The following is a 72,089-nucleotide window of genomic DNA, read 5'->3' as shown; positions in this document are numbered from 1 at the left end:
TGAGTTTGACAGCCATACCAGCTCAATGTCGTCAAAATAAGCCTGAAGGTCTGGAGGGGTTTCCCCTGTGCTGTAGAATAGAGTTGAGTGTAAAGGTCGACCATGATCTGCATCAGTTCTGATGTGGAGGAAGGTCTTTGGCATTCTGGATCCAGCAGATCCGTGATGTACGACATGGCGTGCGGTTTTTGAAGTAATAGGGCTAGGTTTTGCCAAGGTGATCAACTTCCCCGTACCTATGTGCCTGGGTCTCTTTGCCCAGGAACAGGGTCTCTCGCATTGCCTCATGTTGGTACTCAGACATCTTCACGGATATGCAAGCTACAGAATCAGTTTTGAAAGAGCTGTGAAACCGGGCTTCTAATGTGTAAATGTCTTTTTCAAGCGCTAAGCATTTGCCTTGAATCACCTTGAAGGCATCCCATATTGTGGCGGGGGAGCAATCGGACCCAGTGTTGTGTTCAAAGTAGGCTTGGATTGCGATGCCTATTTCTTCCCTGAAGATGGAGTCTCTTAGCGCTCTAGGTGGTAGTCGCCATGTGAATGCATTCAGGAGTGCATGGAGGTGTGAATTGTCAGTTGCACAGAGGTGTGGTCTGAGAGATATGAGGTAGGTGAGTGACTATAGGACGCCAAGGGAGCAGGTCCCTTGCTGCTAACCAGTAGTCTATCCTGGACCATGCTCCATGTTGCACGGAGCAACATGTGCCTGCACCGGTGTCAGGGTGTGTCTCTCACAAAATGTCCATGAGATGATCGTCCTCAAAGTCCAGGTGGCCTGTGAGTGTGGTTGCCTGGAACTCCCCACCCTGTCCAAGGTATCTATTAATGGTACATTGAAGTCCCCACACCATATCGTTGTCTGAGAATTAGAACCTTAGAGCAGATGCCAGACCTTGGTAAAGAATTCCGGGTCGTCTCCGTTGGGGCCGTAGACTGTAGTAAGGGTGATTATGTGATTGAAGAGTGTGCCTGTCAAGATGAGGTATCACCCATTGCTATCACAAATGCACTGTTTTGTAGTCCAGGCCAGTCCCTTTTGGATAAGAATGCATACGCCTCTTGCATAATTAGAATATGTGGTTGAGTAGGTGATACCCCAACCCCTCGTGAGTAGGGGAGTGAGAGTCCGGCTAACAATGTGGGTGTCCTGTAGTACAGACTTTTCAATCGAGGTATCCAGTTTTCCAATAACAGGGACTTTGAATAGATGTGATGTGGTCACACCAGTCGGCACAATATTTCTATATATGTTCGTGGTCTTTCCAGTATCGACGTTCCACTGGAGGTACAAGTGTACACTGTGATATGCAACACTCCAATATGAGCCTGTATTTCTCAAACGGTCCCCGTAGGACGCCGAGTCTCTCGACTCACCGATGTTCCAAATTAGATCCCAGGGGCCCACTTGGTCTCGGCGCTCGCCCTCCCTTTGCAAGTGCTAGTACCTTTTGTGTGTCTGGTTGCCATGGATTAGGCAGCACGTCCCACTGGATTCATTCATTTCAAAATTGCCATGGGGCCCCCCAGGGCATCAGGCCTTTCAGGCCAAGCGGACATGCTGTCTCCCAGTCTGGCCCTGGCTGCGTCATGGCACTGAACCTCCTTCTGGTCCTCTGTGCATCGGGCAACTCCAGGCCGTGTCGCGGTCTCACCCTGCTCCCGCAGGGCCTTTCACAGGCCCTCACCTGTCGCTGTTGGATTCTTCTGGTGGGCCTTAGCCCTGTTCGGTCGCGCTTACGTCCCTGATCCCACCCGCTTTGCTCTGAGCACTGTTGTGAAAGCTCAGCAGACTGCCCAGCCCTCAATGCTTGTGCTGGCCTCCCTACCTTGAGCACCGGGGTCAGGCAGTCTGCGCCCAGGGCTGCCCGTTGCTCCCCAAGATGGGAAGGGAAGTCCACCGCACCAGCGGTGAGTGTGTATAAGACTTCTTTGTTGGTTGTGTGGCCTCCGGGCGCATCACGCGGGCCCTGCAGGAGTAGAATGCCTCTGGGCTGGTAGGCCACAGCAGCCGCCTGCGTCCTCAGCTCGACGCTCGCATGTACGGCGATCCCACCCACATTTTAGCTCTGCTGGTGTGGACCCCGCATTACCTCACTCACTTTCATGGCTGGATGGGCTCCTGAAACGTTTGTTTTCTCGATGATTGTGTGCTCGGACGGCAGAGCTCGCACTCTATGTGGCCATTTTGCAACATGGCGAAGCCACTCCCCCATAACAAGCTTAATGCATAAGCAATACTCAAGCAACCTCTAAATGAAAGGATGAAGAAACCTAGGTGGGACTGACATGGAATGGGCCACAATAGTAAGGCAGGGGATAGGTTAGGTGACAGGGGAGCAGCGCAAGGTAAGGGACGAGGGGCAGATTTACAAGAAATTGACGCATCTGTAGAGATGCGTCACTTTTCCTGCACCACTCCGAAAAACCCTTGCGCCACCATGGATGTGCTATATTTACAATATGACACATCTGTTGCAGAAAAAGTCACGCATTGCTGGACTTGTGTCGCAAGCACAGCGCAACTCCAACAATGCATTTTAAGGCCTATTCCCACTACACTGCATCACTCCTTATGCCTGATTCAAGCAGGCATAAGGTTTTGACACAGTGGTGTCCTAGAAGTAACGCAGTGAAATCTTTAAATTTTACTGCGTCACTTTTACAAGTCTTTCCTGCGTTGGAACGCCCACCCTGCTTACATTATACCTGACGCGTGTATAATGTGACACAGGGCTTTACAATGTGACGCAGGGCTTAACAATGTGACGCTTCTCCCTAGAGGCGTCACGTTGTAAATTGGCCACATTTCTTACGCCGCTGCTGCGTCAAAAAAGTGATGCAATGGCAGTGCAAAAGTGTCACAAGGGGCTTGTAAATCTGTCCAAGGTATTTAGGGTGAAAAAGCAAAAGACACACAATTGATGAACGGAATGAAGAACAAATCAAAACATTCACCCCCAGTCAAGGGATCCGGGTAAAATCCATCATTCATTTGCTCACCATGCCCCCCCCAGTTTAGACCTGGCCATATGCAAATCAGTCTTGACTTGTGCCTCATGGGAACAGTCCAGCCCGAACTGCCAAGATAGGTCCGCCCTGGACCGGAAACAAGCATCCTAGAACCAGTTTTGGGGTCTTACCCCTCATCAGCTAAGATAGCCTGATTCCAGTGGCAAAGTGTGCCCAGGACCCACATCTGGGCATACCTGGCGCCCTTGACATACAATTGATGGAAGGAATGCAGAAAAAATCAAAATATTCACCCCCAGTAAAGAGATCTGGGTTAAATCCATCATTCTTTGCTCACCATGCCACCCCAGTTTAGGGTATTTAGGGACAGTGAGGTCAAGAATTCAGCCTCTTGCTGACTCCATCACCACATACAAGGCGAGGATCGTATATTAAGTGTTGGTACAAAATAAAGAATTCACCCAAGAACACACTGTACCACCAGCTTTGGCAAGATTTGCGTAGTAGTTCCATCGTACCGGCAAAAAAATACTTAGATGAGTCATTGGCTATTACAGGATTAAAAAAACTATGGCAAATCTCACTACCATACGTACAATTTAAGCATGCAGTAAACAAGTGCATAAAGAGACTTTTTTTTATAGAGGACAAAGCCTAATTTGCCCATAGGTGCCACGCCTGGATGATTCTGATCACCCGGGTTACAGGCTTACTTTGGACTGGAGTATTGCAGAAAATCAAAAGTAGCCTTCCTAAAATATAGGCTAGGAATCCTACCAGCCATACCCCACCTACAACCATGGCTGAGAAGGAACTGTGGGACAACATGTAGGTTATGTGGTGTTATGTGGTGTAGGGAAAGAAGATATTGAACATTTGCTATGCTCCTGCACGAAGCTAAAAGAGGAAAGAGTAGCCCTCTTAAAAACCCCTTTTAACGAATACAGTATACGCACATGGAGACAGGCAGTACTTGCATGCTTTGACCCAAGACTTCCGCTATTAAATGGGAAGTTTGTAAAAAATGTTAAATCAGTGGTGCTCAACAAGCCAACAGAGACATGGACATTTCTCAAATCCTTATTTTACAATGACTGCATTTTTAACAAATTAAGATTTTATCATTTTTTCTCTTAAATTTTTTTTATTGATGAGATGTGCTTCCAAATGTACTATGTAATGATTTTAATTAACCAGAAACAATAAACTTACTTACTTACTTACATGGCTGCCAGGGAAAGGTTTTTTTCAGCTACGCACCCATCCTGTATTGTAAGGAGGGAAGAGTGATGGTCACAAGTTATGTCACAAAAGGACATGTGTTTGTAGTCTAATTTATAGGCTGTAGACTGGGTGGATGGGGAGTCAGTTGCGTATATATCTACCCTCGGGGGAGGGGAGAGCATAGAGAAGGGGAAGACAAAGTTGAGGCTTTGAGGCCGGACAAGGAGGCTTCACTCGGGATGCTTGGTAGGGTTAGAGAGAGAGAGAGAGAGAGAGAGAGAAAGAGAGAGACTGGGAAATGGAAGGGGGCAGTACATGAAAGAAGAAAGAAGGAAATTTTAGGGTAGGAGGACTTGGTTGGGGGGAATGATTTGTACACCTTGGGGGGATTATATTACGGGTTTGTCAGGAATTTGATGTATAAGTGAGGTTGATACTATGTAGCATTTGTATTTTAATTATTCTATTCAACTACAAACCTGTCGAAGAAAGTATCCTTTTGTGCTACATGGTGATTTGTGGTGTGCTACTATTTCATAAATACTCGGCTATAATGCATAAAAAATCCTTGAAACATGTCAGTCAAATGTTATGTTATGTTATGTTAGGGCTATTTGTATTGCGCACGGCTGCTCCAGCGAAGGAGCGTCCCGGCGCACCGACAAGGTGGCGAACAAATGTCCAGCACTGAACCAGAAAGTGAGCAGCATCTGCCACATTGCATTGTGGTGAAACTTGTAAGAGTGTGGGTACCACACCGGCAAATCTTCCAGTGAGCTTTTTCCCTAACTTACATTTTACATGTTTAAATGTGTTTGTTCCGCCCACTCAAGTTTTATTTCAAATACAGAAATGAACCCAAAAAACAGCATGAACAAAAACTTAATACAAATCATTGTACAGGTGTAAAAACTTGCGGCATCTCAAGCTTTTCCAAGGCAGTTTATGGCCCAGCGTTTAGTTACTAAAACAAAATGGCATAAAAGATAATTTACGGAGAGATACATTTCAATCTAAAATGACTATGTAACATCCCTGTATTTAACTTCACGTGCTGAAGCTCTGTTTGTGTGCTGGGGCAGGAACTCACTATCCTTTCTAGCCATATTGCCCAACTTGGACCAGGAACTTGCCATTAGGAGGAGAGAGTAGTCACAGCTTGAAACCACCTGCTGGGGACTTTTAGTCCAGTATCCCCTGCTGTTACACCCCTGTGCTGAATTGACTCTAACATAATGGACACGCTGCAGTCCCACAAAGCCAGAGCCAACAGCGGGTGCTTCCATGTCAGACCATGGAGGAGGCTGGGCTGGGCCCCTCCTCTAAGATCTTCGGGGTTTATTTACAAGCCCTTGCTCCACTTTTGCTAATTTTCAACATGGGAAAAGTGACCTACGGGTGGCGTAAGGGGCTTGTAAAAATTTCCCTTTTGCTCTGAAAGGTATTGTGAACTGGGATTGTTATGTTCTTTTCAGACCTCTATTACTTAAATTAGACTGTGCTGGCCTTAGGGGGTTTGTCAAATATGATCAGTTGTATATTTATCCTAATAGGGGTTGGGCAATATCCCTGCGGTAAAGTCTTTCTGATAAAATCCAACTGTTATTGCTGATTGAATATGTGTAAAAGAAAGACAGCGGAGGTGGCAGGGAGTCTTGCAAAAACCCACAAATCTAAAGAAGCTTTAAAATCAGCGGAAGGTGATTGCGTTGTAGATCGAATTGACTGCCTTTTTGTTGAATGTGAGAAGCTGCTAAATTCTGATCTCAGGCCCCCTCCTTACCATTTTTAGAGCCCTGATAGTACTAGCCGTTCCAGCGACCAACAAAAACGCACCGCCAGCATGTTTGTTAAGTCCTCCAACAAACTACAATCTTTATAATTTCTGCAGGGAAGACAGGCAGGGTCCCTATTACACCTGGGTTCCCCTATCCGGTTCGACGCCCCTCGAAAAAGCTCTATCATGATCTAATCAGTTTCTCCCACTACTTGGCTTGCATAATGAATCATTGTTCTCCACTTCACATAATAATCCGGCCCCTTCTGTTGTTCTGATGACTGTGCCTTGTAACATCGTGGCCAGTTCTACTACATTTATCAATGAATTAAAGACTGAGGAAGGGGAGCTTACAGCTACTATCTACCAACTGACGACTGTAGTAAAACAACTTCTAAGGGACGGGGTGCCCATTAATACTATATTCCGATGGATCTACAGCCACAAGGAAGAAACATAACTGAGCAGCAACAGAGACCTCCTACAGCCTCGCTAGCTACAGTGATGCTTCAAGTCCTCCAGAGGGAACTGGGGGGCCACCAGCAAAAGCCTACATCGACATCTGTCAATCAAATAATCAAAATACAGTGCTGTCCGATAGACAACTAGGGCATACAAGCAGAATTATTCAAGCAATAGCCTAAACAGTATACTTCCCATTACACATGGAAATTTCAAACCAGCCACAAGATCCATCCCAAATTACTAATGAAAATGGGTCCAAAATTACCTTCACATTAGGCCTGGACGATAAATTCCGTTCCGCTCAAGGAATTTGGGTAATATCGCATTCCGCGGAGAAGGCTAAATTGCTCAAAATTCTGCGTTCCGCAAGTTCGCAAAATGTTCTGCTTATTCGCGTTCTCAAAATGCGTGTTTGCGAGATATTTCCCCCAGAGCACGTAAACAGCAATTGCGAGCAGGAAAAAAGCATTGCAAACAAGCAATTCTGCGTGTTCGTGGAATATCTGCGGGTTTGCGGAGATTTGTTACTGTTTCGCAGAGATTTGAGTAACGCGATTACGCAAATCCACCCACCCCTACTTCACATGCAAAGCATGAAGCAGAAAACTCTCTCATAAACAAAGTGACACACTGGTTAAGGCATGTTAGGAGTTGCAGATCAGTTATCCCGGAGACATTTTGAGGGCTAGCAGGATACCGTCTGCCAGACATCATACGGTTCAATTATCTTTGGAAACCAGGCAAATAGGTGATGATTTGGTAGCTCTCGATAGGAGAACTAGTCCCCCAAATATTTCCAACATTCAGGTTACATTTTACAGGCCAGGTCATGATTTAAAGACTTCCATGCACATTAGGAAGAAATCATTATCACCCTTGAGTGAGGCAGATTGACGTGAGGTATCTCAGCAACTCCTAGCTTCACCATATTCTAATATTGAGGCTTTGTCTGTATGCCCTAACTCTCCTGTCCTCCAAACATATCAGAGCTACTATTAATCTCCACCTGGTACAGGGCCATCTACTGATTATCACAGAGCGGTTGACCTTAGTGCCACCTTACTAACTTTTTAAAGTTTATTAGAGGCCAATGGGAATTTTATCAAATTCAAGACACACAGCAATACATTCAAAACTGTAATTAGTAGTTATTTTATGTGAAAGAAAAATGGTGGGATTCTTATTCCTCTTTGTGTTCTTTTATTCTTATTTATCCATACGCCAACGTGTTTCGTCACAGAGGGAATTTTCCCCTTAAAAATTCCTCAAGGCTAAAACAAAATAAATAGCAGTGTTGATAATATATTCAAAGTGCATATTTGTTCATATACATTGTTTATAGCACCCTAGGCAAAGGCATTTCAGAAATAATATATCTACTTGTTTGACAGCCTAAACCATCACTGCTTAGTCTTCAAATTCTGTAGATTGACATGATGAATAATAGAAGCCAAACATTTGGAGCGGTGCACCACTCGATATTGTGACCAATGGTGGTCAATGAATCAATAATGGACTAGAATGAGAAAAGAAACCTGAAACTATGTTTGAAAAAAAGAGAAGACTGGTTTGCATTTCGTCACCCCTCTTATTTCATCAATGAATCAATAAGTCATATGGTAATAAAGTCTTGAGAAATCCTTTATTTTCACAAAATTTCCAGCCAACGCGTTTCGTTCATGAAAATGAACTTCTTCAGGGCATGAATCCACATTCCCAGGTGAGGAAATGGAGGAAGTAAGTAGTAATCCGAGCAGCACAGGCCACCTTGTTAAGGGCCGGTGTGCGCTGAATCTGGGAGTAATGCGAAGAGATGAGCCGTTTTCTTCTATGATGAATAATAGAATATCTCATTCCCGGTTACTCCAAGCTGATGATATCATAGCATTAATTTATACAACGTTCTCGTCATGTATAGAAAATAGTGATCTACTAGCAAGTCCCATTATGCCATAAAGAAGCAGCCACCTAACTCGATTACATCCCCAATTTCGTAATTTAGAGATAGTGCACCCTTTCCTTTATCTTTCTTAACCTGTGACAACTATACATGCGAATAATTATACAATACAAACGGTAATACCAATACCTGCTAAGCTTCAAATCAATTCACAATGGATCCTAGTAAACCAGAAAGAGCAGAAACATATGCATACTATCAGTATCAATCTGAATAAATCTCAAACAAGAATTTCAATAGTCAATAATATTTGGAATATAACCTGATTCACGCTTACCTCCTCACACTGAGTATGATTTTTGGAGGATAACCAACAGCTGATCCACGTGATCAAGTAATTAAAAGTATATGGTCAAGGTTTCCAATAAAGTTACCTAAGAGGAATACGATTATGGGTCAGCTATTAAAAATAAAACCTCTTAGACACCTCAAATAAGTATGAAGTTATACACTTACCCAGTGGTATGTTTATACCACCAAGGGCACTACTGTGCATTCTGCTTTCGACATGTATGCGAGAGCAAAATAGGACAATAATAATTTCCTCCGGTCCTGACCACTACCTGTAGGGATTTTAAAAGAAAAAATCCTAATAATACTAAGTTAATGCATCTATTACATCCACAACACGGACGCATGAACTTTCTACCCCTTATCTTCTGTAATACCGTCTCCTTGTGTACAAGTTGCTCCGGCCCGATTACAGGTCTGGAGTCGGGTCGCTTGTCTCCTTGAAATATATTTCTGGACTAAGCATAGAATCCGGACTACGATGTCCGGTCAGTAAAGAAAAACCAGCTCCATCTTGGAACGGCAAAATGCAAACACTCGCTTATTTTTGTTATCCAGGCAAACATCTTATCTGTTCTTGCTAGGCTGCCCACTTCTAACCCTGCCTGTGTCAGACATGGCAATAAGGGTGAGCTTACTGATCCTTTTCAGTTCGGGGCTGGTGTCCGTCAAGGTTATGTGCTGGCATTGACACTATTTACACGAGGCCACTTACCGGGGGCTGGGAGGAAGCCCTACTGCGAAGCCGCCACCGCCAGGAGTCATCAGCTGCAGGTTTCAGCGCCGCCGCCCCGGGACCACAACTCCCGGCTGCCACAGCGGCGGCGCTGCTTGAGTGACGCACTACAGCGCCAGGAGGCGCCATAAACAGCGCTCTGCCCGGCGGAGCAGGGGGGAAACGAGGCCACTTACCGGGGGCTGGGAGGAAGCCCTACTGCGAAGCCGCCACCGCCAGGAGTCATCAGCTGCAGGTTTCAGCGCCGCCGCCCCGGGACCACAACTCCCGGCTGCCACAGCGGCGGCGCTGCTTGAGTGACGCACTACAGCGCCAGGAGGCGCCATAAACAGCGCTCTGCCCGGCGGAGCAGGGGGGAAACGAGGCCACTTACCGGGGGCTGGGAGGAAGCCCTACTGCGAAGCCGCCACCGCCAGGAGTCATCAGCTGCAGGTTTCAGCGCCGCCGCCCCGGGACCACAACTCCCGGCTGCCACAGCGGCGGCGCTGCTTGAGTGACGCACTACAGCGCCAGGAGGCACCATAAACAGCGCTCTGCCCCGCTTCGCGGGACGCCCCGGGGCGAAGCCCGGGCAAAGGGCGGGCCCTCTGTGGCCCTCAGAGGCACAAAGAGGACGGGACGGGCCACCACTCTTGGTTCCATCATAGTATAAGGTACAGTCTGGTTCTATCCTTTTAACCTCTATCGCTTTGAACAAATTACTGTTGTCGTCCGGATCCAGACTACAAACTATAATGTCCATCTGGGAAGAGCTGAACGACCTCTGTGGCACAAACTATATCCCAGATCTTATAACACCCCCCATAGAGGCTAGAGACACTGATTTAGTATATTTTTCTCCCCAGGCATCTCCCGTTATAACCCTCTCTCCATCCAATAAATGCAGCTCCTCTCTACTTGTTCCCAACCCAGTCTCATTTACGCTGGATAAAGCAGAGACTCGACCAAATGATTCCGCATCCCCCCTTCAAGTGACCCTCCTGGCCCAAATAGAGCGACTGCTCATCACTGCTCTATCTCCATTGGTAGCAAAAATAAATGACTTGGGAGACAGGTTGGCCAGAATCGAAAAAACTGTAATTGGGTCATATCCATCAACTGGTAATACTGTGACCCCCTCTAATATCCACCATAACACCCGTGAAAGGTCTAACAATGCTCCCAGGATAATTGAAACTTGCATCTCCCCTTTGATACCACCCACTCATACTGGAAAAAAAGCGACTTGTCATCGTGAACATGCCCCACATAGAGCTCATATGATCCCCCCAGAGAGAAGACGTCGCATTGATTTACCCCCCGAAGCTGCCCCATACGTCACTGTTCTCTCTGGGGTCCCCCCTCTCAGTCCGGGCAAACGCGAGCTACACCAGGACCTACTCAACAAAGCCATTTTTTGGCTCAAAAACAATAGATCATTACCATCTACACTAGACGGCGGGATAATGAGCGTCAGAAGAGTGGGGTGGCTTGGTCATCTACCCAAAAATGTTTCGGGGGACCTGATCTTAATTAAATTTAAATATAGGAACATTGCCCCCTATTTGAGATCTACCAAACCCAAACTTGGAGATGGTTCCATCTGTATCTGGGACCTGCACGATTTCTATCCTGGTCCCCGAGCACCGAATCACCATAACATCGGGTGAAACAGGGGGGATTCTGTGTATCTTGAGTTTTTTCTTTGAATAGTAGTTTTTGTTAATCTATTTTAGTTGGGTTTAAATCAAATTCATATTTTAACTATGAAATGTATTGTTGAGATATTTTTGTATGAAATGCCTTTCATTCTGCTGCTTTTATGGTTTTTAAACTAAAAAGCTGAATAAAGCTTATTTTGATCCTTTGATCCACTATTTACAATTAACATCAATGATCTAGTTAAGGAGTTAAGGCACTCGATTTCCCTGTCAAAGATGCATTTAAATTTGGCCCCTCCAAAATATGCTCAATGTTACTTGCAGATGATACGCTCTTATTATCTAAAATTCTGCATGGCCTGCAGGCAGTAGTTGAGCATTTGTTAAGTTTCTGCAATGCTCGGACCTTGAGCTCAACATTAAAAAAACTAAATGTATGGCCCTAAACCGATATGGTTCACTGATAGAGGTTCTAAAATATAAAATACAAAAATATACACAAATAAGTACAACAATATTGATACAAAAATATTGATGTAAAAATATAGATGTAAAGAATATTGATTTAAATATATTTATATATATATAAGATTAAATAATATATACTAAATATATTAAATATTGGTATTAATTTCAACAAAATAAATTACATTTAATATACATTTCAACAAAATGTAACAAATAGACTTCATTAAAAAAACTAAACACACATAATAATTTATAGATAAATATATTTACTTTACAATAAATACTAAACTATTACCTTTAATTTAATTTAAAACTTTACAGTTATAAAAAAGTATATATATATATATATATATATATCTCAATAATTAAAAATATTAAAAACATTCTTTAATAACTTACAATATTAAACTATTGAAACAGATTTAAACTTAAATTTCACAATACAATCAGTGCAACAGTAGGGAAAGTGTTAGAAAAATAATTAAATTTACTATACCAAAGTGTTGGATAGCAGAGGGGTATAAATTACAATTCCCACTCCAGTGAGAGCAACAGTAGGGAAAGTGTTGGATAGCAGAGGGGAAAAAATTACTATTCCCATTCCAAAGAATGCAACAAAAGGGAAAGTGTTGGATAGCGGAGGAGTAAAAATTAATAATCGCACTCCAAAGTGTGCAACAGTTGGGAAAGAGTTGGATAGCCGAGGGGTACAAATTATTATTCCCACTCCAAAATGTGCAACAGTAGGGAACGTGTTGGATAACAGAGGGGAAATAATTACTATTCCCACTCCAAAGGATGCAACAGAAGGGAAAGTGTTGGATAGCAGAGGGGTAAACATTACTATTCCCACTCCTGTGAGAGCAACATTAGGGAAAATGTTGGATAGCAGAGAGGTAAAAATTACTATTCCCACTCCATTCAGTCAAAGTAGGGAAAGTGTTGGATAGCGGAGAGGTAAAAATAACTATTCCCACTTCAGTGAGAGCAGCAGTAGGGAAAGTGTTGGATAGCGAAGAGGTAATAATTACTATTTACACTCCAGTGATAGCAACAGTAGAATAACTGTAGGATAACAGCAGGGTAAGAAATGTTATTCCCACTTCAGTGAATGCGACTGTAGGGAATGTGTTGGATAGGGGATGGGGAAAAACTCACTCCAAACAGTGCAACAGCAGCGAAGTGTTGGATAGCGGAGGGGTAAAAATTACTATTCTCACTCCAGTGACAGCAACAGTAGGCAAAGTGTTGGATAGCGGAGGGGAATAAATTACTATTCTCACTACAAAGCATGCAACAGGAGGAAAAATGTTGGATAGCAAAGGGGTAACAATTACTATTCCCACTACACTGAATGCAACAGTAGAATAACTGTTGGATAGCAGAGGGGTAAAAATTGTATTTCCCGTCCAGTGAATGTAACGGTAGGGTAAGTATGGCATAGTGGAGAGATAAACACTACTATTTCCACCCCAGTGAGTGCAGCAATAGGGAAAGTGTTGGATAGCAGAGGGGTAAAATTACTTTTCCCACTCCAGTGAGTGCAACAGTAGAGAAAGTGATGGGTAACGGAGGAGTAAAACATGCTATTCCAACTCAAGTGAGTTCAACAGTAGGGAAAGTTTTGGAAAGCGGAGGGGTACACATTACTATTCCCACTCCAATAAGTGCAACAGTAGGGAAAGTGTTGGACAGCGGAGGGGTAAATATTACTATTCCCACTCCAAAGAGTGCAACAGTAGGGAAAGTGTTGGATAGCGGAGGGGTTAAAATGACTATTCCCACTACAGTGAGAGCAACAGTAGGGAAAGTGTTGTGTATCCCAGGGAAAACAATTACTATTCCCACTTCAAAGAGTGCAACAGGAGGGAAAGTGTTGGATAGCAGAGGGGTGAAAAATGTGTTTCCACTCCAGTGAATGTGAACAGTGAACAGTAGGGTAAGTGCTGGATAGGGGAGAGGTAATAATTACTATTTCTACTCCAGTGAGTGCAGCAGTAGAGAAAGTGTTGGATAGCAGAGGGGAAACATTACTATTCCCACTTCAGTGAATGTAACAGTAGAGAAAGTGTTGAATAACGGAGGAATAAAAATTGCTATTCCAACTCAAGTGAGTACAACAGTAGGGAAAGTGTTGGTTAGCTGAGGGGTACACATTACTTTTCTCACTTTATTAAGTGCAACAGTAGGGAGTGTATTGGATACCGGAGGGGTAAAAATTACTATTTCCACTCCAGTGAGAGCAACATTAGGGAAAATGTTGGATAGTGGAGAGGTAAAAATTACTTTTCCCACTCCAGTGAGAGCAACATTGGGGAAAGTGTTGGATAGCGGAGGGGTAAAAATTACTATTCCAACTACACTCAATGAAACAATAGAATATCTGTTTGACAGCAGAGGGATAAGAAATGTTATTCCCACTCCAATTCAACAGTAGGAAAAATGTTGGATAGCGTAGGGGTAAAACGTGCTATTCCCACTCCAGTGAGAGCAGCAGTAGGGAAAGTGTTGGATGGAGGAGGGGTGAACATTACTATTCCCACTCCACTGAATGCAATGGTAGAATAACTGTTGGATATCACAGGGGTAAGAAATGTTATTCCCACTCCAGTGAATGCAACAGTAGGGAATGTGTTGGATAGCAGATGGGAAACACTACTATTCTCACTCAAAACAGTGCAACAGTAGGGATGTGTTGGACAGCGGAGGGGTAAACATTTTTATTCCCACTCCAGTGAATGCAAAAGTAGGGAAAGGGTTGGCCAGCGGAGGAGTATAATCTACTATTACCACTCCAATCAGTGCAACAGTATGGAAAGTGCTGGATAGCGCATGGGTAAACATTACTATTCCCAGCCCAAAGAGTGCAACAGTTGGGAAAGTATTGGATAGTGGAGGGGTGAAAATTATTTTTCCTACTCCAGTGAGAACAGCAGTAGGGAAAGTGTTGGACAGCGGAGGGGGAAAGGTATTATTCCCACTCCAAAGAGTGCAACAGTAGGGAAAATGTTGGATAGTGGAGGTAAACATTACTATTCCCACTCCACCGAATGCACATATAGTAGAATAACTGTTGGATAGCAGAAGGGTAAAAAATTTTATTCCCACTCCAGTGAATGCAACAGTAGTTAAAGTGTTGGATAGCGGAGAGGTAAAAAATACTGTTGCCATTCCAGTGAGTGAAACAGTAGGGAAAGTCTTGGATGGCGGAGGGGTAAAAATTACTAATCCCATGGCAGTGAGAGCAACAGTAGAGAAAGGGTTTGATAGCGGAGGTGTAAAAATTACTTTTCCCACTCCAAAGAGAGCAACAGTAGGGAAAGTGTTGGATAGTGGAGGGGTAACATTTACTATTCCTACTCCAGTGAGAGCAACAGTAGGGAAAGTGTTGGATAGCAGAGGGGTACAAATTACTTTTCCCACTCCAGTGAATGCAACAGTAGGATAACTGTTGGATAGCAGTGGAGTGAAAAAATATATACACACTCCAGTGTATGCAACAGTAGGGAAAGTGTTGTTGGATAGCAGAGGAGTAAACATTACTATTCCCACTCCAATCAGTGCAACAGTAGGGAAAGTGCTGGACAGCGGAGGGGTACAAATTACTATTCACATTCCAAACAGTGCAACATTAGGGAAAGTGTTGGATAGCGGAGGGGTAAAAATTAATATTCCCACTGCAGTGAGAGCAGCAGTAGGGAAAGTGTTGGATAGCGGAGGGGAAAACTGTACTATTCCCACTCCAGCGAGTGCAACGGTAGGAAAAGTGTATGATAGCGGAAGGGTAGAAATTACTGTTCCCAATCCACTTAATGCAACAGTTGAATAACTGTTGGATAGCAGAGGGGTAAAAATATGTTTTCCCACTCCAGTGAATGCAACATCAGGGAAAGTGTTGGATAGCGGAGAGGTAAAAATTACTATTCCCATTCCAGTGAGTGCAAAAGTAGGGAAAGTGTTGGATAGCAGATGGGTAAAAATTACTATTCCCACTACAGTGAAAGCAACATTAGGGAAAGTGTTGGATAGCGAAGCGGAAAGAATTACTATTCCCACTGCAAAACGTGTGACAGTACGGAAGGTGTTAGATAGCAGAGGGGTAACAATTACTGTTCCCACTACAGTGAGAGCAACAGTAGGGAAAGTGTTGGATAGCGGAGGGGAAAGACCTACTATTCCCACTCCAAAGAGTGCATCATTAGAGAAAGTGTTGGATAGCGGAAGGGTAAAAATTACTATTCTAACTCCAAAACGTGCAACAATTGTGAAAGTATTGGATAGCAGAGGGGTAAAAATTACTATTGCAACTCTAGTGAGAGCAACATTAGAGAAAGTGTTGGATAGCGGAGAGGTAAAAATTACTATTCCCACTCCAGTGAGAGCAACATTAGGGAAAGAGTTGGATAGCAGAGGGGTAAAAATTATTATTCCCACTCCACTCAATGCAACAATAGGGTAAGTGTTGGTTAGCGGAGGAGGAAAAATTTGTATTCCCACTCCATTGAATGCATCAGTAGAATAACTGTTGGATAGCAGAGGGGTAAGAATTGTTATTCCCACTCCAGTGAATGCAACAGTAGGGGAACGTGTTGGATAGCAGATGGCAAAAACTGCTATTCTCACTCCAAACAGTGCAACAGTAGGGAAGTGTTGGATAGCAGAGGGGTAAAAATTACCATTACCACTCCAGTAAGAGAATCAGGTGGGAAAGTATTGGATAGCGGAGGAGAAAAACATACTATTCCCACTTCAAAGCGTGCAACAGGAGGGAAAGTGTTGGATAGCGGATGGGTAAAAACTATTATGCTCACTCCAAACAGTGCAACGTTAGGGAAGTATTAGATAGCAGAGGGGTACAAATTACTATTCCCACTACAGTGAGAGCAACAGTAGGGAAAGTGTTGGATAGCGAATGGGAGAAAATTACTATTAGCACTCCAAAACGTGCAACAGTACAGAAAGTGTTAGATAGCAGAGGGGTAAAAATTACTATTCCCACTACAGTGAGAGAAACAATAGGGAACATGTTGGATAGCAGAGGGGAAAGACCTACTATTTCCACTCCAAAGGGTGCATCAGTAGGGAAAGTGTTGGATAGCGGAGGGGTAAAAATTACTATTGCCACTCCAAAGAGTGCAACAGTAGAGAAAGTGTTGGATAGCGGAGGGGTAAAAATTACTATTCCCACTCCAAAACGTGCAACAATAGTGAAAGTGTTGCATAGCGGAGAGGTAAAAATTACTATTCCCACTCCAGTGAGAGCAACATTAGGGAAAGTGTTGGACAGCGCAGGGGTAAACAATACTAATCCCACTCCACTGAATGCAACAGTAGAATAACTGTTGGATAGCAGAGGGGTAAAACATGTATTTCCACTCCAGTGAATGTAACAGTAGGGTAAGTATGGGTAGCGGAAAGATAAACATTACTTTTTCCACTCCAGTGAGTGCAGCAGTAGGGAAAGTGTTGGATAGCAGAGGGTTACAATTACTATTCCCACTCCAGTGAGTGCAACAGTAGAGAAAGTGTTTGATATCAAAGGAGTAACAATTGCTATTCCAACTCTAGTGAGTTCAACAGTAGGGAAAGTGTTGGAAAGCGAAGGGGTACAAATTACTATTCCCATTCCAGTGAGAGCAGCAGTAGGGATAGTCTTAGATTGGGGAGGGGTATAACTTACTATTCAGTCAGTCAAACCACTTTATTCGATTAATTGAAATCATAAAAGTACAATACACAATATAATAAAATCACGTAAATAACCAAGACGTATGAGCAAGAATAAAAGAGAATTAATACAACAGGATCAATTATCTAATACATCAAATCTTAAAGCTCACTGCAGAGAAATTTCATAGAAAAATAAAACAAGAGTTTTCATACAAAATTTAGCGTTGGATACCTTCTTTTGCTGTGATGATCAGTTTCAACTAGAAAACTGGCAATATTGAAAATATCCCATGTATCAATTAGCATTTGAAAATAAAATAATGCCAGTCTAACCTGTAAAAAGCCCTTTCCCCTCAGCATAGGGACTAAAAATCTTTTACGGATTTCACTATAATAATCACAAAACATTATAAAATGCAATGTGCCCTGTGATGAAAAACTACCACAAGGGCATGGGCCTATATCCTCTGTTTATACCAATCTTGCATATTACCCAGCAAGAAGTGAATTAGGTTAAAACGAAACCTGATTAAAAGCCAGCGACGGAAAGGCTTGGTAACTATTCCCAGGTATGGCTCAATTAGTGGGGAAGTTTTTAACAAACAATTAGCCCTAACTGAGGGTTTCATTAACTCCTGCTCCTCGTATTCCCGCATTAGTAAGTCCAGAAGTTGAGTTTTAACCAATTTCACATCCTCTTTTTTAATCCCATCCGGGTTGTTAAAGAGACCTTGGCACCCCAGTTTAGAGAGCATAAGCCTAACCTAATGCAACCACAGGATACTACTGGCTTTTTCCAGGGTAACAGAATCCCGACTAATCTGGTGATTCAGGGTTAGATATGGGTTAAGCCAGGTCTTAAGCCAGCAGACCACTGGGGCCAACCTCAACAAATCAGACACGTATCAAAGCCACAGTTCTTGGTGAATAGCACAAGAGGCTTCGTAGAAATCTGTTTTCAGCTGTCTGCACCCCTCCCAAATGCTTATAGCCCCAGATAGCAAATCCATACATTGCAATAGCCAAGCATTTACATCTGTAGATGTTAAGCGTAGGTTCAAGGGGCCTAGCCCCCAGGCTCTGTGCACACCCTTGTACATCAGCTGTTGATCTAGTCATTGTACTTTTTTTTACTTTCTGTTGGGGGACTTCTATCATCAAATAAAACCCCCAGATAAATAAAAGAGGACACCCTGGACACCTCTGCTCCATTGTAGTAAAAGGAATTTACAATTCTGTTTCTTTGGCCAATTGACATAACATGAGATTTTGTTATATTCACTATTAAATCCAAGGACTTCATATAGACCCCAAAGGCATCAAGTAGCCTCTGGAGGCCTAAAGCTGTATGGGCTAATAACACAGCGTCATCCACTTAAAGGAGAACCAGAATATTCCTTTCTTCTACTCACGGACTATCCAAGCTTGCCTGATCTAGGGTCTTATCTAGATTATTATTATAAAGGGTAAAAAGTAGTGGCACCAATATACATCCCTGATGGAAGCCTCTACCCGATTTAAAATGCCTTGTGCATTTGGCTTCCTGAGTGACCCTGACTGTTGCCAATAGATTCCGGAGTAAATCTGCCAAAAAGTAGACTAGGCAAGGATCAATGCCCATGTCAAGCAGAATAGCCTACAGCTTCGATCTGTTAACCAGATTGAAAGCTGAAGAAAGGTCCATGATTGCCATCCGCAAAGTACCTTCTTTGGCTATGGTATATTTGCCTATTATTAGATGTAGGTTAAGGCACTGATCCATAATGCTCCTACCTTGTCTAAAACCGTATTGTAGGTTGGTTAGGAATTCATTATCGTTCACCCAGTCCGTGACTTTAGCTAGGATCACTTTTCCTAAGATTTTAACAGCAGAATCATTTAGAGATATCGGTCTGTAACACCGTGGATCCCCTCTCTGACCCTTTTTAAAATCTGGTATGATCGTGGACAAAGACCATGAAGCAGGAAAACTCTGTGAACTTGAAACATTAAAAACATTAGTTAATATTTTGGTCCAGAATTTTGGTTACATTTATACAGATCAGCAGGGACGGAATCAGGGCCAGACGCTTTATTACTGGATGTCTGTATTATCGCCCTTTCTACATCCTCCTTGAAGACCACGGGAGGTAAAACCCTATCAGTTTCCAGGCTAATGGAGTGAGTAGTCCAGGGCGACATTAAATCCATAGATTGCTTCAAAATAAGAGAACCAGTCGGCCTCTGTAATGTTACATTCTAAAGAGCCATTCTCCATACTGGAATAAAAGGGTTTATTAAAAATGGCCCAGAATCTAGAGCTATCGTTTCGGACTTTAACATATAAAAGTGCATTCCAGACCTCCTCTTTAATCTAATTTTCTCGCATAGAAACAGCGATGTTTCCTTAACATGGCTATCTGCACCTTATCCCAAGGTATTTTTTTCAGGGCTTGAGCCAAGTTGCGATGGGCCCGTGAACAGTTGTTATCAAATCACCTTTCACCCATAGTTAATCTGGGTTTAATTGTCATAGTCAGATCAGATACTACCTGACCACAAATGCCTTCAAAAGCTGTAAGGACCTGAACTCCTGGGGTGATATTATCAAGACATATTTCAATGTTATCTTTGGCGTTCTCACAGAGGTTAGAAAAGAAAAGGTCCGGAATTACCTTAGTCCATTTAAGCCTCCTCCACTGATCACTTGTTACCACACTACTGAGTCCCTCTTTCTTTCCCGTTTTTCCCAAAAGACCACGATCTTTATCTAGCACAAGTAGTACCAGATTGTGGTCGCTAAAAGGTGACAGCCTAGAATTGTAAAACACTACCTGAGCTAGCATGGGGGGGGAGATAAATATATCATCAATAACAGTGTCCCTCTCCCTAGCTTTAAAAGTAGTGATCCGATCTGTCGGATCAGTAAAACTAGGTTCAAAGAAATCTTCACCAGCCAAAAGCTCCTCCAGGGCTTCCCCCAGTTGTGTATGTTCAAAGTGGGGTGTCGCAGAACAAGCTGGCCCTAGGTGGCCATCAACATAACAGTTCAAGTCACATATATGTATGTTCAACCTATATTCTTCTAAAAAATGTTTCAAATAACATAAATGTTGATTAATAAAATAACTTTCCCCTGAATTTTAAAAATCTACAAATAATATTTTGGGGGAGTTAGGGGTTATCAGTTCTATTATCAAGCAATTATGAGAGCCCAACTCTACCCTCTTTTGGGTCCCTTTCAATTTTTACGAGAAAAGCATTAGGAGGCCCCCCTTAGCTCTACCTGCCGGAGCAGGGCGTGCTGGGTAACAGTATGATTTATACCTATCCAGCCATCAATTATCCGCCTTGTCCCACTTCTCCTGGAGACCGATTATGTCATAAAAAACCTACCAGCTTGGATCATCTGTTTTACTTCTAAGGCCCGCTATATTCCAGCTAATGATATTACATTTAGGGGCTATATTTATATCTTTGACTTGGCCATTTTGACTGTCTCCGTGGAAGCTCTCATGGGGCTGGGGCGCCTCCAGTCAGTCATTCGCATCTAAGTGGGACATTGGTAGAAATCTATTTTTTAAGGCTAAATCACCTCTTTCTTCATTACGCACAGTCTGCAAGGATAATGATTGTGGGGCTATTACCGATCTCCAGCTAGGCCTATCTGAGCGAGTCTCTGGTTCTTTATTTCGTAAGGGACAATCACCGCTCTGGTTATACATCATTGGGCATGCCTCACTTGGGGATCTACCTGCAGCTTTTATTCCTCTTACTGGTGGGTAAAAGTTGCCAGGGGCAAAGCCCTGATGCCCCCCTTACCCAACACAGAACTGTCCCAAAACATCCGACCTGTTATGTCCTTTTTATCGAAGTTGATAACGATACAATCACCTTTGGGCTTTTGGGGACAGTTTCCAACCCACCCCACAGGTCCAGCAGGTGAGCAGTCAAAATATCAAAAATTAAATATCGACCTACACTAATATCGAGGTGATAATATCGAAGGGACAGAATATCGATGTTAAGAATATAGATGGACAGAATATCGACCCTAAGGTAAGTAATATCATTTTTTTTAATATCGATGTAAGTAATATTGAAGTTAGTAATATCGATATCAAATATATCGATGTTACTAATATCGATGTTACCAATATTGATATGTACATTCTTGTTATGTATTTTATTATGTATTTAATATGTATGTGTTATAGGTGTTTTGTTAAGTGTTCTACTGGTTTTAAAATATACATATAGGGGTCGATTCCGATCTGGTAAAAACCGCTCTGAATAGTCATTCGGAGTGTTTTTCCCGTACGAAACCTACCCTGCAACGTCCGCCGTACGTACGACGAAGTACGATTCGTACCAGGAGCCGGACTCCGTACGAATCGTACAAAGACCGTACGACTCGAATCCCCGTACGAGTCTCCGTCAGAACCCGCTGTACGCGAGATCTGTATGGCGCGCGGATGGTTTTTACGACCCAGCAAGTACGATATGTGTCGGGTACGCATGGTACGGACCTTTTTTTACGGGAGCTGTAAACAGCCGTTAAAGCAGAGTTTGCGCCGAAACAGGTATGGAACGCCCCCCCCGGGTGGTACGCACCGTACCCCACGATCATGGGGTGTACGCACTGTACCCATTGTTCGCTGGGTGTACGGTGCGTACATCCAATGATCGCGGGGTGGTACGGTGCGTACCGCCCATGATCGCAGCATGGGGGGTACGCACCGTACGGTGTGTATGTGATTGTGCGCTTTTCCGTACGAATCGCCCTTACCTGACGTGGACCGTACGGATCGCGTCCTGGTGCCCCGGTCTGGATCGTACTTGTCGGGTCGTACGGCGTGTGTACGAGTCGTACGGAGATGGCTCTGGATACGATTCGTACGGATGCTTATTTTACCGGATCGGAATCGACGTCTATATGTTAATAATGTTTTTTAAGTTAATTTTGAATTTTAGTACCGTAGCAGGTTGTGGGTTTATAGGGGAATAGGGTGGGAAGTAATTTAATTATACTAAAATAGTTATTCATTTTTGGAAATTATAAATTAATTTTAATACATTTTTGCGTTTAAGTTCTGTAGAGTAGGGTGGGAAGAAAGTTAATTATAATAATTTTTTTTCATTAATTGGTATTGTTAATTATATTATTGTGAATTAATAATTAATTGGTAATTCATTTTTATTAATTGATAATTACATTTTATTAATTGATTAATTGATAAATATGTTAAATGTATTATTTCCTTATTGGAGTGTGCTGTGCGTTTATAGGAGAATCGTGTTGGAAGTAATTGAAATCTAATTAAGTAATTATTAAAGTTATTGTTGGGTATTGATAATTCATTTATTGGACAATAATTAGTTGGTAATTATTTTAAATTATATTGTTTTGGTTATGAAAATTAATACATCGTTGTTTTATCATGAATTGGTAATTAAATATTATTGAATAATATGTATTGATATTTTTAATTAATATATTAATGAGTAATTATTAATAGGTAATGAATGTTTAATCATTATTTTTGTTTGGGTATAAACAAATATTTAATTGTTCAATATTTGTTAATTGGTTATTACTTTGTAATAATATGTTTTTGATATTAAAATATTTTACTGTTCAATAATCATTATTTGGTAATTAATATTGATTAATTATTATTTATTGGTATTTATTATTAATTTATTGTTAATTAATTGTTCATTGGTAATTATGAATTTAATAATTATTTAATGGTATTTGTAAATAGTTTAGATGTATTTATTGATTAATTCATTAATTGTTTAAAAATTATTGTATTTATAAGAATGTCATTTTTAGTTTCTACGCTATCCAACACTTTCCCTACTGTTCCACTCTCTGGAGTTGGAATAGTAATTTTTACCCCTCTGCTATCCAACACTTTCCCTACTGTTCCACTCTCTGGAGTGTAAATAGTACTTTTTACCCCCACGCTATCCAATACTTTCTCTACTGTTGCACTCTCTGGAGTTGGAATAGTAATGTTTACCCGTACACTGTGCAACACTTTCCTACTGTTCCACTCCCTGGAGTGTGAATAGTAATTTTTACCCCTACGCTATCCAACACGTTCTCTACTGTTGCACTCCCTGCAGTTAGAATATTAGTTTTTACCCCTACGCAATCCAAAACTTTCCCTACTGTTGCACTGTCTGGAGTGGGAATAATAATTTGGACCCCTATGCTATCCAACACTTTCCATACTGCTCCACTCTCTGGAGTTGGAATAGTAATTTTTACCTCTATGCTATCCAACACTTTCTCTACTGTTGCACTGTCTGGAGTGGTAATAGTAATGTTTACCCCTGCGCTATCCAACATTTTCCTACTGTTGCACTCTCTGGAGTGGGAATAGTAATTTTTACCCCTACGCTATCCAACACTTTCTCTACTGTTGCACTCATGGAGTTGGAATAGTAATTTGTACCCCTACACTATCCAACACTTTTCCTACTGTTCCACTCTTTGGAGTGGGAATAGTAATTTTTACCCCTAGGCTATCCAACACTTTCCTTACTGTTGCACTCCCTGGAGTGGGAATAGACATTTATACCCCTACGCTGCCCAACAATTTCTCTACTGTTGCACTCTTTGGAGTTAGAATAGTAATTTTTACCCCTAGGCCATCCAAAACTTTCCCTACTGTTGCACTGTCTGGAGTGGGAATAGTAATTTTGACCCCTACGCTATCCAACCCTTTCCATACTGTTCCACTCTCTGGAGTTGGAATAGTAATTTTTACCCCTACGCTATCCAACACTTTCCATACTGTTCCACTCTCTGGAGTTGGAATAGTAATTTTTACCCCTACGCTATCCAACACTTCTCCCTACTGTTCCACTCACTGGAGTGTGAATAATAATTTTAACCCCTACGCTATCCAACACTTTCTCTACTGTTGCACTATCTGGAGCGGGAACAGTAATTTTTACCCCTAAGCTATCCAACACTTTCCCTACTGTTGCACTGTCTGGAGTGGGATTAGTAATTTTTACCCCAACGCTATCCAACATTTTCCTAACTGTTGCACTATCTGGAGTGTTAATAGTAATTTTTTGCTCCTACGCTATCCAACACTTTACCTATTGTTGCACTCTATGGAGTTGGAATAGTATTTTTTTCCCCTACGCTATCCAACTCTTTCATTACTGTTGCACTCTTTGGAGTGGGAATAGTAATTTCCACCCCTACGCTATCCAACACTTTCTCTACTGTTGCACTCTCTGGAGTGGGAATAGTAATTTTAAATCCTGCACTATCCAACATTTTCCTTACTGTTGCACTGTCTGGAGTGGGATTAGTAATTTCTGCCCCTACACTATCCAACATTTTCCTAACCGTTGCACTCTCTGGTGTGTGAATAGTAATTTTCTGCTCCTACTCTATCCAACACTTTACCTGCTGTTGCTTTCTATGGAGTTGGAATAGTAATTTGTTCCCCTTCGCTTTCCAACACTTTCCCTACTCTTGCACTCTTTGGAGTTGGAATAGTAATTTTTACCCCTGCGCTATCCAACACTTTCCCTACTGTCGCACTCTTTGGAGAGGGAATAGTAATTTTTACCCCTATGCTATCCAACACTTTCCTTACTGTTGCTCTCTTTGGAGTGAGAATAAAAATGTATACCCCTACGCTGCCCAACAATTTCTCTACTGTTGCACACTCTGGAGTTGGAATAGTAATTTTTACCCCTACGCCATCCAAAACCTTCCCTACTGTTGCACTGTCTGGAGTGGGAATAGTAATTTTGACCCCTACGCTATCCAACACTTTCTCTACTGTTGCACTGTCTGGAGTGGGAATAGTAATTTTTACCCCTACGCTATCCAACACTTTCTCTACTGTTGCACTCATGGAGTTGGAATAGTAATTTGTTACCCCTACGCCATCCAAAACTTTCCCTACTGTTGCACTGTCTGGAGGGGAATAGTAATTTTGACCCCTACATTTTCCAACACTTTTTCTACTGTTCCACTCTTTGGAGTGGGAATAGTAATGTTTACCCCTAGGCTATCCAACACTTTCCTTACTGTTGCACTCCCTGGAGTGGGAATATAAATTTATACCCCTACGCTGCCCAACAATTTCTCTACTGTTGCACTCTTTGGAGTTGGAATAGTAATTTGTTACCCCTACGCCATCCAAAACTTTCCCTACTGTTGCACTGTCTGGAGGGGAATAGTAATTTTGACCCCTACATTTTCCAACACTTTTTCTACTGTTCCACTCTTTGGAGTGGGAATAGTAATGTTTACCCCTAGGCTATCCAACACTTTCCTTACTGTTGCACTCCCTGGAGTGGGAATATAAATGTATACCCCTACGCTGCCCAACAATTTCTCTACTGTTGCACTCTTTGGAGTTGGAATAGTAATTTGTTACCCCTACGCCATCCAAAACTTTCCCTACTGTTGCACTGTCTGGAGTGGGAATAGTAATTTTGACCCCTATGCTATCCAACACTTTCCCTACTGTTGCACTGTCTGGAGTGGGAATAGTAATTTTGACCCCTACGCTATCCAACACTTCTCCCTACTGTTCCACTCTCTGGAGTGTGAATAATAATTTTAACGCCTATGCTATCCAACACTTTCTCTACTGTTGCACTGTCTGGAGTGGGATTAGTAATTTTTACCCCTACGCTATCCAACATTTTCCTAACTGTTGCACTCTCTGGAGTGTGAATAGTAATTTTTTGCTCTTACCCTATCCAACACTTTACCTACTGTTGCACTCTATGGAGTTGGAATAGTATTTTTTTCTCCTACGCTATCCAACTCTTTCATTACTGTTGCACTCTTTGGAGTGGGAATAGTCATTTATACCCCTACGCTATCCAACACTTTCTCTACTGTTGCACTCTCTGGAGTGGGAATCGTAATTTTAAATCCTGCCCTATCCAACTTTTTCCTTACTGTTGCACTGTCTGGAGTGGGATTAGTAATTTCTGCCCCTACACTATCCATCATTTTTACCTCTGCGCTATCCAACACTTTCCCTACTGTCGCACTCTTTGGAGAGGGAATAGTAATTTTTACCCCTACTCTATCCAACACTTTCCTTACTGTTTTACTCCTTGGAATGGGAATAGTCATTGATACCCCTACACTATGCAACACTTTCCTTACTGTTGCACTCCTTGGAGTGAGAATAGTCATTGATACCCCTACACTATCCAACACTTTCTCTACTGTTGCACTCTCTGGAGTGGGAATAGTAATTTTAAACCCACACTATCCAACATTTTGCTTGCTGTTGTTTTTTTTTGTAATTGGAATAGTAGTTTTATTCCATCCGCTATTATTTTTTTAAAATATTTTAACTAATGTAGTATATAATTAAAAAATATTAAAAGTAATTTTCATTTTTTTATTTGTTATACATAAATATTAATTTTTTATTTATGTTATTGTTTTATGTGTATAGATGTATTTGTAATTTATAATATTTTTTAATAATTTATAAATTGTTATGTGAGATGAAACCTTGGAGTTGCCGGTGATCAGTCAAAATATCGAAAATTAAATATGGCCCTACATTAATATCGAGGCGATAATATCGAAGGGACAGAATATCGATGGACAGAATATCGATGGACAGAATATCGACCCTAAGGTAAGTAATATTGATTTTTTTTATATCGATGTAAGTAACATCGAAGTTAATAATATCGATATCAAATATATCGATGTTACTAATATCGATATTTATATTCTTTTCATGTATTTTATTATTTATTTAATATATATGTGTTATATGTGTTTCGTTAAGTGTTCTACTGGTTTTAAAATATATGTATGAAATTCTTATATGTTAATAATGTTTTTTTAAGTTAATTTTGTATTTTAGTACCGTAGCGTGTTGTGAGTTTATAGGGGAATAGAGTGGGAATTAATTTAATTATACTAAATTAATTATTACTTATTAGGAATTATAAATTAAATTTAATTAATGTATGCGTTTAAGTTCTGTAGTATTATTCCCTCGCTATTTAATTTTTTTTGTATTATTTTAGCTAATTTAGTATATAATAATTTTAAAAATATTAAAAATAAGTTACATTTTTTTAATTTGGTTTACATAATTATTTAATTTGTATTTATGTTATTGTTTTATGTGTATAGATGTATTTGTAATTTATAATTTTTTTAATAGGTTATGTTATTAAAATAATTATTAAAACTGATTTTAAAGGGGTCAATTCCGATTCGGGAAACAAATCCGTTCGACGATTCCTATTCGCAGCCGTTTCCGTCCGAATCGTACAAATCCGTCTGAATCGCGTAGTATGATCCGTAGGAAAAGAATACGTACAAATGTGTGCGAACCGTATGAAAAGGAAGGGAAAATCCGTACGATACAGGACCCTCACGGTGAACCGTACGAATCGTAAACATGCTGTACGACCCGACAAGTACGATCTGAACCGGGGAACGAGAACGCGATTCGTAAGAAAAAAACTTCATATGAGCAATTCGTACGGAGAACCACACATTCACATATGCACCGTACCCCTGAAATCATGGGGGTACGCACCGTACCCCTATGCACCGTACACCTACGCACTGTACCCCTATGTACCGTATACCTACGCACAATACACCCATGCACCATACACCTATGCACCGTACACCCATACACCGTACCCCGATGCACCATGCCCCTTTGCACCGTATCCCCATGCACCGTACTCCTGCACTCATGGGGTGTACTCGCATACCCGGGGGGTCCGTTTCGCCGGCAGTACGAGTCGAAATATGCTTTTACGGATGTTTTAAACTCCTGTAGAAAAAGAGTCAGACGGAGTGTTGTCGTAACGAATCGTGCTCACTGGTTCATGAAAAGGTGCTTCAATCCGTACGGACGTCGCGTACTGCGTGTTGCGAATGCGATTTGTACATATTTTTAATTTGTATGGTCTTTCGTACGATTTGTACGGAGATCTGTTTTGGGTTCGGATCATACTTCATCGTACGTACAGGGACGTTGAAGGTGTACGATTAGTACTGGAAAAATGCTCCGTACGGCGATTTGTAGGGGATTTTACCGAATCGGAATCGACCCCTAAGTATGTATATAAATTATATATTATATGTATGTTTAATTAATGTTTTATTAAATTGTATATATTACTTATTAATATTAAACATTATAAAATATTTTTAACTATGTTTATTTTATTTATACGTATTATTTAGTTGATTCTACATATCTTTTTTTAACTAAAAAAACTATATTTTTAATAACGATATTTTTGACATCAATATTTTTTTCCGATATTTTTGTACTTATCATGTTGTAGATAGGATTGTCAATATTCTTGACATCAATATTCTTACTCCGATATTTTTGTAGGTCGATTGTTTGACCTTCGATATTTTGTCAGTGATCTTGAGTTGCAATTACATTGTTGATCACACCAGTATTCGGTTTTCTGCAGCAAAGCCGCAGTGAATTCATTGTCACGGTCTCCAAGTGGGGGCACCCCTTTAAGAACAGCTACCAGAGGAGTGGCTTTTGGAGGGAGGTTAAGTCTACAACTATTCAGTCTAGTGTTCCTCTCTTGTATGCCTTGGTTTCCACCATTAGCCCAAATCGTGCCATTAGATGGACAGCTTAAGGATCTCTGATCATCATGACTGGAGTCCCCCCCCCCCGCTTGACTCCCCTGGATTGCCACTGTCGAATTCAGGGGGTTTGACAGGGGCAGGTTTTATCCGATCCAAAAATTGCAATTGAGATTGACTACCGGGGCAATTCTCGCCAGTATGAAGCATAGGGTCTTTTTGGGCCTGGGGTACTGTGGTTACATTAGGGGTGTCACATGGCATTTTTGAGGCCCTTAAAAATGATTCAATATGCTCATATTTCTTCAAAATACCCTCAACGCAAGTATTCAGTGAGTCAGTTAGGTCTTTAGCAATGCTTGTGAGTCTAGAGTCCACCCGAGAGCTAAATATATCCTCCACCATATTCCACAGTGTTAGTTGAGTGCTCTTAACCACTACTTCCCCCTGGGTAAAAATACTTTCTTTAGGTCCTTTGTCACATTTATTTACTTTTTTGGTACCCTATTTTTCTCTAGAGGGCCCATAATGGCCCCTCTTGCTGCTCTATACAAGGGTGGCAAATTCTCCTTAATTTCACCATCCGCACCCCTAGTCAGAGCAATATCATGTGTGGATTCTCCTCTCCCTGCTTTCGCATTTTTTATCAGCTCAGTTGGCTCCAAGGGAACAGGAATTCTGGGGGAGTTCTTAATTACAATATCCCCCTCCCCAGAGTCTTGACTCATACCAAGTCCCAGTTCTTTTTCTGCATTAGCTATTTCCTTATTTAGAGCTCCCACCACTGAGGTTAAGTATGATATAACAGAAGCAGACTTCCTAACATTTTTTGCTTTTAGCCCCCCCTGATTCTGGCTACAGAGTTGTTTCCGCTTACCCATAGCTTTTATTGGAGATTTCGATGTTAGGGGATTGGCCCAGCCCAGCCTCTTTCTGTCTCTGATCGGCGCAGATGCACGGCCCAGGAACACCCGCTAGCGTCCCATGCTGTGTTGAGCCCTATAATGCTTTTAAAGCACCTCAGGGCACGTGGTGCGGGCATCGGTGGCTGTGACGGCTGCTAGGGAGCCTGGGACTTGTGGTCCGGTCCCGCTCCTCCTGTGGCAGCAAACGGAAAAGTTGCAGGGCATCCCGCGCTGCGGGAGCCCTGTAATACTTTTAAAGTGTCTCGGGAGCCCTGTAATACTTTTAAAGTGTCTCCGGGCGTGTGGTGAGGGCGTCGGCGGCTGTGAAGGCCGCTAGGGAGCCTGGGACCTGTGGTCCTGTCCCGCTCTACCTGTCCCCAGCAATGGCAGCAAATGGCAAAGTTGCAGTGCAACAGTAGGGAAACTGTTGGATAGCGGAGGGCTAAAAATATCTATTCCCACTCCAGTGAGAGCAACAGTAGAGAACATGTTGGATAGCAGAGGGGTAAAAATTAGTTTCCACTCCAGCGAGTGCAACAGTAGGGAAAGTGTTGGATAGCCAAGAGACAAAAATTACTATTCACTTAAAACAAAAATGAAAAACATGAAAAATGATATTCATAAAATGAATAAACAATATTTAGAAATGAAAAATCAACTATATTACAAATATAAAAATATAAAAATATAAAAATTAAAAGAATTATAATATTATTTACATAGAAAAACCTACAAATAATATATAGTATAAAATAATAATTAGATTTATAAAATGAATTTTTTTTTATACTAGAAAATATTTAAAAACAAATAAATGAATTAATACATAAATGTATTAACTGTATTTCCTACCCTATAACACCACACATTTGTAAGGAAATTTTTCCCAAAATTACCATAATTAATAATCAATTAAAAAAATATTCTTAATAAAAAATCTAATAAACATTAATTGACTACCCATACTTTAACACTATAATATCCACAACACAAACTAAAGTAAACTCTAAAATAATAAAACACAATGAAAACGTATTCATAAATCAAAAACTATTACTATTAACAAATATTAATAAAGTAATTAAAATGTACTTAATACCCACCCTTTAGCCTTTTAAAAGTAAAAACAACAGACAGAAAATTTAACAATTACCCATAATACATATCAACTATTTAACATCAATTAACAACTATATATTAAGTAATTAAATACAAATTACTTCCCACCCTTTAGTCCTATAAACACCTCAAATTAATTACATAATTATCATAATTATTTACAAATTAATTAATTTAAATGAATTAACATCCAATTACAAATTCCTTAATTAAAATATATTACTTTCCACCCTTAACACCTATAAATACCACACCACACCTAAAATGTAATGACCTAATTACCATACTTATTTACCAATTAATTAATTAAAATTAATTAACAGACAATTATTAATGCATCAATTACAAATAAATTAATTTCCACCTTTAACACCCATAAACACAACACACACGTAAAATGGATTACACTATTACCATAATTAATTGCCAATTAATTCATTTAAAGTAATTAAAAAACCCATTATTCATTAGTTAATAATAAATTACCTTGCACATTTAACATTATAACATCTCAATAGACAAATATTAATATATAAAAAATAATAAATACATTTCATATAATTAAATCGCTCCCCACCCAATTCCCCAGTAAACCAACAACCATCTACAGAACTAACTAAATCCGCAAAATTCTAATAAAAAATTAATAATAACTACTAAAAATGTAACACATATATTAAAAATACACACAATTCTTTTATAAAAAATACAACACACACATAAAAATGTATACTGAAATATATAACATTAGTAAACAAATAATATTTTTAACTATATTTTTGCAATTGATATTAAACATTGATATTTTTAACATCAATATTACTTACCTAAATTCGATATTCTTGACCACGAGAATCTGTATGTCAAAATTTCTGACTTACAATATTTGCAACTCGATATTTGTGCAACTCGATAATTTTGAATCGATATTCTGTCCCTGCACAAACCCATATAAAGTAGGGAAGGCCATTATTCTGGTGCAGGGTGAGCCCTTGGAGTGAGTCAATAAGTTTGTGTATTTGTGGGTTTGCTTCATCCATAGGATGGGTTGGTCTCTGCACATTGGAAAGAGGTAGTTGAAGCTTTTGCAAGAAACAGGTGCCATGATTAAAATGTGTTAAGAGACTGAGGCCTCTTCCCTTGTCCCAGCAGTGGAGTTTTATAAAGTTTAACACTGAAATCCTCAGTTCGTTATCGTGCTGAAATATACATGTCTCTGCTTTGGGATACCATAGAACAAACCATGTGAATTCCTTGCATCTTGGTGAAAAAGAACATTTCTGGTTGCACAAATGTATAGGTGTAAAGGCAGGGGGCCTAACTCACCTGTTTCTAGATGGCGATCACAATGCTGCACTAAGATGATCGTGACCTCAAATGCAGCAGCTCGCGCTGAGTAAGCGCGAACAACCGGGGAGGACGAGAGCAGGGATATCTAATGCATAGCATAGCACGCAATTAGTGAGGCGAGCCCACAAACTGGGCTCAATACCTGCAAGCAGTACTAGGGCGCTCTAAGATGGAGCCGTACGATAACACAACACAAAGGCGGTAGAACAGAACCACCGAGCCCCAGATTTGGGAGAAAAAAAAAGACCAACGATTGCAGTTTCTTCTGCGCTGGAACAGGAGAACGACCGCAATAATCTCACACCTAGCCTGTAGCGCGAGAAGCGTTCCGCAACAGTACAGGTCGAGTGTCACCAAGCACAAAACGTGGCGCTAATCCCGTCAGATGCCCCATACAATGCTGCAGTCTCTCAGGTGGGCTAAAAAGGAAAGCGGTCCGGTTGCTGACAGTAGCAACGATGCAGGGGGGGGAAAGGAGCGGCACCACGCCCATACACACAAGCCCTGATCAATAGCCCAGCAGAATGGAAAGATCAAGCTTGTTAACAAGAAAAACTCCATATTCCCTACAACTCTAAATTAGCACTAATTTTACTTGTCCCCGGACATTATTTGGATTTTTCTTGTCCCCGGACATCGAATGGTCGGGACCTTCTGACGCTGTAGCCGTCGTTCCTACCGGTCATAGCAACACAAGTCTTCCGGCGTAATTCTCACCCGGCGTTTTAACCTCACGATGGCACCTGTGAAAAAACAGACCTGCTTTTTGAATGCCTCGCAGCAGATCCATGGGAACTTTTACCGAACTACCTACCCCCTACCCCTCCCCGCTCTACTCCTCTCCTCTTTCCTGCTACTAACCTTTGCCCTCACCTGTCCTTGCACTCGTCCCCACCCTGTTTACCTGTGAATTTCCTGCGTCATTTGAGAGCTAGCTATTTTGTCTGATGCCCGATGGAGCTACCTGGTTTAGCTATAGGGGAGACAGGTCTGGGATTCCCTCCTTGAACGTCACCTACCCTGTCGGTCTTTAGCCAGACTTCCTTTCGTCTCTCCTGTCATCTCTTCCCGCTTCCTCCCTCTATTTATATCTCTCCATCTCTCCTCTCTCAATGTATTGAGACTGAACTATTTTATCTGATGCCTGATGGAGCTACCTGGTTTAGTTATAGGAGAGATGGGCCGTGGATTCCCTCCTTGGTCGTCACCTACCCAGTCGGACTTTAGACAGATTTCATTTCGTCTCTCCTTGTTGTCTCTTCCCCTATCCTCCCCTCTACGCTCCATTCATTTTGCCCTCCATGTTATTTAAATGTTTCCCATTGAGACCTAGCTATTTGGCCAAAGCCCGGTGGAGTTACCTGATAGCTATAGAGGAGATGGATTTTGGGACTTCCCCCTCAACCGTCACCTACCCAGCCGGTCTTTGGGCAGACTTTCCTTCGTCTTTCTGCCGTATCTCCCTCCCATCCTGTTTTTCTGAAAACCTCTTTCCTTGACACTTGAGACTGAACTACTTTGTCTGATGCCCGATGGAGCTGCCTGGTTTTGCTATAGGGGAGATGGACGGTGGATTCCTTCCTTGATCGTCACCTACCCAATTGGTCTTTAGACAGACTTCCTCTCGTCTCTACGGTTGTCTCTTCCCTTATCCTCACTTTCTCACATCCCCTAACCCCACTTCTTTTCTCTCTCCTTTCTCTCCTCTCCTAATTTATTGCTGATTGTTTGATGTAATGTGTAATTGTTTGATCTTTTTCTGTTTACTGTTAAACCACATTGTTGCGCTTCCTTTCGTCCCTCCTGTCGTCTCCTCCCGCATCCTCCCTCTATTTATGTCTCTCCTTCTCCCCTCCCTCAATACATTGAGACTGAACTTTTTTGTATGATGCCCGATAGAGCTACCTGGTTTAGCTATACGGGAGATGGGCCGTGGATTCCCTTCTTAGTCATCACCTACCCAGTCGGTCTTTAGACAGACTTCTTTTCGTCTCTCCGTATTGTCACTTCCCTTATCCTCCCTTTCTCACCTCCCCTCCACTACTTTTCTCTCTCATTTCTCTCCTCTCCTAATTGTATTGCCTATTTTTGGGGGATTTATTGTGTAATTGTGGAACTTTTTCTGTTACATTGTTGATTCTCATGTAAAGCGCTCCGATACCTCCGGGTCTAGCCAGTGCCATATAAAACTCTTTAAATAAATAAATAAATAAATAAATAAATAAGTAGACGTTACCCCTGCATAAGAATCATTGCTTGATGTTGTCCCATGATGTGTCCTTTAACCCCTTTGCTGCTGGCCCGATTCCCCTGCTGTGCTGTGGGGAGGGAGGGCGCGCACAGTGCCCCGGTGCTCATGACGAGCTCAGCTCATCATGAGCCACGGTTCTCATGTGCTCATGACAAGCTTAGCTCGTCATGAGCGTGGGAGGGGTTAATCCTATATCTGAAATGGAGGATTGTGGTTTTCCCTGCTTCTGTGCCAAATGGGGTGAAAAATACTGTAGCCCTAGTAAGTGCCCTGCCTGCCTCACAGTCGATAAAACATGACACCATTTTGCTTTTTTCTTTCCTGCCTATCTACATCCTCATAAAAAATGGCTTATACTGATTTGCAAGCTCCTTCTATTCACCCAATTCATCACTGCTTTACGTATACTATGTACAGATACAAGAGAATTGATTGTTATTGAGGTGAAGAAATGTATATGATGCTTGGTTTACTCACAACTGCACTACCCATGGCAAGTAGTGATACCTATTTTGCAGTAGTAGTTAATCAACATGATCATTGTATAGCTCTGTCTTGTCTCTTTGTACTTAATCTCACTTCTACTGGATTGTGGCACTGGTCTTAATGTATTTTATGAATTGAAGGATTTTATAGATTCTGCTTTTTAATGCATTTAATAAGCTTAAAGATGTTTTTTCTATTAATCTAGTGGCTTTAAGTTATTATATTACCTCACTTTTAATCAGTGATGGCAGTGGCATTATGCAGGCAATGGTTGATCGAAATGTGGGCCTTTCATGAGAATATTTTTAAGGAGGCTGACCGTGGAAAATTATCTAGTTGTTTCAAGCTAGTGTATCAACTGTTTTATCTACCACTTTATATGTATGTGACTGATGGCACTATATATTTTATGTAACTGTTGCAGTGTTGTTTTATCTTTGGTTACATTGTGAGATTATGGATTGACTAATCTAAAATAAACAAGTATGATGGAGAACTGGGCCTACCTCAACGGTTTTCTAGCCAGGAGCACCAAACACCTACCCACACCCAAGCCTTTTGTCTCTGCTCCAGGAGTAATTTTCACACCTCATTATGGCTAACCACTTATTGGTCTACTGCTAAAGAGCTAATGTAAATTAGCCACCAGGCTCATCAGGCAGGATAAAATTAACTATCTAAAAGTTGTTTTTTCTTTCAATCTAGTGGCTTTAAGTTATTATATTACCTCATGTTTAATCAGTAATGGCAGTGGCATTATGTTTGCAATGGTTGACTGAAAGGACACTGTGGACCTTTCACAAGAATATTTTTAGGGAGACTGAGCATGGAAAATTATCTAATTGTTTCAAGCTAGTGTATCAACTTTGTTTTATCTACCACTATGTATGTATGTGACTGATGGCACTATGAGGCCCATTAGCATGTCGGTCGGATCTCTGTTTCAGGAGCAATTTTCACACCTCATTAAGTCTAACCATTTATTGGGCTACTGCTAAAGGGCTAATGCAAATTTGCCACCAGGTTCATCAGGCAGTATGAAATTAACTTTCTAAAAGTTACTTTTCTTTAATATTTATTTAACATCCAACTTCACTATTTGAATTGAATTGAATTGAATTGAGTTCTTGTATAGCGCAAACTGCCACCCTACGGGTTTCATGGCACTCAGACTTGAATAAGACCATCATAAAGGTAGACCAGAGTAATAGCAGGGACAGGGCTAGAGATCGGTCTTAGGGAATAGCCAAGTTTTCAGGCTCTTTCTAAACTCGGCCAGGGAGTTGGCTTGTCTGATGCTCTGAGGCAGCTCGTTCCATAAATGTATGGCTGCCACACTGAAAGCCCTCCCCCCCTAAATCATCAGCAGATTTGCACTGGAGGAACGAAGCTGCCTCTTGGGATTGTACCAGGTGAACTTCTCTTGCAATGGGATTGGGCCCGAATCATGTGCTGCTCTATAAACAATGCAGAGTGATTTGAAACAACCCCTTTCCTTAATAGGCAGCCAATGAAGCTCTCTCAAAGCCGAGGTTGTAGAAGACCCGCGTTGTCTATTTAGTACCAACTTTGCTGCCATAGACTGGACTCTCTGCAACCCCTGAAAGATGTATTGTGGTGCTCCCAGGTACAGGGAGTTGCAGTAGTCCAACCTACTCAGCACTATATTCCTCACTACAAGGGAACGCGAGTCCTTTGGGAGTAGCAGGAGAATCTGTCATAGCATGCGCAACAGAGAAAAGCACACGCTAACGGTTTTGTTGGCCTGCGACTCCATTTGGAGATTACTATCTACCAGAACCCCCAGATTGCACACCGTATTAACTGGAACCAAAGGCTCCTCCTCCTCCTCAGGAGTGAATAGAATAGAAAGGGGACCCCTCTCAAATTGATTTCAGGTCAGGGAGGGAAGAGATATACCAGAACAACTGAGAGACTCCCTCTTGACCTATAAATACTTTTATCATGGGAAATACCTCTTAACCACAGGGCATACACAAAACATATCTTCACTTTTTTTTTGGAATTTACTCATTTATTTCATTTTTTTGTAAAAAACTTTTTTTGATTTCTTTATATCTTTTTTTCTAAGTACAAAAGTTATTAAATGTGCATTATTCAAAAAAATCATAGAACATATTATATCAACACATTAGAACTATCAGTATGTATCCAGAACATAAGTTACACAAATTCATATATTCTAAAAACAAAATCTATTCTACTAAACCAGGTAGAGAGCCACACCACACATACTCATACATACGTTCTAAACATACAACCCATCAAAAGCAGACACTAAACATCCTATCGCATTGTATCTGTTGTCCAATATGTGACCGTAGGAGTGAGCCTGAACTCCAGAGGTAGATGCTGGGACATTCTGGCAGTGGGGCAGTATACCACCTCTGTTTTCCCCCCATTGAATTGTAATGGATTTCTCCTGAGCCATCTAGCAGTCTGACGCATACATTCCTGGAACATATTCATGGATACCGCTTGTTTCCCTTCCAGGGAAAGCACCAGTTGAGTGTCATCAGCGTAGTTGACCAGGTCAATGCCAAAAGATTTAATAATGGGGAACAGGGGCTGTAAATAGATATTAAAAAAATAGGGCTGATCGTAGAGCCCTGCGGTACCCCATGATGTACTGGAGACTTGCTGGAGGTGAACGGTGTCATGGTCACTACCTGGTGTCTTCCTGATAGGTAAGACTGTAGCCACTGTAGGGCCCGTCCTGTCACCACTATCGTCTCCAGTCTTTCCACCAGTACTGTATGGCTCACCGTATCGAATGCGGCTGACATATTTAGTAACACTACGATGGTATCATTCCCATTGTCAGCTCACATTTGTAAATTATCCCATACAGTTGCCAGTGCAGTCACCGTGCCTTGACCTGGGTGAAACCCAAATTGGTCCCTGTCCAACAGATGGTTATCCTCCAGATAGAATGAAAGACTTTTGCTAACTGCTTTTTCGAAGATTTTAATTGGATATGGCAGAAGGGAGATGGGTCTAAAGTTTGCTGGTGTCTTAGGGTCCAATGAGTTTTTCTTTAACAGGGGTGTCAGTACTGCCTGCTTCCACACCTCCACCCCTACTCCTTCTTCCATGGATTGGCTGCAGATCTGTCGTAGCCGAGGAAAGGTTTCTTGACCAATAGTCTTCTAAATTTGGGAAGGGGTCAAGAGAGGAGCCGAGAACGCACTCTGAGCCAGGTTATTAAAAGAATCATCCGTGAAGACTTGAAAGTTATCCAAGAAGATATTCACCCGGGGTGCTTTGTCCGACCTCAGGATAACATTATCCTGGTCACTATTGTTGTTAGGTTGAAGATCTCTAACAATTTTGCCAATTTTGTCTTCAAAATGAACGACAATCTCATTGCAGAGTTTCTGCCGATGCAGCTACCTTCTTGCTCATACAAGTAGGACTGGAGAGGTCCTTAAAGATTTTTAAAAGAGCTTTGGTGCTGTTAGGAGCTTGTAGGATAGAGTTAGCATAAAAGTCTGATTTAGACTTTGCAATAGAGTCCTTGTATTTAGCCTGTAATAATTTCAGTTCTTTCTTGTCTAGATCTAAATAGTTCTTCCTCCATTTCCTCTCGGACTACTTACATTACAAATGCAGTGATTTCAGTTCCTCATTATACCAGGGGGATGAAGCTTTTTTCCTATTTTCAAGACTTTTTACTGGGATTATCGGGTCTAGAGTGCTAGCTATATGGTTATAGAATATTTGGTAATTCTCCTCTACAGAGATGGCAGAGGTAAAGAGATTTAGATTCGTAAAAATTGGCTGAGTCTTATTTTTTCCTAATTTAGCCCACTCTCTGCCCCTCCGGTAGGTCACAGGACAGTCATTATTATCCTCATATCTGAATGCCTTGATGTTAAAGTGGACTATATAGTGATCAGTCCAGCTTTGTGGCAGTATGTTTATCACTTCTGTCTCGGTCTGTGTGGCAAACAGCAGATCTAGGATATGCCCCCCTTGATGAGTAAGTTGTTGAGCCAATTGTTGTAAGTTGAGGTTCGCACATGTGTTCCTCAAGTCTCTTAAATGACGTCCCAGACTTCCGTCATCCCATAAATTAAAATTGCCCAGTATAATCATTCTAGAGTGGGTTAGGGTCAGGTTAGTAATGATGTCCAAAAGTACTGGAAATTGGGTATCTTGTCCTGGGGTCTATGACAGATCATTCCTGTAAGTAGCCTACCTTTGGCCTCCTGCAGCGAGAAACCCAGGATTTTGATCACTCTGACATCATCTATCTTTAGTGGCGCAAAATTACATTGCTCCTTAAAAATCACCCCAACCCCTCTTCCCCTCCCGGCAGACCTCGGTTTGTGAAAAACTGTATACTCTTCAGGGCAAACAAATCCCATTTCTACAGTGGAGTCCTCACTAGTCCATGTCTCAGTTAAGAAGAGGACATCCAGATCCATGTCTTCTATCATGAGGGATACCTCCAAATTATGTTTTACTATAGATCTGCTATTGAGCTTTTAATAAATCATGTCTTAATCATGTTTCTAGCTTCTCCTGAGGTAGCAGAAAGTTCCTCTATGGGCCAGCCTTTGTACAGTGAAAATATATATTGTTTGTGTTAGTCACTGTAAGGACAAGTTAACGTTATGTTTCTATATGTCCTACTATAAAATACCACAGACCATGCCTTGTAGGCAACAAGTCCTGAAGTCGTGTTTGTATAGTCACACTAGTGAAAACAACAGCAGTGCTGTAGTCCATAGGTGACATTTCATATTCCATTCAATCTGTGTATTTTGGCCACCATATACTAACACCTAATAGGAAAGTTAAACATGGCAATTAAAAGTTTGCTATTTTCTACATATATTATGGTTGGAGCACATACACTTGAGCCTGGTTAGTAATGTCCCAGTGCACAGAGATAACAAAAAAAAATTTTAGTCCACAAAAAATAAAGTACACCACTCAAAAAGAAGCCTTTCCTCACAGACATGACATAGACACAGCAACACTGCTGGTGAACTACAACTCCATGCACCCATGGTCTTGAGCTGATATCCGTTTGACTTATTCATAGCTTCTAAAGGCCTCTTAATTTGAGGCACATTCAGACAGTATGTTTTTTCTGCCAAATGGTCCATGTTTTCTGGGACTTGAAGTTTAAGTTTTCCCATCCTGAATATGTCAAGTCTAGGAATGAAAAGTGCTTTTGGTCCAATGGCATGCATTTGCATATGATATTTGTTCTGATTTTTCACAGCAGTTTCAGTTTACACTGTTGAGCGAGCCCTTGGTCACAGCCATTTTTTAGATCAATGTGATTGCTAACTTGCATCTTCCTGTTGCTAAAACCTTATAGATACCTGATGGTTACTGGCCATTTGCAATGTTTTGTAGAAAAGGGTAATAATTTAGTATAACCTCTGCCAGCCACTCTTATCCTATTAAATGGCAAGTCTCATGTTGGGGAAAACAGCTTTGGCCTCTCTCCATACTGCTGAGAAGCACAAAGAGAGCAGACTACACTGTCAGCAGGATTGTCAGGAACAGGCTCACATGAAATAAAAACAAACACAGGGTCAAGGTGCACCAGATTAGAGTTACATTGCACAGGAATAACATCTTGGTGACCAGAAACTAAATTGTCACTCTAAACATTATACTGTACTCTTGTTTCAAACCCCAAATAGATTGAATCTTCCTAGCTTGATCAACTGTGATTCTGATTACTAGTCTTTTACTTCACCAACCTTTATTTTGCTACAGAACTGAACCTTTCAATACTCTCTACATACATACTGGTGCTGAAAATTTGGATGACCCTTTCTTTACCCTTGTAGGCACTCTTACCGGCACCCAATCCCCCCTAGATAAGTCAACACTTTTGACTTTATGTTTGAAAAGGTTCCTTAGTATGAATTTGACTGATGCCACTCTGTCGTGCACAGTAGACAACTTTGCTGATTTCCCTTTTTTTAATGCTCTTATCCAATAAGGACAAATAGAACATCTGGGAAATCCTTTGCTTAACAACACAAATGGGCACACACCAGTGGTGCTATGGGATGTACCAAATAAAACCAAGCTTCATATCATAAACCATTGCCAATGCAGTTGGCACACCTTCTTTCAAAAATGTGTTCATGCGCTTCACAATGCCATTTGTGGTGGGAGAGTGAAGCACCATTTTGATGTGGGTTATTTAAAATTCAGCAAAAAATTCTTCATGTGATGGGAAGTAAAATGAATACAATTATCAGTAGCAATCTCCTTGGCAGCCCACTCAATGGAAAAAATCCTTGCACAAATTTGATGATGGAATCAGTGGTTGGAATTGCAGGGTATTCAAAATAAACCAATTTTGAAAAATAGTCTACAATACCATCATGTACTTCAGTGACATTGGTAACAACTCAAATGGCCCCACAAAGTCAAAAGGACATGCTTCTTCAGGATATGGTATGGTGTGCAGAAGAGACTCATGCAACTTTCAGTGCTTTTCCGAAACCAACCATGTGGTACAGTACCCAATGACTTTAGAAATCGGGAACTCCTTGGCTGGTCACCAATAAAATAGCTTAAGAGCTTTACTATTACTGCTAAAACCTAAATGACCTTTGTGAGGGTAAACATCACTTACAACGAAACTTTTACAACGCACTACCATTACAACACGGTCATTACAACGCAAACTATTACAACGCATTGCGCTGGGGGGCGCTCTAGGATAGGGAATAAGTTTAATTTACTATCCAACACCTTCCCTAGTGTCCACGGGGACTGGAGTTGGAATAGTAAATTAAACTATTCACTATCCAGCACCCAAAAGCGCTATGCGTTGTAATGGTATGCGATGTAAAAACCGCGTTGTAAAGGCAGGCGTTGTAATAGCCTGCGTTGTAACGTCATACATCCCTTTGTGAGCCTCTTCAATGAGAACATTCCTCAGCGACACATGTGTCACACACACACATCAGCATGCGATAGCACTCTGTCAACTAAAGAAAGATCCTCAGACACTTGCACATAAGACCTTTAAAGAGGCGTCAACATTCCGTTCCCTAGGTCAACCATTCTTTACGTAAGGACAAACAGTTTCCAATATAGGATCCTTACTTACAGCATAAATCCAATGCTTGTCCGTAATTGTGCCAGAATTCCCCAGAATGTCATCACCTGATGCAACCACACACTCATCCTCACCAGAACAGTTCAAAACTTGATCCAACACAGGTGATCTAGATGAACAGTCTGCAAGCACATTTCTCCCACTAGGAATATATTTTATAGTGAAATTAAACTCTTGCAACTTTGGCTTATGGTCCATTTACACATCAAAATGTGTGTCCCAAATGAAACATTTAAACCTCTCAACAGCCCAGGAGCAAGCCAATGCATAACACTCAATTGTACTATAATGCGATTCAGCAGAACTGAGAGAACATGAGGCAAAGGCAATAGTATGTTCCTTGTGCTTGGTAAACTGGGAAAACACAGCTCCAAGACCAATCTGAATGGCATCCATAGTAACAAGTTAGTTGAGAAGTGAGACTAGAAAAGCCCTAGAATCATCCCTTTACGGGCACACATATAGTTGTCTTCTTTTGAAAAAGACTTCCACTCCTGTTTATTTCTTAGTGTGTGTTTTTATTTCTTTAACACTTTAAGTTTAGGACTTTCAAACATCTTGTGTTGTCGTCTTAACTTTTCTCAAGCATATTTTTTCCTTCAGGCAATGTCATAATAGTGTTACCAATGCATTTCGGGCATTAAAATCATGCCCTTCATCAGGGAGTCGACACTGCAAAAACGTAATAAATTACCATTACTATCGAGTGCACAAAAATATATAACAAGGATAATATCATTTCAGCATTACCAGCTTGCACAAAAAACATAACGATAACAATAAAGATACAAATGAAGTTTTGGACGTGTTGTGTTGCAAAGTGTTCACGTGGTAAGCAAGGTAATAAAGCGGGATGTCACTTACATGCCTATCGTAATAAAGTTGTTCCAATCTATGAAAAAGAGACGAAAAGGCTCGGTTACGGTGTGACTATTGGAGGCTGAGGTGAACTCTCAAAGGGATGTGTAGACGTGTCATCAAGGGTCAACTAACCTGAAATGGAAGTGTGGACGAGCTCGGGTCCGTTACTAGTCTTCAATGGCAGCGGCACGAAGATTCTCGGCCGCGCTTTGATAATTTGAAATGGTTCCGATCATGTGATGGGTCACATGACCGTGGATAGAGAAGAAAGACTAATGCAGGTCTTTGAAGATCGGCTATGTTCTCGAAGACAACCCAGTGTATATCTCGTTAGGGGAAATGATAAATGGGGTTACACACGAACCATAAATTGCAGTGTGTAGAAATTCAAAAAAATTAGGATATGGGTGACTGTATAATGGGGATCATGGTAAAAAATGCGGAAGAGTGTGGTGAAACCGTCAAGGTTCGAACCTATGTGGTGTTGGTGTGTGAGTGGTCTGGTTCAATGGGTTGTGCCGTTGTGGGGTGTGCACGGATGGTGAAGAACTCAGGAGATATAATTTGAAAACAATTGCAAAATAAAGAGTGTCAGGTATCATATACACGAACACAATTACCACAATATGCGGTCATCAGAGCAATTAATCACAAGTAACACGAAAGTTCAATTCTTTCATTCAAACCCATCGGTTTTTGGGTAGAAAGTTTTTGAATCCAGTGATTCTCCCTTCTGAGTAGATGTTTGGAATTGTCTCTCCTTCGATTTTCTGGACAGTTTCTAAAATGATAAACTTAATTTGGGAAATGTTATGGTGTTCTTCTACGAAATGTGATGATAGGGCTGATTTGGTGTTCTTCAGTCTGATGTTAGACTTATGTTCGGTTAGTCGCACCTTGATGCGGCGTTCTGTTTTTCCCACGTACATCTTACCGCATGGGCATCTTATCCCATAGATTAGATTGCTGGATTCACAGGTGGCGTTTACCTTTAGTTTGATAGGATGCCCTTTTGAAGGGTGGCTTATGCTGTTTCCTCGAATTATACTGTTGCAGTTACCGCAATTCAGACAAGGTTTGGTTCCTGAGTAAGTTATGTTTTCTGTGGGTTTGTTCTGAAGAATTTCTCCCAAGTTCTTGGCTCTGGTAAAAGCAAATATCGGTGGTTGGCTGAATGACTGTTTGAAATCTGGTTCGATGTTGAGAATTGACCAGTGTTTCAGAATGATTTGCTTGTACTTCTTACTGGCTGTAGAGTATTTTGATACCACCACTGTACGTGTTTGGTCAGTTTTCGCTTTGGGAGTTAAGAGATTTGGTCTGTTCATTTTGTCAATTCTCTCTTTTGATTCCTCCACTACTGCTAGTGGGTATCCTCTGGCAATGAATTTGTTGGTCATCTCTTTAAGTCGTATCTCTAAAGTCGTTTCGTCAGAGATTATTCTTTTCACTCTAGCCATTTGTGAGAATGGTAAGTTCCTGATTAGGTTGGGTTCGTGAAAACTGGAATATAGTAACATGTTGTTCCTATCGGTAGGTTTGACGTATAGGTCAGTCGTGAATCCATTTGGAGTTATTGAAACTTTTACATCCAAAAAGTTAACCATGGTATCTGATATGTCCCATGTCAGTTGAATACGTTGGTCTATGTCGTTGAATTTCATCAATTCGGTTCGTAATTTCTCCTCGGTGTTGGTCCAAATGATGAAAAGATCATCAATATATCTGATTATCATTTTGAGGTTGTCTGTCCATTCTTTCTTGGAGAGAATATGTTGATTTTCATACCACTGCATGAATATGTTGGCATACACGGGTGCTGCCGAATTGCCCATGGCCATGCCAGTGAGCTGTTGGTACCAAGTTTCGTTGACTTTAAAATAACTGTGATACAGTATGAAGTACATCAGCTCCATAAGAAAAGTCTGAAATTCTGAATCAAGTTCTGTGTTGAGCAGAGCAGTTTCCATTGCTTCAATGCCCATGTCATGGGGTATGCTGGTGTGGAGGCTACGAACATCAGCTGTACATAAGATTACCTTTTCAGTTGAGTTCAGAGATATCTGTTGTAATTTCCGTAGAAATTGTGAGGTGTCCTTAACATAGGTTTGCATGGATTGCACTGTAGGCTGCATGTATTTATCAAGTAGTTGGCCAATTGGTTCATGTAGGCTCCCTCGCGTTGATACGATTGGCCGCATTGGTGGGTCATACATGTTTTTGTGGATCTTTGGAACCATTCTTAGGGTTGGACTTTTCAGATTCACTGTTGTTAGAAAATTCCTCGTTCTCTCTGTGATGATGCCTTGTTTGTGTGCTTCATCTATGATGTTTTTCAGATTTTTAGAGTATTCCAGTGTGGGATTATAGTCAAGTTTGGTGTAGGTGTTGGTATCTGTGATGTGGTCCATCACTTTGGTGTTATACATGTCAGTGTTCATAATCACGATGGCTCCACCTTTATCTGCTTTGGTGAATATGATTTTATCATTAGTGGCCAATCTTTTCAATGTATCGAGGTCCTTTTGGGTGGCATTCTTTCTTTTGGGTTTAATGTGTTTAATCCTGTGGAGGTCTTGTTTGACTAGATTTTCAAATAAGTCTAGAGTGATAAGTCACAAGACTCTAGACTTATTTGAAAATCTAGTCAAACAAGACCTCCACAGGATTAAACACATTAAACCCAAAAGAAAGAATGCCACCCAAAAGGACCTCGATACATTGAAAAGATTGGCCACTAATGATAAAATCATATTCGCCAAAGCAGATAAAGGTGGAGCCATCGTGATTATGAACACTGACATGTATAAACCCAAAGTGATGGACCACATCACAGATACCAACACCTACAGCAAACTTGACTATAATCCCACACTGGAATACTCTAAAAATCTGAAAAACATCATAGATGAAGCACACAAACAAGGCATCATCACAGAGAGAACGAGGAATTTTCTAACAACAGTGAATCCGAAAAGTCCAACCCTAAGAACGGTTCCAAAGATCCACAAAAACATGTATGACCCACCAATGCGGCCAATCGTATTAACGCGAGGGAGCCTACATGAACCAATTGGCCAACTACTTGATAAATACATGCAGCCTACAGTGCAATCCATGCAAACCTATGTTAAGGACACCTCACAATTTCTACGGAAATTACAACAGATATCTCTGAACTCAACTGAAAAGGTAATCTTATGTACAGCTGATGTTCGTAGCCTCTACACCAGCATACCCCATGACATGGGCATTGAAGCAATGGAAACTGCTCTGCTCAACACAGAACTTGATTCAGACTTTCAGACTTTTCTTATGGAGCTGATGTACTTCATACTGTATCACAGTTATTTTAAAGTCAACGAAACTTGGTACCAACAGCTCACTGGCATGGCCATGGGCAATTCGGCAGCACCCGTGTATGCCAATATATTCATGCAGTGGTATGAAAATCAACATATTCTCTCCAAGAAAGAATGGACAGACAACCTCAAAATGATAATCAGATATATTGATGAAATTTTCATCATTTGGACCAACACCGAGGAGAAATTACGAACCGAATTGATGAAATTCAACGACATAGACCAACGTATTCAACTGACATGGGACATATCAGATACCATGGTTAACTTTTTGGATGTAAAAGTTTCAATAACTCCAAATGGATTCATGACTGACCTATACGTCAAACCTACAGATAGGAACAACATGTTACTATATTCCAGTTTTCACGAACCCAACCTAATCAGGAACTTACCATTCTCACAAATGGCTAGAGTGAAAAGAATAATCTCTGACGAAACGACTTTAGAGATACGACTTAAAGAGATGACCAACAAATTCATTGCCAGAGGATACCCACTAGCAGTAGTGGAGGAATCAAAAGAGAGAATTGACAAAATGAACAGACCAAATCTCTTAACTCCCAAAGCGAAAACTGACCAAACACGTACAGTGGTGGTATCAAAATACTCTACAGCCAGTAAGAAGTACAAGCAAATCATTCTGAAACACTGGTCAATTCTCAACATCGAACCAGATTTCAAACAGTCATTCAGCCAACCACCGATATTTGCTTTTACCAGAGCCAAGAACTTGGGAGAAATTCTTCAGAACAAACCCACAGAAAACATAACTTACTCAGGAACCAAACCTTGTCTGAATTGCGGTAACTGCAACAGTATAATTCGAGGAAACAGCATAAGCCACCCTTCAAAAGGGCATCCTATCAAACTAAAGGTAAACGCCACCTGTGAATCCAGCAATCTAATCTATGGGATAAGATGCCCATGCGGTAAGATGTACGTGGGAAAAACAGAACGCCGCATCAAGGTGCGACTAACCGAACATACGTCTAACATCAGACTGAAGAACACCAAATCAGCCCTATCATCACATTTCGTAGAAGAACACCATAACATTTCCCAAATTAAGTTTATCATTTTAGAAACTGTCCAGAAAATCGAAGGGAGAGACAATTCCAAACATCTACTCAGAAGGGAGAATCACTGGATTCAAAAACTTTCTACCCAAAAACCGATGGGTTTGAATGAAAGAATTGAACTTTCGTGTTACTTGTGATTAATTGCTCTGATGACCGCATACTGTGGTAATTGTGTTCGTGTATATGATACCTGACACTCTTTATTTTGCAATTGTTTTCAAATTATATCTCCTGAGTTCTTCACCATCCGTGCACACCCCACAACGGCACAACCCATTGAACCAGACCACTCACACACCAACACCACATAGGTTCGAACCTTGACGGTTTCACCACACTCTTCCGCATTTTTTACCATGATCCCCATTATACAGTCACCCATATCCTAATTTTTTTGAATTTCTACACACTGCAATTTATGGTTCGTGTGTAACCCCATTTATCATTTCCCCTAACGAGATATACACTGGGTTGTCTTCGAGAACATAGCCGATCTTCAAAGACCTGCATTAGTCTTTCTTCTCTATCCACGGTCATGGGACCCATCACATGATCGGAACCATTTCAAATTATCAAAGCGCGGCCGAGAATCTTCGTGCCGCTGCCATTGAAGACTAGTAACGGACCCGAGCTCGTCCACACTTCGATTTCAGGTTAGTTGACCCTTGATGACACGTCTACACATCCCTTTGAGAGTTCGCCTCAGCCTCCAATAGTCACACCGTAACCGAGCCTTTTCGTCTCTTTTTCATAGATTGGAACAACTTTATTACGATAGGCATGTAAGTGACATCCCGCTTTATTACCTTGCTTACCACGTGAACACTTTGCAACACAACACGTCCAAAACTTCATTTGTATCTTTATTGTTATCGTTATGTTTTTTGTGCAAGCTGGTAATGCTGAAATGATATTATCCTTGTTATATATTTTTGTGCACTCGATAGTAATGGTAATTTATTACGTTTTTGCAGTGTCGACTCCCTGATGAAGGGCATGATTTTAATGCCCGAAATGCATTGGTAACACTATTATGACATTGCCTGAAGGAAAAAATATGCTTGAGAAAAGTTAAGACAACAACACAAGATGTTTGAAAGTCCTAAACTTAAAGTGTTAAAGAAATAAAAACACACACTAAGAAATAAACAGGAGTGGAAGTCTTTTTCAAAAGAAGACAACTATATGTGTGCCCGTAAAGGGATGATTCTAGGGCTTTTCTAGTCTCACTTCTCAACTCATATGCTAGGACGTCGTTGGACCCTCGACGCCTCCTTTCGGTGCACCATAAAATTGAATTAACGTGACTACTGAAACATAACCTACTTGCTGTGCATCTATCCAATTCTTATCATCCATAGTAACAAAACACTTTCTGCCAGCCACTTATGGAGCAGAGATCACCATTTTCTTAACTGTTTGGAAAGCCTCTTGAGCTTCATCTGAACAAATATATTTAACACCTTTTTTTAAGCAGATTTCTTAAAGGTCACACAAAACATGCAAAACCCTCAGCAAAATACAAGTAATGCTGCCTTCACGCTTGGAAAGACAGATGGGTATTCTGGTCCCAGGGTGGGTGAGCTTCATCAATAGCCTTGATGAGGGAAAACTTTGGTGATGTTCCATTGGGACTAATTGAATTCTCCAAATATTCAAACGCCTGTGCAAGTAACTCATGTTTTTCAGTGGGAAGTGTGATTCCGAACACCTCAAACGTCAAAAATGAGGATAATATCTGGGTATGCTCAGTCAGTGTCTTTGCAAAGATGAGAACATCATCTTAGAAAGCCTGCAGACCTACAACATCCACCATGATGGCGTTCATCAACCGTTGACAGATGAGGCTGCTGATCAACTACATGAACCAGAGAAATGGGTACATTTGAAACTCTCCCCGGTGGATCTGCCCCTGACACTAACATAAGACCTAACTTGGCCATGTCTTGCCATCCCACAATGTGCCTGCCTTTGATTGCCTACATAATCCTTGATGAACCCCTTTCTACCCAAACATGTGACAAACTCTTCAAAGTAACCCACCATCAATGTCTTGTTCCCCATAAGCTTTGGGTTGAATGTCAAGCTTTTTCATACACGCTTTCCAGTGTGCATTGAAAAACATGTCTGAAATAATTGTTATGGGTGACTCAGAGTCACACATTATATCAATCGTGAACACATCCCTAACATTACTCGGCAAATAGGGCTGTAACCCTGTCAGATACCAACGAGTTTACTTTAAGATTCAACATCAAATTTGAAGTATCCAATCTACTTTCACTGTCTGACATCTCAACATGTTCACTTTCATTGCATACTTACCCATCTTGCACGCACTGTGAAAAATCTCTGTTTTTTTACATTTGGAGCAATGTTTACTTACAGCAGGACAATGAATACAATTACTTAAGTGCATCCGATAACAATACCTTAAACAAAACTGGTTAGATTATAGAAAAGCAGTTTTGTCTGTAACACAAATAGCATCTACATGTTGTAGCCCCTTCCATGCAGAGAGCAGCCAGGTGCCAATGCCCCCAACCCCCACAATATTACACAGTCTTTCTTCCCCCATGGGAGGAAGAAGGGAACAATAGCCCTCAATCTGCCCCCGCAGGGGGGCAGAATGCCCACTAGATGCCAGGGATTGTTTTTATTTTGAATTTAGGGGTGGGGTCTGCCCAAGAGGGCCCCCAGCGCCGGGACACAACTTCAGAGGTAGCTGTGCGCTTTATAAATACTGGTATTCCATTTCATTTATTTCATTTCATTTCATTTCATATTACTAGACAAGGGTCCCGACAACAAAAATATATAAAAAGGCATAAACAAAGAGCCACAATCAGCGCTGTGTTGATTTATCCAAATGGAAAGGTTTGTGTTTATTAAATATACATAAGGAAAACAGTACATAAACAATCTAATAGGTTGTGTAGTAGGGTATGAAAATCAACAGATTTCCAGACCTCAGACATTAACTTATAAAAGTCACATTAGCAATACATTTACTAGGCAGTCACAATTAGAGGGGACAGCTTATGCTCCAAATCAATTGTTATACATTCGGAGTCAAGGTGTGGGTGTCGACGATCTTTTGATCCCTGCCAAGAGGTAGGGGGATCATCATCAGGACAAAAGGTATCATAGATGCCTGAGAGAGCCTAGTAGGGAAGAAGAGATGGGGGTAAAAAAAGGAAAAGGAACGGAGAAAAAGTAATTCAAGCGAGGTTAGGTGCGACACAGTTTGGAAGTAACAAGGTTCGCAGGATCATGCTTCTATGGCTAAAGAAAGCCAATAGTGCTTGTGTATTGTGGTTGGTAACTCATGCCTGGTCATTAAAAACAGTCAATACTAGACACGTGAATTGCTCACATGGAAGAGGCGCCGTGGTCCTACTGTCTGTAGAATAATCAAAATTAGGATTGGGTTGAGTTAGATCAGTCCTGATAAGGTGCTTGGTTGTGAGTGTCATGGAGTGTACTTTGGTCGGTGTAGTGGCGATACGCAGTGTCCATATGCATGCGGGAATGGATGGTGAGGAGGCTGACCTGTATGACAACAATCCAGGCTGATAACTGAATCTCCTTAGTCGGGTGAAGTATAATCTAAAAAGGTAACCCAATCAGTCAATTACTGTGTACTGTCAAAAGCGCAGTGAAAAAGGAAGTATGGAGACCGACCTATATGAAACCAACCCAGGCCGATAGTTGAATATCCTATGTCAGGCAAAAAATGATCTGAAAGTATAACCCCAGTCGTTAATTAAGTGTGGTATTGTGTACAGTGAATTGCGAGGTCGAGGGGGGCACTTACGGGCTTTAGAGATGCAGGCTAGAGCAGGAACTAATGTTTTGTTAGGGTAGCCCCGTCTTCCGGAACTGTTGTTCTGGAAGGGGGCATCTGGATGGAGAAGGGCGGTGGTGAATTCAAGATAAGGAAGCGAGCAGTAAAAATAATATCGCCTATACAGGAGCCAGGTGGCGTGTTGAAATGAAAGAGACAGAACCCACCTGCTGTTTAGTTCACCGGGATGTGTTTCTGTGGGAAGCCAGGAGTTTGAGATGGGCATGCCAGTGCCCCCAACCCTGCAATATTACAGTCTTTCAGCCCCTCTGGGAGGCAGATGGGGCATTAGCCCCCGACCTGCCCCACTGTGGGGGCAGAAACTAAAGCCCACTAGATGCCAGAGATTATTTTTTATATTGAATTTAGGGGTGGAGGCTGCCCAAGATGGGCACGCCAATGCCCCCAAACCCCTTCCCCCCAATATTACAGTCTTTCTGCTACCCCTGGGAGGCAAATTTCCACAGTCTTTGCTGCCCCGGCGGAGCAGAAAGCACACAAGGTGCCGGGGATTTTTTTTTATGTATATACGGGTGGAGGCTGCCCAAAATGGGCATGACAAGGTCCCCACTCCCACAAACTAAATTCCATAGCAGAAAGTCCATTATGCACCAGGGATTTTGCTGTTTTTTTATACGTAGGTGTGGGGGCCTCCGAGAATGGGATTGCTAATGCCCCAACCACCATAAAAGGCTTTCTGCCCCCCCCAGAATGAAGATCGGGGCAATAATCCCTCATCTGCCCATCTGCACGGGGGGGCAGAAAGCCCACTAGCTCCAGGGATATGTTTATGGGCATGTCAGTGAGAAGCCCGATAGGCAATGTTGCTCTCTTTTTTTTTAGGCACACATTTTGGCTGTTTCAGTGATATTTTTATCCTCATCTGCGCCCAAGCAGTGGCAGAAAACCACTTGAAACCAGGGAGAGTTTGTGTGAGTGTAAACTGGAGTTTGGCTAAAGGTCTGCATGTACAGACCTTTGGCTGGCATTTTGGGGGCGTTGTGTGTGGACCTGCACTTGGCTAATGGTGTGGGTGGACTCGCACTTGATGACGGTGTGTGTAGGTTGGTGCTTGCCCGGTGGTGTGTGTGATGTGGGGCTTGTCTGGTGTTGTACGTGGACTGGTGCTTTACTGGCTGTGTGTATGGATGATGCGTTGGGTGCAGGGCCGGACTGGCCGCAGCTGGCACCGGGCTTTTCCCCAGTGGGCCAGAGGGAAGGGGACTGGTTTTCTGGCCGTAGAGGGCGGCTTTGTTACTGGGGGCTGGTTTTGCAGCAGTGCTGCAATATCTGGCTCCAGTAACAAAAGCAGGAGCAGTGCCTTTTACTAGCATGCCCCCTCCTCCTAGGGCTAGTCAAGAAGCAATCTAAAAGGCTGCTTGCAGTTCCCAGTCCGGTCCTCTTTGGCTGGCAGTATGTGGGTATGGTGCTTGGCTGATGAAGTGTGTGGGTGTCACTTGGCTGGCCATGTGCAAGGATATTGCTTGGCTGACTGTCTGCTTTGATAACATTTGTCTGGCGGTGTATGTGGATGGCCATTGGCTGGCTGTGTGCATGGATGGCGCTTGGCTCGTGGTGTGTGTGGATGGTGCTTGGCTGGCTGGGTGCGTGGATGGCTCTTGGCTGGTAGTGTGCATGCATGGTGGTGTGTGTGTACTGACTCTTGGCTGGCAGTGTGGCATGTATGGATTCCCCAGCGTTTTCTTACCCAGAATTCACTGCAAACCTCAAATTTACTGACAGTCACATTTTCCTCAGATTTCTGTATGGGTAAGTTGTAGGATCACCTCACAGGCACAAATTACCTACTACCCAGCATTCCCCTTCAGCTCCCTAGAAAAATGATCCCTACCTGGTAGCGGAAAAAAACAGTTTATGAAGACAGGAGGTGCCCTAGAAAGTGAGAGCATGTCTGGAGCAGGTGGAATACCTACCGTGGGAACCTATGTGGTAACCCGGGAAGGGGATCGTACAAAGGGATGGGCTAATGGGATGACCCCCCTGAGATCAAGACTGAATGTTATAGAGACAGACAAGGAAATGGAAAAGTGGTGTTGTGTTCACAACTGTAAACCATGTATCAGATATCGAAAATAGAACTGACACAGCAAAGCAGCCCTTCCAGGTACAGCAGCAGTCTGGCAGACTGCACAGCAGGTCACAGTGGTAGGCAGTCCTCTGAGAGTCCTTCTGCACGTCCAGTAGTAAAAAGAAGAGTGGATCTGTAGGTCTTATTTTGATACCCTTGTTCCCTTTTTGTGGAAGGTGGAGAAGCTTCTGGAAAGGTTCTTTGAAGTGTATGGAACTTCCTGACTCCCCTGCCCTAGTTCCAAGTTAGCTGCTGTGACAGTACAGGGTTGTTAGGTACTTTGGGCCAGATGTAGGAAAAACTTATTTACCGATTCATAAATACTGAATTTTATCGATTCGGTATTTATGAATCGGTAAATATGAAGGAGGGAGATGTAGGAAGAATCGGTAATTGAATTACCGATTCTTTAAAATTCGGTATTTACCGATTCGGTAAATACCGAATCGGTATTTCCTATTGATTCCTATGGGCTGTGAAGCCCATAGGAATCAATGGGAAATACCGATTCGGTAATTACCGAATCGGTAAATACCGATTCCAGCAAGGGTGCAGGGGGTGTCACTTTGACACCCTCTAGCACCCCAAATAAGGCATGTGTGCCATGTGGCACACAGACATGCCCTGAGGGCATGTCTGTCTGTCACATGGCATAGGTGTGCATGCACACATGTGCATGCACACCTTGATTCGGTATTTTACCACCCAATTGAATTGGGTGGTAAAATACCGAATCTGTATTGCCTTTGGGACTCAGAGGAGTTCCACCCACATTTGGATTTACCGAATCGGTAAAATTACCGATTCGGTATTTTACAGAATCGGTAAATTTACAGATTCGGTAAATTTACCGATTCTGTAAAATAAAAGCCCCTACATGCCAATTCTTAAATACCGGTCGGTAACGGCCGAAATCGGCCGTTACCGACGGGTATTTAGGCTCCTACATCTGGCCCTTTGTGAAGGCAGAGCAAATGCTATTCTGTTGTAAGTGGTGCTGTGCTCAGCTCTGCTCCCCAATCCTGCAAGCAAAGGGTCCAATGAGGCACACCTAATCCTTTTCTTGTGTGACTGTCTGGGACGAATTCCCAAAATCTAACTGTTAGTTACACCTAGTCATGTGACCCAAGACAGATTACAAGCACAAAAGGGCTAAGGGCAGGAAAATGCTTACTTACTAAAAGTGGCATTTTAAACATTATACTTTAAAATTGGACTTAGTTATAGGTTAGGATTTTAAATTACAGATCCAGAGACACCAAACATGAACTGATCTTCTCTTCCTATTTGGGAATGTCACTTATAAAATGTAATAAGGCAACTCCAATATTATTCAATGGGAGAGATAAGTCTTGCACCAGGGACAAAGAGTTTTTCACTACCACGACACATAACACTTAATATTACATGCCCAACCTTTTACATACATTGCATCCTGGGCTGGTCAGGGTCTACCCTAGGGGTGACCTATTTACATTTAAACAGGCCCTCCAATGGCAGGCCTGAGACATGTTTAAGACATTTTTAAGGTGCTACCTAAGTGGGTGACACCCCTTGTGCTGAAGGCCCACTAGTAGCATTTAATTACCAAGGCACTAAGGACATGTAGTGCCACTTTACTAGGGACTTACAAGTACATTCAATATGCCTGTTGGGTATAAGACAACCCAACATGGATAAGGAGAGAACACAAGCACTATTGCCACTGGTTAGCAGTGGTAGAGTCCTAAGGCCGACAAAAATAAGGTCTTCAAAAATGGAGGAGGTGAGGCAAATAGTTTGGGAGAAGACCACCCTTAGACTGACAGGCCTAAAAAGCATTTTCTGGTAAATCTACTGTCATCGCCCCTACCTCCTCTGTTTCTCCAACCATTACTCAGAAAGAGTTACAAACTGTTACAAATAACATGGAATCTTTTGTATCTGTTAAGTTCTAAAAGAACTTAGTTACGTCAAAGGGGTTGCTTTTTCTGAGGAGAGTTGTAAAATGGCTCCAGATGTTCAGGTTTGTGTATGAAAGTTATTTTCATGGGCACCATGCCCTCAAAGGTCCTCAGTTGCCAGGTCCACGTGTCACATTCACATCAATGTCATTTGGGTCACAACGTGTAGAACCCCTTATCCTTGTGAGGAAATGCACCCTCTTCAGAGAAAAGAACTGACAGGTGTCTCTCACTCCTGTAGCGAGTTATATTCTTTAAAATAAGGAGCGTTTGGAGACAGAAAAAGCTGTCAGAGATTCTATTACCCAGACTTGATAATACATGCCACCCCACCTGTGTACCCACACTCAGTACACAAGCACAATGGTTGTTAGTTTACTTTCATATAATGATTGTCAGAATGGCTATAATTATTGCAAACATTTTAGCAGATAATATGCAAATCAGGATAAATGTTAAATAGACCTCAACAATGTTTCATTTCACATCCCTAACTTGTTAGTCTGGTCCCTACCTCAAGTACTCTAACGTTGTCAGTCATCCAGTCTATGTGGGTGTATTAACTTGTTAGAACTAAAATGAAATGCTATGTAAAGTTTCTCTGCATTCCTTAAGCTGTCATCGGGTCAACAAAAGTAATTTAGTTTTTCAGCATCTTCTGTCAGCAAAGAGTTCATGTGTCCAACCCCCCACCACTAACCAGTACCATATATACCTTTTTCAAAAATGATGTCTTTTTGAGCAAGGAGGGAGCCACCTGTGCTCAGCTTCTACTTTGCAGGAAACCATGCAAAAAATGCCTCTCTGCCAAACATAAAGCAGCTATGGAAACTAATGACACTGTTTCCTTCTTCTTTCCAAACAGATCTGTACAAGATCCTCTTCCCTTGCTGAGCCTCTATAAGTCCTGCACTAAAGAAGAGAGCATATTTCCTTCTGCTTAAATAGGGTCAGAAAGCATTTTATTAATAAAGTATAACATTGCGATCAAGCACACACTTACCAAACAGTGACACATTCTCTAATATTGAATGCAGTCATGTTTACATGCAAGCAGGCCTGACTTGCATATAGATTGTCTTACCCTCACATGAAAGCCCTGCCACATGCAACAGGTGCCGCGTGTGCTCAAATTCTTGCCTCTGCATCGTTGTGAGGGTGCTTCCTTCTTTCATTGTTTTGCTATTTCTCCGAATATGTAGACTAGTAGAAATGCCTGACGAGTGAATTGGTACCACGAACAGTTCTGAAAAGGAACAGATCAGCCAGGGCATTTGAAATCACAGCTTGCTAAAAGTGACGATAGCAGATAAAGGAGAGACAGCAACAGATGAGTGATCCTGGTGTTTCGAAATGCCTGTCGGAGATCTATCAAAAGGTTGCTACAATGTCCTACTTGGCCATCCCGCTTTCTAGTCTCAGAACTGCTCACTCAGTTTGTCTTTCAGCTTGAATCTTGCTGTCTCTGAACACCTCGAGAAGGATGCTCTGGCAGGACTGCATGCTGTGCATCTACGCATGGATTCTCGCTCTCTTGTTCTCTTCTCTTGTTCTGCTGCTCCCCAATGGCACTGTGTGCTTTGTATTGTTTTTTTGCTATGCCTTTACTGCCGAGATGCAAGTCCACAAACTCAGCTACCCTTATTTTGGGAACATATTATGTAATGTACTGCTGAGGATTATCCATTTCAGTCTCACACTGTTCTCTCTAAAAGTGAAATAAAACTTGAGATCAAAAGTATTACACGTGTTATATTCAGTTTGATGTTTTTTTGTAATGGTTTCTGATATGTACATGGAGTGGAAATATTTCGATACTGGATTAACATCGTACAATTCTCATAAACTTTCTGTCAATGTTTTTTCTTGACGTTTACTCAGTGAGCACTATGTCTTAACACTGGTATACAATGGGGGCGAACCCTCTCTTCACTCTCCTCTCTTTTTCGACTGGCCTCCTAATTGCAATTTATTTCTATCTAGAGGCAGGTTAATTTAGGTTACCAGAACTCATGGCTTTAACACAAAATAAACACAACACCAACTAAAGGCGTTTGACCACTGTTTTTCCAATGTGGTCCTTCAATTTTTGAATCTGGCAACATGTCAATTTTCTGAAGTTGACATTATATAGAATGCATTTCATATAGGTGATTGGCTAACAATGAGTCCCTCTCAAGCATCACGAAAACTCAGATAAGAGGTCATGGGCTTTTTCCAGTCATACTAGCTTCGGCTTGTCCGCTAAGGCGGACATCATCACCCACAGGAAAAATAAAATGATCAGCATGCTGTTAGCATTTAATTTTCAGTACTCCTCTGTAGGGGTGGGCGGCCCGAAGTGCCCACAGAGCAGGAGGAGGAGTGGTGGTCACACTCTTAAGTGTTCATGATGGTTTTGCCTGTCGTCTTGGGCCGGCCAAACCGTCATGCACATTTTGCATGTTCTCCTCCCGGCTGGGTTGCAAGCCAGGGTGGAGAACATGCCCAGGCCGAACCACGACGCTCAGACCGCCATAATGCTGCTATCAGCAGCGTCATGATTGGCTAGGGGAGTCTGGAAGCCTGGGTGCTTCCCGTTCCTGCTTCCTGTGTCCATGGAAGAACAAGAGGATGGAGGAGAAACAGCGGCCAGCAGCTAAGTTGAATTTATTTAGCCCCCCACTGCCCGCCCCCACCACTACTGCCCGGTAGCAGCCGCTACTCCCTACCATAGGACTAGGCAACATGTTTTGCTCCTACAAAATTCCAAGTTCTGTTGCATAGACAGAATACATGCACTGGAGACTGAAAATACTTATAATACAATGAAGGTGTTTTCGACTGCTTCTATATTAACATAAGAAAGGTGCACTCATAGCCGTAATAATGATTATCACCCCCACAACCTAACATTGGCATACTTAGTAAGCCTGGTAAAAGGAAGAATAGTTCATAAAACTGAATATGCAATGTATGTCCCGAGGCTCTGTTCTGTATATAACCTGTCATGGTCAAAACACACAATAACAGTTTTCCCATTTTTGCGTCTGCTTTCAATTTAAGGAAAATGTAAAGGGCGAGAGCGCTGTTTACAATTGTTGTTATTCTGAGATTGATGGCATTGTGCTGTTTGTGAAAGTCTCGACAACAACTTGCGTCTGACGCAAAAGGGACAGCTTGTGGTACTGCATTTTGTGAAAGAATCCTTAAGCAGATGTTCCTGGTGGAAGAGGGACATCTAGTAATGGCTTCTGATACTGTATCTTTGTGAAAGTGTCTTCAAGGTCTTTGGTTTGACTTAAGTGCAACATCAGGTAATTGCTTTTGGCAATCAGGTACTTGCAACTTCATTCTGAAGAATAAAGATGTGTGTGTCCTTAATCATTGGTGGGTGCTCAGGCTGGTTCAGAGGCTCCAACTGGAGACAAGTAGCGGATCAGTAACCCATAGATCGACAGTGCTCTCCCAGAGAGTTTGCTTTGGTCCAGTTAACTGCTTGTGTGTGTCAAATAAGCTGCAGTTGAAGTGCAGAATCAACGCTGGCACCGCTGGAGTCTCAGTGCAACACCAACCTGTGAAAAGCCATTGTGAACAAAGAAAGTGTCAAGGAAAATGTATGCATCGGTCGCCGAGCTTGGAATGAAAATGCCGCAATAAAAAATACAAAAACAACAGGTGATGGACAGAATGCAGAACAATGTCATACATTGTAAATGTAAATTGTAATGTAAATTGATACTTGTATAGCGCACTACTCACCCGCAAGGGTCTCAAGGCGCTTGTATGAATACCGCTGTGGAACCCATCCAGGCTTTCCCTGTGAGGTGTCCACTCCTGGGCACCCCCAAGGTGGAGGCCAGGCATCCTTAGCGTTGTGGGGGCCGTTGTGGAGATTAAGCAAGCTATTGCCCAGAGTTGCAGAGTGGGACTCCATGATTGGAATAGGCACCGAGGCGAGAATTATCAGGTCCGTGGAATTTTGAGCCCAAGACCCGCCGAGGCGGGGAATTGAACCCTGGTCCCGGGCTAGACCTCTGCCTCAGGGGCTGCCGCTCTAACCATTGAGCCACACTTCTCCACATTCACCCCAGTACAGAGATCTGGGCCTAAATCCATCGTTTTTTTGCTCACCATGCCTTTCCAGTTTGAACCCAGCCATATGCAAATCAGTCTTGACCCTGTGCCCCATGGGAACAGTCCAGCCTGAACTGCCAAGCCAGGTCCTCCGTGGACTGGAAACAAGCATCCAAGGACCGGTTTCGGGCTTTCAGCCCTCATCAGCCTGGATAGCTTGATTCCAGTGGCATGGAGAGCACGGGACTCACGTCTGAGCATACCCGTCCCACTCGGGGTGACAAAAGCAAAAACAACAGGTGATGGACAGAATGCAGAACAATGTCATACATTCACCCCAGTACAGAGATCTGGGCCTAAATCCATCGTTTTTTTGCTCACCATGCCTTTCCAGTTTGAACCCAGCCATATGCAAATCAGTCTTGACCCTGTGCCCCATGGGAACAGTCCAGCCCGAACTGCCAAGCCAGGTCCTCCCTGGACTGGAAACAAGCATCCAAGGACCGGTTTCGGGCTTTCAGCCCTCATCAGCCTGGATAGCTTGATTCCAGTGGCATGGAGAGCACGGGACCCACGTCTGAGCATACCCGTCCCACTCGGGGTGACAAAAGCAAAAACAACAAGTGATGGACAGAATGCAGAACAATGTCATACATTCACCCCAGTACAGAGATCTGGGACTAAATCCATCGTTTTTTTGCTCACCATGCCTTTCCAGTTTGAACCCAGCCATATGCAAATCAGTCTTGACCCTGTGCCCCATGGGAACAGTCCAGCCCGAACTGCCAAGCCAGGTCCTCCCCGGACTGGAAACAAGCATCCAAGGACCGGTTTCGGGCTTTCAGCCCTCATCAGCCTGGATAGCTTGATTCCAGTGGCATGGAGAGCACGGGACTCACGTCTGAGCATACCCGTCCCACTCGGGGTGACAAAAGCAAAAACAACAGGTGATGGACAGAATGCAGAACAATGTCATACATTCACCCCAGTACAGAGATCTGGGCCTAAATCCATCGTTTTTTTTGCTCACCATGCCTTTCCAGTTTGAACCCAGCCATATGCAAATCAGTCTTGACCCTGTGCCCCATGGGAACAGTCCAGCCCGAACTGCCAAGCCAGGTCCTCCCTGGACTGGAAACAAGCATCCAAGGACCGGTTTCGGGCTTTCAGCCCTCATCAGCCTGGATAGCTTGATTCCAGTGGCATGGAGAGCACGGGACCCACGTCTGAGCATACCCGTCCCACTCGGGGTGACAAAAGCAAAAACAACAAGTGATGGACAGAATGCAGAACAATGTCATACATTCACCCCAGTACAGAGATCTGGGACTAAATCCATCGTTTTTTTGCTCACCATGCCTTTCCAGTTTGAACCCAGCCATATGCAAATCAGTCTTGACCCTGTGCCCCATGGGAACAGTCCAGCCCGAACTGCCAAGCCAGGTCCTCCCCGGACTGGAAACAAGCATCCAAGGACCGGTTTCGGGCTTTCAGCCCTCATCAGCCTGGATAGCTTGATTCCAGTGGCATGGAGAGCACGGGACTCACGTCTGAGCATACCCGTCCCACTCGGGGTGACAAAAGCAAAAACAACAGGTGATGGACAGAATGCAGAACAATGTCATACATTCACCCCAGTACAGATATCTGGGCCTAAATCCATCGTTTTTTTGCTCACCAAGCCTTTCCAGTTTGAACCCAGCCATATGCAAATCAGTCTTGACCCTGTGCCCCATGGGAACAGTCCAGCCCGAACTGCCAAGCCAGGTCCTCCCTGGACTGGAAACAAGCATCCAAGGACCGGTTTCGGGCTTTCAGCCCTCATCAGCCTGGATAGCTTGATTCCAGTGGCATGGAGAGCACGGGACCCACGTCTGAGCATACCCGTCCCACTCGGGGTGACAAAAGCAAAAACAACAAGTGATGGACAGAATGCAGAACAATGTCATAAATTCACCCCAGTACAGAGATCTGGGACTAAATCCATCGTTTTTTTGCTCACCATGCCTTTCCAGTTTGAACCCAGCCATATGCAAATCAGTCTTGACCCTGTGCCCCATGGGAACAGTCCAGCCCGAACTGCCAAGCCAGGTCCTCCCCGGACTGGAAACAAGCATCCAAGGACCGGTTTCGGGCTTTCAGCCCTCATCAGCCTGGATAGCTTGATTCCAGTGGCATGGAGAGCACGGGACTCACGTCTGAGCATACCCGTCCCACTCGGGGTGACAAAAGCAAAAACAACAGGTGATGGACAGAATGCAGAACAATGTCATACATTCACCCCAGTACAGATATCTGGGCCTAAACCCATCGTTTTTTTGCTCACCAAGCCTTTCCAGTTTGAACCCAGCCATATGCAAATCAGTCTTGACCCTGTGCCCCATGGGAACAGTCCAGCCCGAACTGCCAAGCCAGGTCCTCCCTGGACTGGAAACAAGCATCCAAGGACCGGTTTCGGGCTTTCAGCCCTCATCAGCCTGGATAGCTTGATTCCAGTGGCATGGAGAGCACAGGACTCACGTCTGAGCATACCCGTCCCACTCGGGGTGACAAAAGCAAAAACAACAGGTGATGGACAGAATGCAGAACAATGTCATACATTCACCCCTTTTGTATCGCTTTGTTCGCCCTAAGTGTGGCAGGGTATACTCAGACGTGAGTCCCTTGTTCACTTGGCCACTGGATTCAAGATAGCCTGGCTGATGAGGATTATGAATCCGAAACCGGTCCCAGGATGCTTGTTTCCGGTCCAGGGAAGACATGGCTTGGCAGTTCGGGCTGGACTGTTTCCATAAGGCACAGGGTCAGACTGATTTGCATATAGCCATGTCTAAACTGGGGTGGCTGAGTGAACTAAAGAATGGTGATGGATTAAACCCAGATCAGTTGACTGGGGGTGAGTGTTTGATTTGTTCAAACGCTCCGTCCATCATCCCCTTTTGTATCGCTTTGTTCGCCCTATGTGTTGCAGGGTATACTCAGACGTGAGTCCCTTGTTCACTTGGCCACTGGATTCAAGATAGCCTGGCTGATGAGGATTATGAATCCGAAACCGGTCCCAGGATGCTTGTTTCTGGTCCAGGGAAGACATGGCTTGGCAGTTCGGGCTGGACTGTTCCCATAAGGCACAGGGTCAGACTGATTTGCATATAGCCCTGTCTGAACTGGGGTGGCTGAGTGAACTAAAGAATGGTGATGGATTAAACCCAGATCAGTTGACTGGGGGTGAGTGTTTGATTTGTTCAAACGCTCCGTCCATCATCCCCTTTTGTATCGCTTTGTTCACCCTAAGTGTGGCAGGGTATACTCAGATGTGAGTCCCTTGTTCACTTGGCCACTGGATTCAAGATAGCCTGGCTGATGAGGATTATGAATCCGAAACCGGTCCCAGAATCCTTGTTTCCGGTCCAGGGAAGACATGGCTTTGCAGTTCGGGCTGGACTGTTCCCATAAGGCACAGGGTCAGACTGATTTGCATATAGCCATGTCTGAACTGGGGTGGCTGAGTGAACTAAAGAATGGTGATGGATTAAACCCAGATCAGTTGACTGGGGTGAGTGTTTGATTTGTTCAAACGCTCCGTCCATCATCCCCTTATGTATCGCTTTGTTCGCCCTAAGTGTGGCAGGGTATACTCAGACGTGAGTCCCTTGTTCACTTGGCCACTGGATTCAAGATAGCCTGGCTGATGAGGATTATGAATTCGAAACCGGTTCCAGGATGCCTGTTTCCGGTCCAGGGAAGACATGGCTTGGCAGTTCGGGCTGGACTGTTCCGATAAGGCACAGGGTCAGACTGATTTGCATATAGCCATGTCTGAACTGGGGTGGCTGAGTGAACTAAAGAATGGTGATGGATTAAACCCATATCAGTTGACTGGGGGTGAGTGTTTGATTTGTTCAAACGCTCCGTCCATCATCCCCTTTTGTATCGCAATAAAAAATACATCACAACTGTGCAAATGAATGCAATATGTCATATGGAGTGATGATGCTAATGGCGGATACAACTGGGTTTTGAGAGGCATCATATTGTGACAATCCAGTGCAAGTTAAGCTCTAATCTCATGTGTTATTAAGCAGAGATCAACCAGGTGGTTATGAAGAGACACTTGAGCTCAAAGCCAATTTAATATCATAAGATTATCTACTTATCAAATCATTTGAATATGAAAGACATGTGTACTTGCCAAAACAACTAAAGAGAGTTATCATACGACTGCCTGCTATGAGTGGCCCCAGAGAGAGGGCCGGGGTTGCGCATGCCTAGCTGTCCATAAACGAAGTGACCCACCACCAAAAGTTGCTAAGTAGGGGTTCAGAACTCCTCTACAGATTTCCGTTGAAATAAAGAGCTCTGATGGAGAGCAGGGGCAAGGCCAAAGCCATCCTAAATGTAAAGTTTGACCATGAAACCATCATATCACAAGGCTCTAGAGATAGATTGCATGAGCAAGTTCACCAAGAAGTGTTAGAGAGACCACTACTGTGTACCAGAGGTTACACTCCTGATGCTTTCTTAACCCCTTCGCTGTATTCCTCGGCCAACGGCTGCCACGAGCACTACCTCCATAGTGCTGCACACATCCGTTGGCCGACGCAGCTCCGCCCACTCCGCTAAACCGCCGCACCGTGGCAGAATTTTCACCGCGGTTATGCGGCTCAAACCACCATCATTTGAAAATGCCAAAAAACACAATATTGAAAATAGCTGTACTGCTTTGACAGAGACTTTTGAGGATTAAATAGATGCAATTGAAGAAACAGATGACAAACATATTGTCAAGTATCTAAAGGACATGGCTGGTGAATGTGTAAGAGAGGCCATAAAATAGAAATCACAGGATGGTGAAGTGACATACAATCACATCAAAGCAGCCTTGAATGTCAAGTTTAACCCGCTGCCAACTGCAGATTATCAACAAAACATCTTCAATCAAGAATGCCGGAGAGTAAGTGGAATCATCACTTAATTTGGTGAGAGACTGGATCTCCTCTTAAAGCACTGTAAGTTCGATGGATTTAATGATGAGCAAGCTACACACCTCAGAGGGATAGATGTGCTGAAGTAAATTCTGAGTTTAGACCAAGTCCTCCCGACTTGAGCTGGAGTGTGCTAATCGACAAGCAGCTGACATGGAGGCTGGAGGTGCCCAGTGTGCATCAGATATAAACATGAAAATTAAGCAAAAGCTTAAAGCTGAGGGTCACAAAGCGATGTCACTAAGGAAAAATAAAATATGCTTCAGATGTGGATTGTTGTTTCCACACTACGGTAGATGTCATGCCATTGGACAGATTTACAACAGCTGCTTCAAAGTGAACCATTTTGTGATGGTTTGCAGGGTGAAATGAAAAGTAAGTGTGTCACAGTTTGAAGACAATATGACCGACAGAGCATTGCATCAACAAAGTTCATCGCACTCCCACAAGGCCAAGCGGTCACACCATCTGAGGTAAATCGACACCAAACGAAGTTGATTGTCATCTACATCATTGTCAAGAGTTGTTCAGTATCAGTTCCAAGTGAAATTGATACGGATAAGTGTGCAATGTCGATATTTACTTCAGAGAGGCATGCACATGTGGGACTAGTTGAATGTGAGAGAATACCCAGAGGAAGGAGAGATTGACATGAAAAAGTACCAAGCAGCTACAAATGTTGCTCAAAAATGACCCTGAAGATAAGTCGGAGTTTGATACCTTTCATTATTGATAGTGGTGCGTCGATCAATATTATGTCTGAGGAGACATATCGTGAGCTGTCTGCATTACCACAACTTACGCAATCTAAAACTAAAGTATGGACATGGACTGCGTCAACACCTTTGAAAAGTCAAGGTTCATTTGAAGCTATGAAGAAACACAAGTAATCAGTGGTACAAGTGCCTATTCTTGTGCTTCAGGGTACAGTTTCAAGTGCCTGCCTGCTCAGTTTAATCACCTCTACTGATATGGAAATAGTATCAGTGTACTACAATATTAATGCTTATCATGAAATAGTAAGCCAATTTTCTTCATTTTTTTGTGGGTTAGGAAAGCTCAAGACTATGAAAGTACAATTACATATAAAAGAGTAAGTTCACCCTATTTAAAAAGGACACAGACATTTCATTTACAAGAAGCTGCTGAAAGAGAACTTCATTAATTGCTCTAACATGATATCAGTGAACGCTCCATTTGTCCAAAGCCATGGGTTTCTTCCATAGTAGTAGTCCCTAAAATAGACAGTAAAGGAGCTGTATGCATTTGCGTTGACCTGCATCTGGCCAACAAGGAATTTGAGAGAGAACGAAATCTAGGACCACGCATTCTTTTTTTTCAGAACAAAATTTTATTGTTGTGTTGAGTACGATTGCAAGAAATCCACAGTACTCCGAACACCGGAGGAGCTGTGAGCATAAAATCAAGATACAGAGAAAAGCAATCAATATAGTAATCAATATCAATCATTATTATTGAACAATCCTTATTCCCCCCACCCTTTAAGAACTACCCCGGGTCCCCCCCTAGCCCTGTTCACGATGTCCATCCATGCCAGGTAAATTAGTCCGTATGAAAATAGTAATACACTCTTACCCACGCCCTGGTTCTCAAAGCAATTGTTCACCAGTTATATCTTGTTGCATCGGCGGCTCTAGCCACAGCCCCCTGTAGTCCGCCCACCTCTTCCAAATTTTGTAGTGCTTTCTGGGGCAGCCCCGGGCCTCAAACACCGGACGTTCCAGTCCCATATAGTAATCCAATCCCTGTTTCCAGACCTCTAACGGGGGAGCTCTAGGGTTTTTCCAGGCACGGGCCTCGTCCCTCTTAGCCACCGTAAGGCCCAGGAGTAGTAAGTGTCGTTTGTAGATGTTGCCACCCACCTGCTCCAAAACATGTAAAAGGCCCAGCTGCGGTGTACGGGGGAGCTTCCAACCCAGCACCTCATCCAAACAATCCCAAACACACTTCCAGTATCTTTTCAATGCCCCGCAGGACCATACCGTGTGTATGAAAGTGCCCACCTCTCGGCCACATCTCATGCAGTCAGGGGAGGCAATCAAACCAGCCCTACACAGTCTCTCTCTCGTGTAGTAAGCCCTGTGAAGGTATTTAAATTGGATAAAACGCAGTCGTACAGTGATGGCCGCCTCCCTCTGGGCCGCGAGGGCCTCCCTCCAACCCTCCCCATCCAATTCTCCTATATCTCTCTCCCAGGTGGACCGTAAGTTATCCAGAGAGGGGGAGCAGTGAATAACTAGTGACTGATAGATGCGGGATATTTTCTTTTCTACTAGTTCCCCCATAAACAACTTAGGTTCCAGGGGGCTGAACTCCGGCAGGGAGTCCAGTCCCTCCAGGGCAGTGGAAATGGCGTGTCGAAACTGCAAATATTAAAAAAATTGAGTGTTAGGCATATTGTATTCGTCCCTCAGTTCCTGGAATGATTTAAGGGTCGTTCCCTTCATGACATGGCCCAACGCCGAAATCCCTATCGCATACCAGACGCGAAACCCCTGCAAGGCCGCAAGAGCCGGTAAACGGCCATTGTGCCACAGCAGGGTCTCCTCTGTCAGCTTATTCCACCATCCCATGCGGCCAAGCGCTCGACGCCATATTTGGAAGACCACCTTGTGTAACCACCGGGAGTCTCCTTCTCTTTCCCGCCGAGTATAGCAACGTATGTAAAGTGTCGGGTTCCATCAAATACCTCTCAAGGGCATAGGCCGGATCACACGGATCTCCATACCACCACTCGTTTAACACCAACAAGTGGGAAGCTTGGTAGTAAGATAAGATATCCGACGACGCCAGGCCACCACAATATGTGGAAAGGAAGCAGGTGCGAAGTAACACACGGACCGCACCCCCAGCCCAGAGGAAGCGACCCAGTGCCGAATTGACCTGACGAAACCACTGCGGCAAGACAGGGTCGGGGTGGTTCTGTAGCTGATAGAGCAGACGAGGGAGGGCCACCATCTTAAAAATGGCCGAGCGGCCATACAAATTCAGGGGCATGCTGGACCATGTTTTCATATCGGACCGAACCCTGTCCCATACCGGAACGATGTTGCGTTCCCACGAGACTCCCGGTATGTCCGTTAAGAATACTCCGAGGTATTTAAAGCCCCCCACTGCTTCCTGTAGAGTCGACGCCCAGTCGCCCAGTGCTACGCCATTTCCCAGAGTCCATAGAGTGGATTTCTTCACATTAAGATGAAGTCCCGAGACCTCTCCAAAAACCCTCATAATTTCAAGGACTCTCGGGCCCGACCTCTTTAGGTCTGTGAGAAAGAACAGCACGTCGTCTGCATAGAGAGCGATCCTGTCGGACGGCCCAGATTACCATTCAAACCCCTTCATCTGCGCGTCTATGCGTACCCACGCCGCAAGAGATTCCATGGCGAGGGCGAACAAATACGGCGAGAGAGGGCACCCCTGGCGGGTGCCCCGTCCAAAAGGGAAGGTGTCCGAGATCGCGCCCGCTACCCGCACCGACACCGTTAAATCTGTATATAGCAACCGTATATATGAGAGAAAATGGGGTCCAAGATTCAAACGAGGCAGGAGCACGTGTAGGTAAACCCAGCTCAGCGAGTCAAAGGCTCTATCAATATCAGCCAACAAAAGCGCCGCCTGAGTTCCGGCAGCTCGCATCATTTCCAAAGCCACTTGGGCCCGCCTAATATTATGCCTGGTGGCTCTGTGCGGCATAAAGCCGGCCTGGTCCGGGTGCACCAGGGTGGTAATTAGGAGGCGGTTAGCGAGGGCCTTGGCCAGTATCTTCGCCTCGATATTCAGAAGTGAGATAGGGCGATAGGATTCATCGAGAGGGACCACGCATTCTTGATATGATAACTCAATTGAATGGTGCAACATTTTTCTCTCAACTTGACGCAAAGGATATTACAAATTGGAACTTGAAGAGAATTGCAGACACATTACAACCTTTTCTACACCCAATGGTCTATTTCGCTATAAGCAACTGGGTTTTGGTTTATCCTCTGCTGCAGAAAGACGCCTTTGGAGGTTTTATACAGCCGGTTATAAATGACTTCAACTATAGCGACACCATGTTAGTCTACTGAGCTACTCAGAAACAGCATGAAAGAACATGCAAATATGTCACTTTCTAAAAGGAGCCAGTTTGACTTTGAATGCTGCCAAATGTGAATTCCATAAAACAAAATTTTAGTTATTTCGCCATATCTTTTCTGATGGGGGAATGACAATGGATCCAGTTAAAGTGCAAGTGCTATCTACTGCTAATCCCCCACAGGAGATTTCTATGTTACCTTCATTCCTTGACTTGGACAGTTATTGTTCTAGATACATGCAAGACTATGCCAGGGTCAGTGCACTGTTACGTGAACTAATGAAAAACAATGTGTTGTTTCAGTGGCCACATGAGTGTGAGGGAAGTTTCAGAGAATCAAGCAAGACATCAAAAATGCCACTGGAATGGTCTACTTTGATCTCAAGCATCATACGGAGGTCGTAGTTGATGCTAGCCATTTGGTTCATTGTGATGCATGCACAGCGAAATGGACAGCCCAATGACAATAGGCATTAAGAGCCATATGTATGAAAACCCGATTTTGCGATTCCCAAATAGCAATTTATAGCGAATCGCATTTTGAGAATCGCAAATCGGTATGTATTCAAAAAATCGCAAATAAATAGCTATTTCTTAAAATTCGCGAATTTTACTGCGATTACCCGGTTTGCAATTCCTTAGCTGCGATTTTGCAGAATTAGCGAACTTGCAATTGAGGAATCGTAAAACGGGGAATCTGAAACTCAGGTGCAGCTTGATGACATCACAACCAGGAAGTGTGACTACCCATGATGCACCGGAGTTCCAGAATCAGAGTGAGAGGCTTGAAGGAGTGCTGAGGCAGCAGTGCAGTGCAACAGAGAGTGGAGAAATGGCTACACAGGAGCAGCAGCAGGGTGAAAGCCAGAGAAAGAGGAAACAGAAGTTTTGTGAAAGGGAGCAGGAGGTGCTCATTCAGGAGATGGTGCACAGCCATGAGCTGTTATTCGGTAAAAAAATCCCTCAGAGTGCCAGAGACCCGGAAAAGGAGGATATGGGCGGAGATACAAAAAAAAGTAAATTCCACAGGCGTCACCCACCGCAGCGTCGAGGAATTGCGAAAACGTTGGTATGATATGCGCCAGTGTTCAAAGGAAAGGGGTGCTGCCAGGCTGCAGGAGACAAAACTGACTGGTGGAGGGACATCCACTGCCCCGCTTCCATGCCAATGGCGAATTGGTGGAGGGTACCTTACAACCAGAGAGTGTGAGCGGCGTGGCTGAGCTAGACAGCTCTGACCTACCAGAACCAAGACAAGTTAAGAAGAATGCCATCACACCCCTGATACCGACCTACCCCACCCCCACCCCCATGAGAGATCCAGGCACACATCCCAAATGCCAAACCAGTGACGGCACACACACAACCACAGCAATGCATTATGGGAGATGTAGTCACAGGAAGCAAACAGTGGAAACCCAGCTAGTCTCAAGCAGTATGTGTGTATGAGTGAAGGCATTGTACAGACAGCCAGGACCCATGTAATAAACCAAATAGTGTAATTTATTGCATTACCATTGCAAGGCTGGATAGCAAATTAATGTGTGCATTTACGTCCACAGCACCACAAGAAACACAGGGCCAGAGGCCTCGAGGGGAGGAAGAGTCCCACAGTGTTGCAGGACGAGGGCAAGTGGAGGAGGAGGGCAGCTCAGTCATCTCACCAAACTCCCCCGGCGTATTGCAGTGGCTTCATTGCCACTGCTTGAGGACAAACTCGGTGACACCGATGAAGAGGCCAATGAGGTCCAGGGACAGTCAGTGCCACAATCCAGACAACGAGCTGTTCAAAGTCCCACACCTGCCATTCAATCCAGGTGCAGGGCCCGTCCATCCCCAGGTACATCTGCGGCAGGAGAGGAGTCAATGTTCCGCGGCCTCGAGGGAAACATGCTTCAGGTTACAGCTCCTGCAGGGGAGAGGAATACGTCAAATCCAAAGACAGCTTAGGGTGGGCATCAGGGGCATTATGGGTGGCCTGGAGGCACTCTGTGCAGAGATACGGGCGGACCGTGCTGCTAGGCGCCATGAAACTCAGGGCCTCCACACACGCCTTGAACTCTTCACAAGGGCTGTTAACCGACTGGCCTCAGCCACTTCTATCCAGTCCCGGCGCAGCATTAGCATGCAGCGGGAGGCTGCCACAGCAGTCAGGACATGGCCAGGGGATTACTACAGGTCACATGTGCTGTGGATCAGCTGCAGACAGTTGCCACAGGTGGGACAGGAGTTCTCAGTTCCCTAGAGGAGGATGTACAGTGAAGCAGCAGCAGCCTCACTCCACCCCCCCAACAGGACAGGCGCCGTAGTGAGCGTCATGGCAGGCCTGCAGATGCCACTGATGAGGGGAATGTGCACTCCGGCACAGGGCAATGGGACGTCAGCGCCACCATTGAGGTGCCAGGACTTACAAATGGCAATGGGTGGATCAACCCAGTGACAATTTATGTTTAATGCACTGTGAATCAAACATGTGCGTGATAATACTATACACATTGTGTGCCACACAGGCTGTGTGATATCATGAATCCTGACTCAGGTCTCAGGGCTGTATTGCAGTGCTCCTCCACTTTTATGCAGGCATCTGAAACGGCTCTTGAGGATACCAAAGGTCCGCTCAATGGTACTGCGGGTGGCAATGTGGGTACTGTTGTACCTCCGCTCCATGCGTTTGCAGGTTTCAGTTATGGGGTCAATACGAAATCCCGGACTGCATACGCACTGTTACCTGTGAGGCAAGGGGAAATAGGTTACACACTGACCTGCCACTGCTGTGCTTTACTGTTGTGTCACTGTTTCCTATGCAATTACCTAGAAGGTAGCCCTCTCCAAACTCCCCATTAGTGAGTCAATGTGGATCCCACTGTGGCGAAAGATGAATGAGTCGTGGGTGCTGCCTGGGTATTTAGCTACAATGTCATAATGTCATAATAATGTGTTTGGCATCACACACCACTTGTATATTCAGGGAATGGTATGACTTGCGCTTCCTGAACACATACTCATTGTGGGAGGGGGGGATATGGCGTCATGTGTCCCATCTATGCATCCTATGACGTGGGGGAATTGTGGTATTTGATAGAACTCCTGCTTGGTATGGTCTAGTGCCTGTGGGGTGCAGGTGAAGTGGGTATGGTGGGGCAGCCACTGTACCATGGCATCGAGGAACGCATGGAAAAAACGCGACAATACACTCTGTGACACCCCTCCTACTGAGGCTATCACCCCCTGGAAGCTACCTGATGCCAAGAGGTGCAGTGAGCACAGGACCTGGATGTGGGTGGGGATGGTGTGTGCCCTGCGTGTGGGGTGTTCACGAAAAGGTTTGAGTTCCTCAATTAAGTCTAGGATGCTCTCTTCATCCAGCCTGTAGTGTGTATGGATGTCCTCCTTAGTCCACTGGAACAGGGTAATGTGCGCATGGAATATCCTTTCCTGGCGTCTCCTCCTATGTGCAGCAGCTCTGAGTCGCAGCCTCCTAGCTATCACATACAGCCCAGCCTTTGTGGAAAAATGTGTTGCATTGTGGGACTCCTTAAATAGTTTGCACATGGTTACCACCTGCTCATACTTGGCGGTAATTGCGATTCTCTAATTTGCGAATTTCGTGAAATCGCTATTTGCGATTTTTTCATACATTGCATAGCGATTTATTAATTTGCGATATTCCGTTTGCGAATTTCGCACACTGAGGAAATCGCAAAATAATAAATCGCTAGGGATTTTGCAGAATGCTGGTT

The sequence above is a fragment of the Lissotriton helveticus genome, chromosome 9 (genome assembly GCF_964261635.1).
Source record: "Lissotriton helveticus chromosome 9, aLisHel1.1, whole genome shotgun sequence".
NCBI classification, from domain to species: Eukaryota; Metazoa; Chordata; class Amphibia; order Caudata; family Salamandridae; genus Lissotriton; species Lissotriton helveticus.
The sequence above is the reverse complement of the archived record's forward strand: the minus strand, read 5'-3'. Positions refer to the sequence as shown.